Source organism: Ochotona curzoniae, unplaced genomic scaffold, assembly GCF_017591425.1.
Source record: "Ochotona curzoniae isolate NIBS_2020 unplaced genomic scaffold, NIBS_Ocur_1.0 contig_2321, whole genome shotgun sequence".
NCBI lineage: Eukaryota > Metazoa > Chordata > Mammalia > Lagomorpha > Ochotonidae > Ochotona > Ochotona curzoniae.
In genome coordinates this window covers 20217432-20289520 of record NW_024465421.1, presented here as the reverse complement: position 1 = coordinate 20289520, position 72089 = coordinate 20217432, and positions in this window count along the sequence as shown.

Genomic DNA, 72089 nt, shown 5'->3' with positions numbered 1-72089 from the left:
ATCAACATGATAACAAGGGAGCACTCAACCAACAGTTAACTGACTTGGTATATCTCTCCCTTTATCTCTCCTTTCCCATCAACCATGAATCGACATAGTCTCCACATGGCGGGTGAATGCGCGCGCGCGTGTGTGTGTGTGTGTGTGTGTGTGTGTGTTATAGGAAGCATTTATTTGGAAGGCAGTCTGATGGAAAGAGAGAGGGAGAGATGGAGTTAAAACAGTCAGGTCAGGTCTGGACCAGGCTGGAGCCAGAAGCCTGAAGCTCCATCCAGACCTCCTAGACGGGTGGGAGGGGCCCGGGCGCTTGAGCCGTCGCCCCCTGCCCTCCCAGGTGTGCCGGCGAGGCGCAGGACGGGAAGCGGAGCAGCACTCCATTGCAGCCACAGCCACTGCTGCCCCTGGGGGATGTACTGGCCACTGCTGCCTCTGAAAATTCAAGATCTGTTGATAATACAAAACCAGGCTTATAAACAATAGAAGAGTTTAAAACGTGCCTGGGAAATGCAAGCAGAAGATACATTTATTTTGAGGCAAAATGTTTTTAAATTCGAGGCTAGCTCTTTCACGCTACAGCTTTGCCACGGGCGCCCTCAAGTCTCCGCCCGGGTGGCAGCTCTGCAGGGGGCAGGCGAGTGAAGGTTTGTATACATCACAGGCACCTCCGGATTCCTTAGTCTCTTGGAATTTCTGTAGTATGGCATGAAATAGATATCTTTTCTGACCCTACTCCAATTCATAAAAACCTTTCAGAAAATGGTACGCTTCCTGGAATGCCCAAGCACACACACTTTATGGAATCTGATCCCACCATTTTCAATCAGGCACAAAACACAGCTTTCTAAAAATTGCACAAAGTCGGCCTAGTGCAGTAGCCTAGCAGCTAAAGTCCTCTCCTTACTCACACCCGGGATCCCATATGGGTGCAGGTTCTGGTCCCGGTGGCCTGGCTTCCCACCCAGCTCCCTGCCTGTGGCCTGGGAAAGCAGTCGAGGATGGCCCAAAGCTTGGGACCCTGCACACCCGTGTGGGAGACCTGGAAGAAGCTCCTGGCTCCTGATTTCGATTGGCTGAGCTCTGGCCACTGCAGCCACTTGGGGTGTGAATCAGTGGATGGGAGATCTTTTTTTCTGTCTCTCCTTCTCTCTGTAAATGTGACTTTCCAATAAAAATAAATACATGTTTAAAAATTTTTCCACCAAGTGACTTGCTGAAGAAGGCAGCGCAGAATGCTCACTCTGAAATGCAAACTTGAACAGAAAATGATCGCACGGGCACCTGGCATGGGCCAGAGCTGCTAGGACAACGCCTGCCAGGTTCAACCAGCATCCTACAAGAGCATTCAGAGATTCAAATCAGGTACTTAGGAACCTGTCGGCGCAGGTAAACACATTCTCGGCGCCCCATGCCCTCCCTGAGTGACTCTGGGAAATCGCCTTGCGCCTGGGAGCATCATTTTGCTCCGCTGATACAACGGAGGAAAATGGTAAAACTTGTCAGGCTCTGGTCAGAGTTCCAAAGTTGAATGCTGCCTCTCTTAGCCACCGTGGAGAGCGGGCTAGCGGCCTAACTCACGCATTGTCACTGGTGGACCATGCTCCTGCAGACAGAGACCAGGGGACACGTGAAATCTGGCTCCTTTAACCTCAGTGCTGTTGGGAGAGGCATGTAGTGCTGGGCTGGCACTAGCCGTGCCTCGGACATCAGGGCCCTGAGGTCTTGATGCCAGCTTCCTGGTCATGCTCACCCAAGGTGGCAGGAGGTGATGGTTCAAGTCCTTGGGCCCCAGGGACTGGTGCAGTGGGGCAGTGGGGTCAGTCACCTCTCGGGACACACCCACTAGGGAGCCTGCTCAGAGTTCTGGCTGCTCCACTTCTGGTCCCCCATGCTACCATGCCTGGGAAGCAGCAGATGGCTCAAGCTTCTGAGTTCCTGGCCCCCAAGGGGGGGAGACTGCTGGAGTTTCTGGCTTCTGGCCTCAGCCTGGCAAAGTCTGGCCATGGCAGTCATTTAGGAGTGAAACAGCAGATGGAAGATCGCTCTTCTCCCCTCTCTGTCTCTTTTTTTCTGTCACTTTGCTTTCCAAATAAATAATCACATCTTTTTACAACATGTACTTGGGTGTCTGCGCCAGTGGAGATCCGGGTTGAGCCTGTTTCCTGGCTTCAGCCTGAGCATTTAGGGAGTGGGCCAAACGCAGGAACTCCCTCTGCCATTTACTGCCTCTTCGTGATTCAAATAAACACAAACTTAAAAAAGAAGAATGTTGCACCATGCTATGCCACACACAGAGCACTTCTAAGAAACGGCAGATTACAGATTACAGATTGCTAGAAAAAAGAGCTAATCTCAGTGAGGCTTCAGCGATGCATGCCAAACAGGTATGTGCTGCCACTCGGGCCTGGCGACAGAGCACAAGTCAGCAGGCGACACAGGGAGCAACAAGGTGTTCTAATACTCAAGATTAAATTTGTTCTGTCTTCTGCTCAGGGGCAGGTACAATCTGGAATCCTCACCTATTTATCTGTGGCAGTGCTGACTCCCACACTGGCAAAGCAGCTCTTCACTTTCCTACCACGAGCATGTATCAGGAGAACCATTGGCTGATGAAGCAGATACCCCTTGAAACAGCTATGGCAGTGCTGAGCAGCTGTGCTGGGGTGGCCTGTTGGCTAGAGGCGACTGTTCTAGCTTTTCTAACAGGTGATGAGTGGTGGCTGCACCTGTAATCTTACACTCCAGGCTGTCATGTTTGAGTCCCATTTGTCAAGGTCTCAGCTCTCCCACTGCATCCCCAGATGTCCTGGAGATGCCACCTCCATCAACACACCCAAACTTCCACGTGAGACAGAATGGGATGAGTGAAGTCGGGCACCTCCCCGGGCTGTGCAGAGGAGGGGATGGCGTTCTCAGTAGAGTCCTGGCACTGTGTCCCACACACTGGCAGGCAAGCAAGTCCGTCACGGCTGTCTTGATGAATTCTAGTTGCAGCCCCTTTAGTATAGCTCGTAGTTGGGGTTGGGGTTTCATGTGGAACCCCCAAGGAGAAGGAGCCGGCCCTGCCATCCCCTCCCCGGGCAGGAGCAGCCTGCTGTTTGGACGTCTCCAGCTCACGGTGTATGCACATTTTTTTTCCTCACTCCCTGGCATAACTCTCCACTGGGACGTGGTGTTCTGGCTGACAAATTTCCAAACATAATAGGGGAAAAAATTGAGAGGGAAAAGAAAAAAAAAATGTACTGTTGCTGCAAATTGTTGCTGAAGAAAATGAAAGATATTGTTGAAAGCCCGGAGGCATTTCAGAACCAATGTAATCAAATTCACATCTCCGCTGGAGGATCAGCGTGTGTGAGATGTACTGTGGGCTGGGCCGTGGGCACAGGGACCTAGGAGAGCTTTGGAGGTCTCCTGTGCCATTTTTGTGTGTTGCATGAAGCTCTTTCAAAATTCATGGCAATGCCTTTTTTGAGCTTCTCTGCTTGGTGGGAAAGCAAGCTGAAATGTTCTTACTGTTCAGGTTGCACCTGCAGAACCATGAGCCTAGCCACATCATCTCCCTACAGCTCACACTCAGTACACCGGTGAGATGACAGCAGCGACAAGAGCCTGCTCGGGGGTGTCACCTTTTGCCCACCGTGGACTGTGTGCAACCAGCTCTTCCCTAACCCAGAAGCAGAAGGGGTAAGGTGTCTTAAGATGAGCCATGAAGCGAAGAAGCTGTCTTGCACAACCCACACTGCCAGGCCTTTGATGGGCACTGAGCCCAAATGGAACATGAACAGCATGAATGTTAGCAATTACGCCAAGGTGCCCAAAAACCTCTTGTTATTTTACTGATAAATAAAATTGCAGATGTGTGCAGGTGTGCAAGAGAAAGAATTTCTCACATGACCTAGATGTGTTTCCACAAAAACTGGCCATAATTTCTCAGAATCCGAAAGTCAACCCAATGGCTGTATTCTAGAAGTTGCACTCAAACCAGATATTTGATCCAATTCTTAATTTCTTGGCCTGGTATCATTATTATCTAATTCTATCTCCCAAGAATAAAAATAAGGACACAGGAAAGTCAATAAACAGCAGACTTTTCTGTGATTCAGACTCTTTTCTCCCCTGATGAGTATGAAGGTAAGTTATTGTGGATGACCCAAGAATCATCCACTCACTCCTTTATCGCATTCTAGTCAATAAAGCGACTGCAGGTAAATGCCCCACATGGCACATGAACCTTTAATAATCTAGCTCTAAAAAATCCTTGCTATTCTTTCTCAGGATCCAGACCAAATAACTGCTTAATTCACCAAGCATATTCTTTTTAAATATTTATTTTTATGGGAAAGGCATATATACAGGGAGAAGGAGAGACAGAGAGAAAGATCTTCTGTCCAATGATTCACTCCCCAAGTGGTTACAATGGCCAGAGCTAAGAAATCCCAAGCCAGGAGCCGGGAGCTTCCTTTGGGTCTCCTATGCAAGCGTAGAGTCCCAAGGCTCTGGGCCGTCCTCGACTGCTTTTCTGGGCCACAAGCAGAGAGCTGGAAGTGAAGTGGAGCAGTTGGGACACGAACCATGATCCTTATGGGATCCTGGCAGATGCAAAGCGAGGACTTTAGCCATGGTGCCGGGCCCAACAATCATATTCTTCTACAAAAACTAGAGGCAATTGAAAGAAGCTCCTTCAATAGGCTTCAAAAGCAGGCCAGAAGTCAAAATCCAGTAACACACACTCACATTTCATGTCACTATGCTAAAACCAAGCTGGTAACTGTCCAGAGAACCAGAATTAGAGAGATTACAGCCAAAGTTTGAAGCAGTCCAGTTTTAACTGGCCCTAGAAGGGACTCCTTTCTGCCACAAACTCCACACTAGAGAAAGGTAACCTAAAGTAACCTCAGGTGAAGCAATCAGCCATGCTTCTATTGTTCTGTCTCCTGCCCCCACCCAACAACAGAAGGAACTTCAAAATCAACACTGGGGCTGGCACTGTGTCATGGTAGGTTAAGTCTCAGCCTGTGGTACCGACATCCCATATGGCGCTGCTTTAAATCCTGGCTGCTCCACTTCTAATCTAGCTCCTTGCTTCAGGCTTGGGGAGAGAGCACAAGGTGGCCCAAGTTCTTGGGCCCTGCACCCATGGGGGAGAGCCGGAAGGAACTGTTGGTTCTTGATTGCAGAGTGGTCCAGCTCTGGTTGATGTAGCCGTCCAGGGAGAGAACTGAATGACGGCAGATCTCTATCCTTCTCTCTCTGTAACGCTATGTTTCAAATAAAATATCCTTCTTAAACATTGAGCACAATGCTTTCTGGTTTTGTTTTATGCTTTCTTCAGCCCTCTTTCAGTCCATGAAACTAGACTACTCCATTTGACTCACTGGAATACTTACTTAGTTTTGTGAGACAAAGTCCTCCCATAAAATGAAAACATGAAGCGAAGTAAACCTCTAAGCTGTTACTGAAGCCTATCTGACGGGTCCAGGTCTTAGTTCACTCATGTGCCAACTTTGCTTCTCTTACATGATGAATCTCCACATGTGGTTAAGTTATCAACTTACCTTTCCAAGGAAAGAGTAGAAGTGACTCAAATCCAGGTGAAGACTTGGTCCAGCTGCTGGCTTCAGGGACGACCCGCATGATTGGAGCACTGTGAGTAAAGCAAGGAGACAGAACAGGCGCTCAGCATGTAACCGTTTTCATCTTTAACTTCCGTGCAACATGAGGAGTTGGCAGATAGTCCCTGTCTCCCTGCCTAGCAAACCCATCCTCGCCACTTCGCTCATCCTGCTGTGAGAGCGTGTGGGACTTCATGCCTGTGTTCTCAGCTGGCCTTTCCTACAGACACAGAAAGACTGAATGCCTGCTCATTCCAGCTCACCCTGGGCCTCGCGCCTAGGACTTCACCCAAGTCTTAGCTCCTCTCAAGATGGTCACCCATGAACACAATCCCCCTGGTAGTTAGGGCTCCCTCACCTGCACTGTGGGCAGCAGGGACACACAGACCCAATCCACAGCACACACATTGCTCCTGGCAGCTTTAATCATATGAATCCAATAACTAGAAATAACTCATCAACAATGGATGGATGCAATGGAATTGTACACACAGTCAAATACTACTTGGCTATAAAAAACAAAAATAGAAACCACTGATGCCAAAGCAGAGATTATTCTCAAAATATGTTGAGTAAAATAGGCCAGACACAAAAGAACATTTACTATACGATTATATTTATAATAAGTTTTAAAACAGGCAAGCTAAATCTGTAGGAGTAAGAGTTACACAAGTGTATGACTTTGTCAAATCTGGTCAACCTGTGTGAACACAATGGGCATTTCACTGCAGTAAATTCCATCTAAAAGCACTCGGGGCCCATTCAGGAGGCATCACTAGGCTCAGAAGGGCATCAAGGCTCAGAAGGCTCAAGACTGGCTTTGTGCTCGTTGCTTCGTGTCTCTTCATTCCAGGCAGGGATCTAGGCAGGGTGGTTGGTATCCCGAATCATGAAATATCATGTTGATGCCACAATTTTCCCCCCTGAGCCATCCTCACTAGTATAGTGGTGAGTGTCCCCACCTGCCACAATGCTCCACCTGGGGTGGGACAAGGAGAATTCTCTCTCAGTGGAGCGAGTCATTCCACAACTCCAGGGGATTCTGGTTGAAGCCAGGACCATCACTGGGTAGTCTTGCTGCAATATCACATGTGCACCCAAGTTGCACCCAAGTTTACAAATTGTTGGAGAGAATTCACATGCATTGTTAGTTATCAATGCTCCTTTTGCCCTCCAAGTGACCTGCAGCAACCCTTACTGAAAGTGTCTGAAGATGACATGGCGCTACCTTTTCGACAGGCAATCAGCGAAAATCCTCCTGCCAGAGTCACAAAGGCCCCAACAGAGGGACAGGAATGGTGGGAGATTTAGAATTCGTTCTATATCCAGCCTGACAGATTTGGCTCTGAGTATTCATCAGAAAAATAAAAAATAAAAAGTAGTGACACTTTCACTCGTTTGTTATAAGACAAACTTTCCAAAATGTTGCAACTCATTAACCAAGGATATTTCCCAATAGATTTGTTATATTAAAAAGGCACCATGTCTACTATGCTAATCATCTTTGTTGGACTAAAGCTCCACATAGATTAATTAAGTGCATTAGCTGCCAAAAGGAATGTGTATACACACCCCTTCACGCTCTGAGTGTGCGTGCACACACACACACACACACATTATAATAATGAAATGGTATTCTCTCAGAGCCAAGTGCTTTTTTAGATCTTGGCTACATAATTTTCAGCAGAACTCATGAAATAATTCCTTCACAGCTGAGTTAAACTTTGTCTGCAAGGAACAATATAATGACACATTTGCATTTCTGGGTCTAAAAGCACTTTAGGCGTCTGGCACTATGGTGGACACTTGCTTTAGATTTGATTTCAGGCTGCACGGTAGAGATGAATCTATCACTTGTGCTCATGAACTTGCAGATTAGGACACCAAATGAACATCCTAGATGACGATCTACAGTCACAGCAACCCTACAGGCACCAGGTCTAGGACAACACACTCAGGATACGTAAGTTTGAGTAACAGTGCAAACAGGAGCCAAGCTTGCTAATCAGCTAATCACTCCTTCCTCATCCTTCTCCCTTCTACATCTCTCCTCCCCAGAAACGCTGATCTCAAAAGTCCAATGACCCTGAAGGTCCTCAGCCACAGTGCCGGACTCTGCCTTACCAAGTGCAGAAGGAAGGCCCATGAAAATGATGCTGGCGAGACTGGAGCCTACCCTGCCCCACCTCCCTTGGTGCATGCCTTCATACAAGCTACTTCATCTCACTAGGCCTGGTTTGCCACTTGGCAATGAGGTTTGTCAGAGGATTATGTAAGTAAATATTTGTCCAGTGCTCAGAACTCCCCAGCACACCATGCTTCAAAGCTGAGCATGTCCACCGTCTGTTCAATGACCCACAAGTGCTCTAAACACCACCCCTCCATACCAAGCTACCACTCTAGTGCCATTTGACCAACCACTGGCTTTCCTTCGAGCTATCCAGCCTTGGTCCCTTTCCCTGCTCCAAATCTCATACCACTGTGAACATCCTAACCACTTTTAGGGAAGAACTGTGGGAAGCAATGTGTGTTATGTTTAAGAAATCTGGCAGAACTGTGTCTACAACTAGTGTTGCCATGCAGAGAAACTGAGGTACTCCCTGGATAAAATGGAAATCACTTGAGCTTTGGGATCATGTGAAGGTATAAAATACTGAGCACAGTGCATTCTAAGCATTTTGTAAATGATGATAAACAACAATTGAGGTTGTTACTATTGCTCATATAAAGAGGGATCCACTCAATCAAGACAGAAATAAAAACATAGATCGTGCAGAAAGGATCAATATTGAAGCTTACAAGAATGACCCGCAGCATGACAAAGTAAAGCTAGACTGAACTGGGGTTACATCCAGTTCTGTCACTGGGTTGTGGTGATTCCTTCTGAGTTCAGCTCCCCTTTTTGTAACATCCCTTACACTTTGCATTAGGAGTGAGTAGGTGGGAGGCCCAGACTACTGCTCCACAGCAGCGCAGGTCACGGTGGACCAGGGCGCAGTGTTCTCATGAAGAGATGTGTGACCCACCTAGATGTATTCCCTGGGTCTAAGCAACGCACCCACATTCCTAGAAATCAAGGGCAGGAAACCTTGACATCAAGCCCAAAGATTGATGTTTTTGAAACTGCAATAGGACTGTGATGGAGAGCAGGGGTTGTGTATCAAATTAGGTTTGCTGGTTCTCTTAGCCACGTTACAAGTGTGTTTATGGTCCTGTCTTGCCTGTTAGTGGTAAGTTGCTCTTGAATGTGACATAAGCACTGAAAATTCACCTGACGATTTCTGCAAAAACTGAGAAGTGTCATAAGAAACAGCAAATTCTTGCTAGAAGACACAAATGTTTTTCGTTCTATGCAACAATGTTCGCTTTTTATTTTTAGTTTTTGAACATTCATTAGGGGCTACGGAAGTTTTTAAAACAGCAAAACAGATTCAATACAGATGAAAGGCAGTCACACTATAAATTGTTACTTCAAAAGGGAGAAGAGCTTATATATGAAACAATACGAGCCCTGACATTGAATTTGAGGCTGCATTTGGACGCTTAACAATTCAATCGCCTCAGTGCAAGATGACAGACATTCTCCATCCCTGGACCATGCGTCAGAAAAGGGAGATGGGGCTCTGTCGGTGAGGCCATGGAGGTGTCCAACCGGCACACGTTCTGCTCAAATCCACAGTGAACCCCACTCTTTGGTTTGGTAGCAGAGATGCTAATTAAACTAATATGCACAGAAGACAAGATGAGACTTAGAAAGTGAGGCTGCTGGCTGAATAAACAGTATGATTTGGCTACTGCCATGGCTCAACAGGCTAATCCTCTGCCTTCAGTCACTGGCAGCCCTCATGGGCACTGGTTCATGTCCCAGCTGCCACACCTGCGATTGAGCTCCTTGATTGCAGTGCAGGAAAGGAGGACGGCCCAAAGCTTTGGGACCCTGCACCCACATGGGAGACCCAGAAGAGGCTCCTGGCTTCGGATTGACTCAGCTCTGGTCATTGTGGTCATCTCGGGGAATGAACAGTCAATAAAAAATCTTTCTTACTGTCTCTCTGTAAATCTACTTTTCCAGCAAAAATAAATATACATATATAGATTTTTTTTACAAAAAAAACCACTGTGATTAAGGCGATGGCTTGGCTCACAAATATTCCCCAATGATGTCACCTGCTCTGTCTTCTCCATTCTTTGAGGGGCTGCCTCTGTCAGGAGAGTCAAATGGGATCCTAGCTCCCTAACCTGCCCCCTACAAATCCCTGGTGCAAACCAACCCATCAGAATCCTTCTTGTTTTCTGCCCAGGGATTGGTCCAGAGTGGAGTCACGTGGCCTACGTGTGGGGTTACAGGCCCCTTGAATGGCTTTGGGAGCTGGATCTGTGCAGTCTCCTGGCACATTTCCAGAGTCCATCCCTGGGATTCAGAGTAACCACAGCTTCAGACCCTGTTGGAGTGGGAAGCTTGTTTGAGAGAATGAAGTCTCATAGGAATAGGAGGAACAGTGACTCTTGATGTCTTTTTAGACCCTGTGTCCCATTGTCTGTCCCTTGTCACTAGCCACCTGATTGTCCAATGAGCTGAAGCTTCATAGAAGTAGGTTTCTGGCAGGGAGAATATTCTTTACTGCAAAGTAATTTGAAGAGTAATGTCATACTGTCATGAAAAAGAAGCACAGCTCATAAGGGAATTCTCTAGCAGATCTACATCCATCAAGGGAGAAAACAGCCAAGCAAGGATGAAGCCACACTAAGTGTGCTCCTTTTGATGGAAGTCCAGGAGGCGGTGAGAAAATGAAGGGGGCCCATCTATTGAACATAACCTTCACTCAAGACTTCAAGTCCAGGTCCCGCTGACCTTGACTGTGACCTAGTGCTACGAAGATGCATTCACAATGTCTTCAACTTTCACCTCCTCATGGCTGAGGGATCACAGAGAAGAGCTTGTGGGCCTTGGAGCTGAAGACACGTGGTTAGGACAAGGAAAGCTGTGGTGGAGTGAGGCAGCAGCCCCCTATGGCAGGAAGCATCACCCTGGAACACGCAGGGTAAGGCCCGGGGAGGGAGGCATGGACTCAGCCAGGACTGCTCGGCGGAATGCCACATCTGACCCAGTAAAAGCCACTCATTTCAGCTCCCCCAGGCTCCTGCTCACTCAGAATGAGCTGGTTTCCAGGTGCCCATTTAAAGAGCTGAGCTGGGCAATCTCTCAGGGCCAGCATCTTTCTGAACAGCCTGGCTGCCCAAACTCTACAGAAAACAAAGCAGATCTGAACATGTGCCAGCTTAAAGGGAAACATGAACCATCTGTGAGTGTTCCTTCTAGTTCATTTGCTTCGTTGGCAAATATTAAACAGTGCCGTAAAGATCCAGAGAAATTATGGAAATGGGTATTAACATTAAAATCAGAGTACAATTAGAACATTTCACTGCGTAATTGTTTGGCAGGGTCTGCAAGGGAGCAGAGGATTGCCAGGTTTGTGATTTATCGGTCACAGGTTGGTTGATTCTGCAGAGGCTCCAGGGCCAGGGACACATGCTAGGGTATTGCCTCCGAGGCGACGACGCTATTGGACCACAGTTAGAAAGTGGCAGCATCTTTGTTGGGTTTCTGGCCACCCCGTGCGAGCTGTTGGATCAGCATGTCCGAGCCAAACAGAGCACCATGCGGACAAAGGGAACACACAGAAGCGGGCGGAATCTCTCCGCTACACTCCGGGGTCTTTGTCAGAGAAAAGTGGACGATGTTTGCTTGGAATGAGCACTCCGGCAGACGTCAGAGAAAGCAGCTCATCACGAACATGGCCCACAGTGCTTTGTAAGTAAACACCAGATTGCAATAGACATGCAATTAATTACACAACACTCCAATTAAACATGTTCAAAATGAAAACGGGGGTGGGTAGAGTGTCTCAGATCCATGCTGCCAAAATCCTCCTGATTTTTCCTCCTCTAAGAAGTAATAAATGACTCCACTCTTGAGTGTCCCTACGCTGTTTCCAGACATCTCTTGGCTTCGGGTCTGAGGCTACCACCGTTTCTGGGAAGTTTCATCTGGCCGGATCCACAGCTTCTTACTTGTCCTCTAGACCCAGCGCTCTTGGCTGTTGTAGCACATGTGCTTGGAGGCCTTATCTGAGTCCTCCATACCAGGTCGGAGATCCGTCCCCCAGCTCCGCACAGGGCAGCTGTTGATCCTCACAGCTCTACCCTCCCTTGGAGGATGACCCGTCTTCCAGCAGTCACCGCTATTGAATGTCGAAGGGGTTTTGCAAACCTTCCTACCAGAGCAACCCCATCCAATGCCTGATCCCTTCTCCATGGATGTACAATTTCTATCTTGTAATCTTTGCTCAACGGAGTCAGGCCATGGCATGACCTTGGCATAATTTTTGGCCCTAACCCATCATCCCTCTTCCCTTGCTGACGCACATGCTTTTCCTAAGTTCCCTGATCACAGAAATCACTCATCCACGAGGAAGCAAACCCCTGCTCCTGGAAAGCCCAACTTGAAATAACTATCCTACCTCCAGGTTGTGTTTTGAACTAAATGTGGGAGACTTTGGTTTCTAATCAGGATGAGCATTTTTAAAAAACGCAACACAAATTCAGTTTGCTGGAAGGTTCCATGCACTGAATCTGAATAGTGAGCACTTCTGGAAGGGGGCAATATCTGCTCTCAGCCTTGAAGAGTAAGAGGTGTCAGAGGAAACACAGTCAAGTAGAACGATGAGAAGAACGCAACGTTTGAGAGCTGAGTGCTGAACTCACTGAAGCAAGTGTCTGCTGAGCACATCTCATGACAGGTATGCGGGAAATAGACATCAAAAATGGCACCGTGGCCCAGAGAGATGTGTTTGCTACTGAACCAGATGAGAACACAAAGAGATAAGATGACAACATTTATTGAGCATCTATTATATGCCAAGTTTTACATATTTGAAAGACATTTAATTCTCGTGGAAATGGCACATAGTGGTTTATGATATTACTACTTTTCACGTTTAAAAAAAGCTTAGGGAAGTTAAGCTGCTTTGCCAATGTCATTTAGCTGGCAACTAGTGGAAATGTGGCACTCAGGAGTCCTGGCAGATTTATTAGCAAGGGAATGACAAGATTAGATGAGGTTACATGAGAGAAAAGATGGCCTCGTCGCGCTAAGTCCCATGAGCAAGAAAGTAGGCCCAGAAGCAGACAGAAGCGTTTCACTGTGTAATATCCAAACTGGCACGCATCACTGATAAGCCAACGACGTTGGCACAGCTTGTCTGCTTCGCTTTCAGTGTGGAAGTCTCATGGCTTCTACTGGGAAAACTAATAACATAACAAATGAAACTATTGTTCAGTTTCATTAAAAATAAATCTGATAAGATGGGCAGAATTGAATTAACCAATCTCAATAGAGTTCTCGTTATTGGAGCAAACAAAATATTCTCTCTAATAGAATAAGTCCTGGTTCATTTTGGCTGGCCGGAGCTGCTCCTTGCTATAGGTTTGGTTTCCAGCCTTTGGCGCGGGGCATCCTCACACTAATGTTAGCATTAGAAGGTCAGCATAATGGATCAGCCGGCTAGATCTGGCAAGTGCACTGCATGGGTCAATGTGACAGATGCAGAGGCCTCCGTTGCCCTTGGCAGACAAGAACTGTCCTCCCTCCAAGGAAGTCAGATTTAGGGCCCTGGAGCCTGCAAGAGAGAAATGGCCCTTGTTCCAGAAGGGGTGAGGTTGGGCTGCAATCCGGGGACAGGCTGCTCTCTGAGTCCGGGATGGGGAAAACAGCCATTCAGCCCGCTTGCTTGTTTTGGCTGGACTTCATTCAACCAAGTGCCAGTGATATTTCTCCTCTTTCAGATTGGCTCAAGTTCAGGGGCTCAAGATGGAGTAGCCAAAGGGAGCCTGCAGGTGTTCTTGTGACCACATATATACACGTGCCTTACTTCCCAAAAAAGGAACTACACACAGAAAATACACACACCCAGCAGTGTGCCATCAAGGGAAGAGAGATTGAAAATCACTTTGTCCAAAGCCCCTGCCAATTCTTTCTCCACTAGACCTCTCCCATCTGAGAGCCATGGGCTCAGGGCTCACTATTTTCTGAGATAATTCCAACTCTGGATTTTCGGTTCCACAGAGATGAAACTGTCATCCCAGCAACAGAGTTGGGAGGGAGAATGTGTGTTAAGGAAGAAATACAGACTTTGTGCTCAAGATGGAGTTCAAGTCAGGTCTCTGCAACTTCCCAGCCGAGTGACCCAGGGAGGTGACATGAGCTCTCTGAGCTTTTAGCTTTCCATCTTTGAACTGAAGACCCTACCGTCCACTAGACAGACAGCTACAAGCAGAGTGTGCCTCACGTATTGTCACATACAGGCAAGTGGCACAGGCCCCTTCATCCAGGGTACTCACAGCGCATTACGCCGTGGACAGAGCCGGCAGCCGACACAGCATGGTGGTATAGCAAGCTAATCTTACAGCTGCAGAGCTGACATCCCACACAGACACTGGTCCATGTCCCAGCAGTTCTACCTCTGGTCCAGTTTCCAGCTTATGGCCTGGGAAAACAATAGAGGATGGCCCACGTCCTTGGGTCCCTCCCTACTACATGGGAGACCTAGGAGAAGCTATAGGCTCTTAGCTGTGGGCAATGTAGCCACTGGGGGAGTAAACCAGTGGATGGAAGCTCTCTTATTCTCCTTAATTCCATCTGTCAAATAAAAATAAGTAAATTCAGAGAGACAGAAGGCAGTGAACAACAGCGTAGACCAGGCCGCAAGCTATAGAAAGCGTATGTATCTATCATGTGTATTGAACTCCTTACATCTCATTTGACCATGTTTATGTTAAATCATCCATGCTGTCTGTATTCCTATTACCTACATGCATACGTTGGTAACCCTGCTCTAGGATGAGAACAGTTAGCCATCACCTTTTTATTCTAAGTCTCTGGGCAGCATATCTTGTTCAGAACTCTCCAGTGTAGAGATTGGACTCAGGGCAATGGATTGCAGCACATTTGGGCAGGCTGGCATCTTGTACAAAGACCCGACCTCCAGTGATCTACCCATCACATTTCAATAAGCCTTTCAATAAGCCTGACGTTTCAATAAGCCTTGGTGGGAGGGGTGAGGCCTTATTTTCTCAGCTCCCCACTGGTGGTTGGAGTAAAATCTATATTTTAACAACCAAGAGGGTGGCTGTTGCTTCAGCATCTCTTCTAAGAATGAATCTGCAAGTAACAAAGACAAAACCACCTATGTAACTAGGATAAAATGTATATCTCCCGTGATTGTATAAAAACCACAGACTTGCTATAGAAAACTCTCTGCTTGGTAATTTAAGGATCAACCTGGAATCACCCAGGAGGCACTTCCTGGGGTGCCCGCACCCCATCTCCAAGCAGCGGAGTTTGAATCCTGGCAGTGCCTCCGAAGCAGGTTCCTGGCAGGGTGGAAACAGAAGAGCCATCGCCTGCTGTTTCCCAGGATGTGCAGCAGGCAGGAAAGCAAAGCCGAGACCAGCACCCAGCCACTCCAACAGAGCGTGCGAGCTTCCAAGGGGCATCTTTAAAATGTATATATTTTATTTGAAAGGCAGAGTGATAGGGAGAGATGGAGAGACAGACACCCAGACAGGAACAGTTTGAGAAAGAGGAGTCTTCCATCTACCGAGTCACTTCGCAACTGCCTGTAACGGTCAGAGTTGTGCCAGGAACTTCATCCCGGTCTCCCTTAGGGATGGTGGGGGTCCCAGCACATGGAGCATCTTCTACTGTCTTCCCGGGCCCGCGAAAAAGGAATTAGGTAAGGGGCAGGGTGGCCAGGATGCCATATGCCATAGCAGCATTTGAAGTTGCTGTGCTACAACACCAGCTCTGTGCCACGGTTTCATTTCACTACATGTTGTAATGGATTTGGGCTGTAACTGAGCTAAGGTTTCTCAGGAATTCAAAATCAGAGTGATCCATATGTGTCAAAGTCCCTCACCATGTGGGAAAATCTATGGGCTGTGCGCTGCTGGCCGCAGCCAGCATCACCCTGCACAGTCAGAGAGGCAGCCCAGATTGGTGTTAAGAGTTGATGAACACAGTAAGATCAGGAAGGAAGTAGGCCTGCCTTCTTAAGGCCCAAGTTTAAGCCACATTTCAAACCCTTCCTTTACTAACCTACATCCACATTGGTCTTGGATGAGTGTGCAGGCTTGCTTTCTGAGCTTGAAGTAAACTCTTATCGGGTCAGCAGCTTCCGGAAACCACTCATTGACTCTCTCCCACTCTTGGTCTCTCTCAAATGCACCTGTGTGGCTCTCTGTATTTCTCTGCTTCTTAGAATATGACTTTCAAAGTTGCTGGAAATAACCACTGCATTCCTCTCACACGGAGAAATCAAAAGCAAATACAAACTGCTCTCTCAGCTCACTTCTAAATCTAAGCAGACTCAACTGCTGTTAGATATTGCTTTGTATGCTGTTAAGATGCAACAGCCCTTTGAATGGAATAAACAAGGAAACCTTCAAGTGAAGTGCTACGGCTCGCACATTACTGAGCTGGCAAAATCCATGAACCGACATTGCAAAGTAGCCTTTGGCACATGTTGTTTCCAGTATTTTCTACAGCCCTCACTATTTCCTTTCTCATACGCTCTACCAAGTTTACTGTGTCATTCTCAACAAGAAATTTGCCTTTTGGAAAATTTATTTATTTTATTGTAAAAGAGCAGAGGGGAGAATTGAGCATGCTTCTAGGAGTAGCAGCAGAGGGACGTACGGTTCAAGAACTGTCAAGGCTGAGTTTTCCTGCATAAGAAGGAAGGCTGCTTGAAGGGAAATGTTGAACATGATACAGAGTGGTAACTTCCCTCTTTTTAAAGTCATTCACTCAATGATACTTCCCTCACTACTAGACGATGCCCACCGGAAGCTAACTCATGCTTCCTCACTAAGCTTCTCTTAACTACCCACCCCACCAAAGAGATGCTCACACCTGAATCCCCAGAACCTGCACACGTTACCTTCCATGGTAAAGGAGACTTTAGTGATTGTGGGATGGAAATATTACTCAAATGGACCCAACAGGTCACCGGCATTGGGGCCAGAAGGGAAATGCCAATCAGCTGGTTTTGAAGATAGTGAAGGGGCCTCATGCGCAGGAATGTGGGTGGTTCCAAAGGCTGGAAAGGGCAGGGGAGCACATATTTCGCTGGAGTTCAAGAAAGGACACAGCCCTGCCAGCGCCTAAATCTTATCCCTGTAATAGTCACCACTGATGCCCACAACTGCTGGAAAGTACCTTAGGTTGTTTGAAGCCACTTGAGGTAAGTTGGCAAAGCAGCCAACACAAATTCCCTGCCTTAGAATTGCTCAAGTGTTGGCTCGGACGCAACCTGACATTTGTAAATAGGAACGGCAAAAATAGAATTGTACTGAATGCTAAATAAAAGTTGAAGATGGAGAAAGTCAAGGACCAGGGTTGCAGTGGGTCCCCAGCACCAACTGTTATCTGTTACTAGTTGACCATTTCTCCACATCCCTCAGCACAGTCTAATTTTCTCCCTCAAGTTGTGTCCAGTGCTGCGTCAGCTGTGTCAGGCAGGTACAGAAGAGTCTGCCTCACAGTTCTACTGGGACTCAGATGCTATCGGGGTGACCCTTGGCTGTCTCTCAAGAAGTCTCACTGTGTTGACTGCAGCCAGACTCCTCTAAATCAGAAATCTTATCAGCAATAGTGGGCACATCCAGCACAGTCCTTACAGACGGGGAAGTTCACTAAAGAAGCCCCTAATGACCTGGACAGCCTAGTGCTGAATTCTAACTGAAGCACTCTCTCTGGTTTATCCACTGAGTACCTTCTCTGTGCCAGGCCCTGGCAAGACGGCTAAGTCAGAGTGCCTACTAAGGCTCGGGAAGGGTTCACGTAAGCAAACTGGCCAATACAGAGCAGTGATGCTAATTGTCCATGTTTCTACCTACATCCTGTGTTCTCAGCAATAGACGCTACGCTGTTTAAATGTCTTATGTGCTGCAGTGGCTACAAATGAGAAGGGAACATGACTACAGCTCGTCCTACTAACGTGGAGACCAGGGGAGAGCTAAGAAATATGCCCACCTGCTAAGTGATGGTGTCAAGTTTTGTGCCAGGCCCCACAGCCTGGACTGTTGACTGCAGTTGGCTCCATTTGATTTGGGTACCGCTCAGGGAGCTACAGGTCTATAAAACCAGGAGCGGCTTGGGAGGCAAAAGACCCGGAAGAACAGACAACTGGTTTGAGTTTTTCTGGCTGATCAAGAATTAATCAGGTTGGCAGAGGCTGTTTCAAGCAGAGTAAAGCTGCAGGGAGTGAGTCCTGAGTGGAGCTGAACAGGGTTTGACTGTTAAGCAGTGCAGCTGGAGGAGCAGGCAGGACTCTGCCTGGGAAGAACTTCCTATTCCAGGTTAGTACCTTCTCCTTTGCCCTTGACCCTCATGTCTTTGTCAATGGCTCTGGTAATGTCCTTGACTTTTGTTCATCATTTTCTTGTTGCTGGCAGGTGTCTGATTATCCTCCCACCTGCAATGGCTCTCTGTGTAGAGCTCTGCTTTTCCCAGCTTTCTGGTAGCTTGCTGAGGAAGCACAGCTCATTTTGCCATGAGTAACCAAAATCCCTACTGGGCAGAACAAGAGAAGATCCAAATCAGCTAGTGTTGTCATGAGTCTCGATGGCAATCTTTCATCTTGAGTCTCTCCAGAGGTTTCTTTTCAAGTTCTTATATGGGTCATCCTGGCCGGCTTGTTTGCCTGCACTATTCGTCATTCAAACATGCAATCCTTCAACAAACATAGAGCGAGTACCTACTATGATATGAAACCAAATAAAATACAACCTTGCCTTTCAAAATGTTCATTGTCTAAAAATGCTATATACGATTAATTAGTGCAAGATAAGTGATGCTAGATGAACAGAGAAGAGGATTTCATCAAGAAACAAGAAACACTGCGAGGGGAAGGTTGCTTTGCCAACAGATAAGCTGCAACTTCTTAGCTTCGTGCCCACTGAGAGCTCCTGTTTTACGATGCTGAAACTAGGACAATCCCATTTCTACTTTGCCACATGGCTTTCTATGGTACTCTGTCAAAGGGGACTCCAGGAGGAGTCCTCAAAGCTAGAAGAGGAAGGAGGGACCTGCTTCTGGCTCTTTCTTTGCCTGCCATCTCTGCTGCTTCACCCCAGCCTTGTTTCTGTGCTCCACCTGCAGCTGTTTAATTCCACTTTCTCGCACAGTTGATGTATCTTCAAAGACGACTCTTGTCGGCCAGGACCTCCTCAAGCCAAAGGAAGCTCCTCTTCTGGACTCAGAATGGTCCCTGGCAGTCCTAAAGCACCCTCGGAAAGCCGAAATCACCCAGCAGATCTCCCCTAGCCTCCAAATGTTCAAATTCTCACCCTCATTCCCCCAGCCTTGGGAGTGGTGGCTGCTTTTAACCTGTCATGTTTCAATGCTATTTTGCCGTTTTATTTCAATTCCTAATAAGTCATTCTTCCTATTGAGTTCTCCCTGCTAAGGTTACTGGTGGGGTTCCATTTCTGGACCAGACCCTCAAGGATTCAGTCTTAACGGATAAGTGGATGCCTTTAGCAAGCAGAACAGCTCAAGTCAACACTTAGAGGAAGGAAAAAGCTCACAGGCACAGCTCTGACTTCTGTTTTGATCCAAAGGAGAAGTGGGTTTTGCAATTTTCCTGCATTGACTTCCAATGGCAAGGACTTCTAGTCTTTCTTGTATGTGACTTAGGAGAAAAATGACAGTATTTCTGCAGCATATGGGCTAAATCCATGAAGTCAGTTTTATTCTCAGGAGGTTGTCATGAGGGCTACCCTGACCCCAATTCACTCTCTCATCCTCAGACACTGACACTGTCAGCCACCTGGGTGAGCAGTCCTGTAGCATTTTCATTGGTAAGATCTCATAGAAGACCTCCCAGGAGGAGTGAGAAAGTGTGCACACACAGAATTTCAAGGAGAAGACAAATTTGCAACCTCACAGTCAATTGTAAATTCTGAAAGAAGCCTCTGGCACAATCCCATAGGTTCTTCTTTGTACACATGGACAAAAATAGACTTGTAGGAAAAAAGAGACTTAGCTCAAGTCATTAAGTACTCAGTTTATGGAATTTTGTTATGGCAATCCTAAGACACTATTCAGTTGTAATCAAACAGACAGCATAAAATAAATATTAATGGAGGCAGGGAGATACTGTAGATTTTAGACATGGCTGATGAGACTAAAGTGGTATAATTGCTCCAGAAAACAAGCAGCCCCTCCTCAATAGATGAACCTGAGAAAGATATGGCAGTTCCACCAAGTACCTCAGTTAATCAAATACACACAAAACTCAACAGAATTGAAACGGGTCTTCAAACAAAAATATGCTCACAAGTGTTCATGGCGATGGTATTCCTAATCACCAAAGGGTGAAATAGCCCCAGTGTCTACCTATTGATAAGCAGGTGCCTTACCTATATGGTGGCTGTCATGTGACTATTAGTCATAAAAGGACAAACGTTGACACACAGATGTACTTCAAGAGCTATGTGATCAATGAAGGAAGAGAGATGGAGAAGGACACCTGTTACATTGCCTGCAAGGTCCAGAGTAGGCAAGTCCAGAGACAGAGAGCTGAGGCTAAAGGGAAGGGAGAGAGACTTAAAGAGGAATAGAGATTCCTTGGGGCAAAAACACTCTGTGTCCAGCTAAAGATGAGGGTTGTCTGTCACCAGGAATATGCTACATGGTCATTTTCATGTTATGTAAATTTTACCTCAATACTAACAAAGAAAAAGGGACCATTGGAGGTTTGGAAAAGTGCTGTTTTCACAAGGAAAGCTGATGATCGGGTCATTATTTAAACAACAACAACAGCAAACTTGGCTTGAGGGAAGAGGGCCAGATCAGCAACAGGGAGAACAGCGATGTTACTCCTGTGTAGGTGAGAAACAGGCACCTTGGAATGAAGCTGTGATGTCGATAAAGCAAAGAAAATAAATCTGACAGATACGATGAGAGATTTCATTGTAATGTTAGAGGCTCAGGCCAATGTGAATCTGAATCCCCTAACACTGCCTAGCTTCAGAGACCACGCCTCTGTTTTCTTCTTTCTTTCTTTTTGAAACTACAAACTTATGGGCCCGGCGCAATGGCCTAATGGCTAAAGTCCTCTCCTTGAATGCACCAGGATCCCATATGCATGCTGGTTCTAATTCTGGCAGCTCTACTTCTCATCCAGCTCCCTGCTTGTATCCTGGGAAAGCAGTCAAGGATGGCCCAAAGCCTTGGGACGCTGTACCTGTGTGAGAGACCTGGAGGAAGAGCTCCTGGCTTTGGATCGGCGCAGCACTGGCCATTGCAGTCACTTGGGAAGCGAATGATTGGACAGAAGACCTTTCTGTCTGTCTCTCCAACTCTCAGTATGTCTGACTTTGAAATAAATAAATCTTAAAAAAAATACAATCTTATTTTCAAGTTCATTTTTACTTTTGATAATTTTTTTCTACTTTTGAAGTAGCCTATTGCTTCATTTACACTATTGTTGAAGACTTGGCGATCCACTGAAGAGTTCAACAAAGAGGAATTTAAAAAATCGTAGTTCAGCACCATTTTCTTATAGCAAAAACTTGTGGGATAATTGTTGTGGCTATGCTGTCCGTGGATCCTTCGGGGAAGAAGACAGACGCGCCACAGGAGAGCGCACTAAAGGTGGCTTCCGGTGCTGCCGGAGACCAAAACTCTGACATCATCCGCGCTGGAAATTTCTGCAACAGGCCCAATGCAAAACAAATTATTCTGAGAGATTCTGAATTGTCCAATGCTTATGGGTTGGGAGGGAGATTGGTAAACAACTCAGAGCCTGCAGGCAAGGAGGAAATGGGCAGGCTGACCTCGGACAGTTACCTGCACTCAGATGAGAGACAATGCCATGTCCGTGCTCGGCTGTTTGGAGGTAGAAGCGTCTGCCCTTGAACAGCCAAGTCCCCGGCAATGAAGGGGACAGTGTTGCTCCTTGTCACCTGGCCCTCCTGTGAGTATTTGTTGTCACACTTTATGTAGGTGAAAGGGCAGAGGCTTTGGCTTGGGATGGGATGAATTTGTGATGTCCTTGGTCTAACCAGCGGAGGAGACAGTAGAATCGACAGTTGTCTCTGAGTGTCTGTGTGGGTGTTGATTTCAAGACTCTGCAAACACCAGATAAATTTGCAAATGCCCAAGTCCATTATAGAAGAGAATGATGTATTTACAAATAGCTTTGCACAGCTTCCTGCAGACTTTAAATCATCTATACATTGCTCATATCAGCAGAAACAAGGGTATTTCATAAACTTTCTAGAAAATGGAATTAAAAGACAAGTTTACTTTGGTACAAAAATGTTCTGAAACTCACACATATAAGGGGGTCTTGGAAAATTCATGATAAATAAGTTCCATAAAGAAATTATGTTTATAGATCTCAGTTATTCGCAACTTTAAATACACTTGTTTTAATTCTCTCTCCTGTGAACTTGTCAATGTGCCTTCCTACGGTATACACACTCTCTAAATAATTGATATTGTTGAGCTGTATTTGTTCAGCAGAGACACCATTGCGTGACTCCAGAAGACCTGCTGACTCTGAGGTGACTGCACAGAATCCAAGCACATGGGAGTTTATGAAATTATTCGGGCCAGAACCTATAACATCAGGAAGGAAATTTAAAGGGAATAAGGAGATATGTTAGAACAAATGGAAAAGAAGAACCAGGGAAACTTGCCAGAAGCCAACCAAGGGAGGAGAGAATGCGCAGACAGCAAGAGCCCCTGCCCTGCTGACAGGCCTTCTGCCTTGTACAGTTCCCTGCAGCACATCCACTAGCCATGGAAGTTCTAGAAGCCACTCAAATGCATCAGAAGTAGGGCAGGCCTTTGGCACAGCATGCCCCATGTTGGAATGCCTGGTGGGGCTCTTAGCTCTGCTTCTGGTCCAGCTTCCTGCTAAGGCGTATTCTGCAGGACACAGTGGCTCATACAGCTGGATGTCTGTCACCCACACAGGAGACCTGGAGGGAGCTCCAGGCTCCTGGCTTTGGCCTTGCTCAGCGCTGTGGCATATGACTGAGAATGAAAAAGCAGGTGGAAGATTTCAGTCTGTCTCTGTCTCTCCAGCATTGAAATAAAAGTTAATGAATTTATTAAAAGGTACCAGTGATACAAAGAAATTGTATCAGTCAGAATTACGTGCAAGGCATGTTGATGTGGGAAGCTGCAAAATGAAGCCCACTGGAGGCCATTGCCCTTCCAAGTGCCCCTCGCTCTGGCTGAGCCAACCACAGAGCTCCCCGCAATTCTCGGGGAGCTGAACACATGAGCTTTAACTCTATACTTTAATGAAATATCCATTTGGTTATTTTTTTTAAGAAAAGAAAACAAAAGAAAAAGGGGAAATATCCCCTTGGCCTCCTTGTCAGCCCTTTGCATCCTTTTTATTTCCTTCAGAGAAGAAGCCTGGGAAATTGGATTTCTGAGTGTTGAGGACACAGTTCAAAAGTTTCCAAATCTGGCATGCCCACTTTGCTGGGGAAGAACAATGGGGTCGGGCGGCTGCAGCAGCCTGAGAAGTCTCACTCTATTGAATTGAATCAACTTTCGACAACTGGATTTTAAGTGTGACTTGAGAACAGAATGCTGCAAATCGCCTGGCAGGGTGAACTTTCCAGCCTGGCCACTCCTGACACATTTCCATAGAAGCCCTTTAAGCGGAAGGGCTCAGGCCTGCTTCCCAAGCAGAGTGCGTTTTAGGAGCAGTGGTGCTGGTCCCGGGTCTGTTTCCCACCCAGCACAACCACCTTGGCTCTCAGACTGCCTTGGCTAGCTCTCGTTTTGAAAACTGAAAAGAGAAAATGGAAAAGGAAAGAAACGCATCACCCCTGGGCCAGTGCTTTCTGTTGGAATAGGGTGTAATCAATTGCACAAATTCAGGAGTAGGTAGGCTCAGGGCATCCACTCAGGGGGCCTGGAGGCTTACAGGAATGGGGAAATTGGTTCTGAGAAAATAAAACCAGAGATTTCTTAAGCCATATTCAGAGTATATTGGGTTATTTTCATTGTTGTGGCTGGTTGGTTTGTTTTGATTTTTAATAATAAAGCAAAAAAAGAATTTATTTGGATTTTTGCCTGCTCAGATATTTTCAGGAACCACCTGCAGGAAAATTGATTTATATGCTCTTTAGGGTTGAAAACAAAACAAACCAAAAGTCTTAGAGATGGTATTGGCGCTGGCCCCTTCGGAAGTTATTTGTTTAGGAATTAGCTAACTTTGAGTGGAGAGAAAGTTCTGTTCAAATGTGGAAAGAAAGAAAATAAGCTTGGAATTAGAAAATGCTCCCGCTTAAGGCCCTTGCAGGCAAAATCTCTTTCCGTCTCTCTCAGCTTCTTAACCACAGAGGATGAATGTGGGGCCTAATACTACTCTGCAAAAAATGTTCTTTACCTTTCTAATTTTTTATTTCAAGATATTTAATTAGCAAAATTGTATAATTCAAGTTATACAACATGGTAATTTGAAATACATTTAGCAACACATCATGCAATTGTTGCAATCAAATCTGTTAACCAGGGACAAGCATTTGGCCTGGAGGTCAAGTCACTGGTTATTACATTCATGTCCCCTATTAATATGGACTATATCCTGAGCTCCAGCTTCCTGCTGGTGCAAGCCCTGGCAGTCCTAAGTCTGTGGATACTGTTCCCTTTCCACTGGAGGCATTGGGAAGGGAGTCAGTACACGGGCCTGCACCTGCCTGCTCTCTGTGTGTGTGGAACCTGTAGGATGCCACGTTGATGCAGTTCACTGAGTCAGAAATGAGTTCATTCCTAGTTCAGCATATGCCCAGTCCTTTCCCTTGCCTTTGCCTCCTTAAGCAAAATGGCACCCAATTTGGCTCTAGGGTGCTGATTGGGCTTTGAAATCCACCCTGTTCTTGCACTGCCCATCTGGGATCTGCTGCTTTGTCTCTGCTCCAGGTCAAATCAAACGGACAAGCAGGACTGACAATTCTTTCTCTGGGTTCACCTCTGGAGCTCCCAGTGAAAGCCCTTCCCACCTGGTTGTTGGTGGAGTTCTGGCTGCTGGTGGAGTTCAGTCACCATTAGCTGAATGCTGCTGGAGTATCAGTCACTGCAACACCACACCATTGTGTCTGCTGCTTTCCTGTGTCTGTCAGCCTCCAGGTACCTCTCTGCTATTGTTCTGTCCTCTCCTATTTCCTGGAATGTTTCTCTGTCCGTTTAAACGTGTTCTTATCCTATTCTGCCATTTTGATTCTCCCTGGACTTTTTTTTTAAAAAGATGTATTTATTTTTGTTATAAAGGCTGATATAGAGAGGAGGAGAGACAGAGAGGAAGATCTTCTGTCTGCTGATTCACTTCCCAAGTGGCCACAATGGCTGGAGTTGAGCCAATTCGAAGACCTGTTCCAGGTCTTCCACACAGGTGCAGGTTCACAAGGCTTTGGGAGTTGGATGGGAAGCAGGGCCGTTGGGATTAGAACTGGCACCCATATGAGACCATGGTGTGTGCAAAGTGAGGTGAAGTTGCTATTTCCTCACATTAAAACATTGCTTTTCTGGGGTAACTGTCAACAAGCGCCATGGGATGTAATTAAATGAAATGGATTTTTTTTCTTCCTGAATTACAATCAGGTCTGACGTCAACTGCTCCTGGACACTACACCCTGTTCCTGTAGTTCTTGGCTCTGCCCTTACCTTACCCCGACCAGAGCCAGCCCAGGGAACAAGAATCGAAAGTGGCCAGGGAAGTTTTGAGCGCCATGTTCTTTCAGACGTAAGCTCCTCTTCATTCATGTGTCTGGTTTTGCCCAGATTTTGAGATCCCCAAAAGTCACCAGTTTCCAAATTCTGCCACCAGAAACCCAGGATAACATGTTATCAACGAATTCATGTGTCAGCAGAAAACTTTACCCAAGCTCTGTCAATGGGGAGACTTTTAAAACACTGAATAATGGACACTTTTGCCAAAACTTTGAGTCTCCCCCACCCATTCTACACCCAACTACCATAAACTTATGCCTATTGGATGGAAAGAACTAGAAAGAGCTTTTTCTCTTTGAGAGGGTGCAAGAATCTGCTGAATTTTGATTTCTATCTCAGAAATAAGACATCTACTAGAATCCCACCATCTGCCTCCCTTCAAGTAGCTAAAGGTAAAGAACAAAACAAAGACAGGAGCCTGGCCTCCAAATGTCACCCGCCTGGTAATGAGCTCCGTCTCGTGCCTTCTCTCACCTCTACCCTTGTTTTCTGGAGTTGGTAGCAGGGTCTGAGCCTGCAAGTATTTTTTTAAGCGATTCTACCTCAATTAGCTGGCAATAAAGAGAACAAAGAAGGGCCATTATGCAAACCGAGGGCCACTGGAAGTCAGAAATTGGGGTCAGGAGGTGCAGGATGGGAAGAATAAAGATTTGAAGTTTCCTTTCTCTTGTCAGAGTTCATCCCAGCTTTATTGTAATATTAATTTTCGCAATGATTATTGATATTCAGAGCCAACATCACGGACCACCAGTCTTATCTCCCAGGGTCCAGCTGCACTCACTCATATAATTCCTTAAAGCACACCTCTGCCTTTTCACTTCCAGATCTAGACCGGGGCTTGGCAGACATTCCCACAAAAGGACAGAAAGTAAATATTGTAGGCTTTGGAGGCCTCTAATTTCTATTATAATGCCACAGCTCTTCCAGATGATACAAAAAGCAGCTACCGGCAACATACGGATGGCTTTTTAAAGAAAACCCCATGCACAGACTCTGGCGTTTAAATTCCATAAAATGTTCATATGTCATGAAATATCTTTCTAAATTCTGGCCTGAAACCAGCGAGCGTAGAGTTTGTTACAATCCATACCCCTGCCACTACTGCTGCGGTGCCCATAGGGTGAGGCAAGCAACTACCTTAGGGCCAAGAGCCTCCCCCGCCCAAGGTAATCCTCAGCATCAGTCTGTCAGTCAAAGAACCCCTTCCTCGGGATGCACTTCCCCTCACCTGCCACCTGCTGCCCTGCCATCCCTACCCTGTAACCATTCGCCTTAAGCAACCAGTGACTGGCACCAGCGCAGGGCTGTCTCTCTGGAAGACACTGAGCCGCCCCTGTCCTGTGCCCCCTTCCCAGCCCAATCTCTTCCTGAATGTGGCATATGTGTGTGTGTGTGTGTGTGTGTGTGTGTGTGTGTGTGTGTGATTTCATCATCTTTCACACACATTTTATCACTTTGTAAGTTATATTTGTGCCTGTATTCAGAATGTTCTCTAGCTAAGATGCAAAAGCCTGGAGCAGGGGTTCCTAGAACTATTCCAGCCCACAACACACAGACCAGTTTTACAGCATCCACTCCCCCAAACCCATGGTTTTTAGATTTAAAAAGAGAGAGAGAGAGAGAGAGAGAGAGAGACTCGGGCCCCACCCTGAGCACAGGCCCTCATGGTCAGTGTCATTGGGTTCCGATTTGACAAGGAAGATCAAATCCCCCAAGGAAGCTCTGACAGTCGTTGGAGTGGAGACCAGGAAGGTGTGTGTTTAGTTGGTTCTCATGAATATTTAAATTTCAGGACTGCATATCAACAAAGTTCCCATGAGAAGCCAACCCAGGTTGTCCCTTTCTTCTTTCTGACACCTGGACATACCCAAGACAGGAAAACTGCTTCTATTTGCCACCTGACCACATGGGCAACAGTGTCTGCTCTCTGCCCACCAGCAGCAGCAGGAGCAGTGAACTGTGCTCCTTCCCGATCTTTCTGGACTTCCCTGTCCTGTCTCTTCCCATATACACACCTCCCCGCTCCCCATCCCACCCCACCCCCAAACTCACTACCTAGTTGGAATTTGGAATGAATCACTCTACCCAGAGACTTAGTAAAAATGAGCCAGCATCCCCAGACTCTAAAATATAACTAGAACCCCAGGGAGGGAAAAATTGTAGGAAAAATAGAAAGAGAATGAGAAAGGGAGGAGGGTAGTTAGAGAGAGATGGCCTCAGCCTTGCTTTCCAATCGCTTCTAACAATGAGCCACATCTGGTTTCCATAAGCACCGACACCAGGTGTAAGGCATTCTGTGAACAATCACCTCTGGCCGATGGAGTGGAATATGGCACATTATCAAGAATAAATGAGACAAAATATTCCAATTACAGACGCGTCCTACTTCTCTCTGTCTCGTGCCAAGTGTTTGTCTCAATCGTTCAAGCTACAAATTGCCCCTGTGTTAGAAAAGGAAAGCGGACTGGGCAAACCCCGTAGCTTCTGTTCAGAGAAGGATTGTTGATTTCATTTTCACTGGAGCATTTGCTTTAGGGAGACAAGGTAGCTTGATCAGCTTGGCTTTCCTAGCCAGACCATGTACTTCGGGTGACGCTGCCACTAACAGAGGGGCTCAGAGGACATTAATGTCTCCATCAACTGCCTTAAGGTAATGCAGAAGTTACAACATTATTTTATATATTAGATATTAAAAGTATCTATGGACTAATGAGGGAACTGGCTAAATAAATTACAAAACATCCATGAGAGAGACGAGACAACTGTAATAAAGGCATGTTTTCTAAGAATATAGAATAAAAGGGAAAATGGTCACAGTAAAATAAAAATAATAGCACCATCATTAAAAATAATAGCTACCAGTGATAGAATCCTCACCTCGTGCCCGGCACCCTGTTAAACACTGTCCATGGGTCACAGAGTCTACTTCGCCAAAGCCCTGGGAGGCAGCTGCAATTTTCCCCAAATTTTCAGAAGGTTAAATAACTGGCCCGAGATAAAAAGCGCAGCAGGTGGAAGAGCTGGGAATCAAATTCAGGCCTGTTTGATTCCAGAACCAGGGCTTTTAAATCCCTGTTCCATAGTCTCAATTTCACTTTCAATGAATTTAAAAAAAAATAGAAGAGACGGGAATGGTGGTCATTTCTGGGTGGCAGGGGGAAAGACAATTTGTTTTTCTCTCTTCTTTGACATTCCAAATGTCCTACTTTCTTTCCACCTACACATCCCACAGTAAATGTGTAAATTTTTTCATCATCTGAAACAGAACCAGAAGAAAACAAGCTTGGTTTAAATGTTTAGCTTCTGTTAATTTTCTTTCCAGTCTTTGGTTGTCGAGTAGGAATTGGTGACTTCAGTCATGCTGGTTACCTATGCTGAAACACCACTGACATATTTTAAAATGTGGATAAGTGCTCCTCCTGGCTCTAACTGCTGTTATCTTTATAGAATAAGGTAAATGGACTATATTTAGGCTGAAACACCAAGGGCAACATCAGATTTGGGGACCTCCTCAGCCAGCCGTGGATGGAGCACTTGCAGGAATATAGTAAGGTGGTATCAGGCAGGAAAGATTCAATGTCTGCTTTCATTACGCATCCTTAGGGTCATGGGTGGCATTCCTATCACCAGAGGCAGGTTAGCAAGAGAAAACACATCAGGATTATTTAATAACGCTCTATAATGCCTAGCAGGCTTCAGAAACGAAAACCCTATTAAAGACCCAGGAAAACTGCTCATACTTACGCCTAGAGTTTGATAAATAATGAAGATGTATCTGACAAAAGGTTATCACCCGACGATGGTAGATTAACTAGAGAAGCCTACGGTGTTCTGTCTGCTTCCTCAGGGATGGAACAGAAGCTCTCTGGAAGGAGAATGGTCAACAGACAAGGGAGAGAGCAAGACTCCCCAGCTGTTGTGGCAGGAAGGGGCACCTGTCGTCTATGAATTGCCGGAACAAGGAAGAAGCAAAGGCAGGCTGGGAGCCAGCAGAGGGTCAGACGCATGCTTTCGGGGCTTCCCCATTCTCCAGCAGCCCAGTGTACTCAGCGGTGCCCAGGCAGTGTCCTTTGGGGTATTGAGTTGTGGGGCATGACAGTGACTAAACTGCAGGGGCGAGGACCAAGAGAGCCATGCTTACACACGTTGGGATGATTAAATTTTTAGAAATTTTCTCTTAAAGATAAGCATTTACTGAATGACCAACCACTGGGTGTTTTCATAGCTAACCAAAGTGATCTTATAAACATCTTTTGGTAGAAATATAAATTATTTGCTATTTCTTTTTCCCATTTTGATACTAAATTGTCATACCTTATCCTTGTATTACCTAATAGAAGACAAAATATTATTAATATTGAAATTAAAGTTTTTCTTTAAAAAAAAGACATACCCTTCCTGTGTTGTCACTTCTGCTAATACCAGGTTGCTGGTGCATTGGGGGTGATTTTCAGATTAAAACATAATTGTGAGTCTTCTCTCTCATGCGTGGAAAGGGCTATTCACACCGACCTAGAAAGATCGTTTCAAAGGCTTACGGGTTTACAGCACACAGCTGGACAACACAGAAGGTGGGACACCATCTCCCTCTTGTCGCCAGAATCCTGGTGCAGAATGAAGTGAGTCCTCCATGCTGCGCTCTCTGTGTGAGCATGAGGAATCTGAAAAATGCTGGTTTAGACAGACATGCACATAGTTAAGGACAGAAAATCCCCCTTCTTGGCTTTCTTTCATGTTTAAGGGTTTTAACGTCCTAGTGGGAATGGAGTCTCTAACTCCTGCCAGTCTGGGGAGAACTGCTGAGTTCCCGGGTCTCTGTCTCCAGGGTGGCCCTCTCTTTCCCGTATTGGGGGTTACACGAGCCAGGAGTACCGTTCTAGAAGACCATGTAGTTAGGATACCCTGCCCCCTCCATAAACACCAAGGAGACATCCATGAGTGTCAGAGGAGCCCAGCCACAGGGTGGCACACAGGATTCAACGTAGAATGGACTTTCAGGGGCTGGATGTCCAGAGGGAAGCTGTGTGATCTGAAAGGCGGGAAAGATCTAGATTATTTTTTAAATCCCTAGATCTTTCTAGTTTCTGAGGTTCGTGGCCTTCCCAATCCACTGGCACCAGCATTCCTAGAGACGGTCATGTCTCCAAGACTCATTTCCTCCAGCTGCAAGACAACTGAAGACCAGAAGCAATGTCCTTGATCTACAGAACGAGTTCTCTTTCAGAGATGCACCTCCCTTCCCCCTCAGAGATGATACACTGCACAGAGCTTTTCCCTGTGACCCCTGTATATGCATTGTCTTACATAGTAGCTACTCAACAAATGTGAATGAGTTTAAAAAGTCTCAGCCATCAACTCCAAAAACAAAGCAAGTTTGAAAAGCACGGCACGTGACCAATGGTCATGGATGGACTCACCTCGGAGGCTCTGTCGGAAGCTGCTGCTCCACACAGTGCCTGGGACGAGTTGGGGGGCTGAGAGATGACCTGTGGGTAACCTGGTGTGAACCTCTTAAAGCGCACACAGGTTAAGCTAAGCCTGGGTGCTGGCTACATTTAAGCAAGCATCACATAGCACCTCTTACACACGTACAATTTTATGTTTGTTAAAACCTGTTAAGATGTGAAAAGTTCCACATTCGTGCCGTCAACAAAAAGCAGCAAGAGTGTGGTGACCTTGGTGTGAGATGCTTTGTATGGACTGATGGGCAATGCACCAGCCTTGAATGACTGCGACTCTTGCAGGAGATTTGAGCAAATACAGGGAATACTGTAAAACATGAGACGCTGTGGCTGCCTCGCTTGGGCCATTGGAGGCCACAGGACAGACCTTCGGTGCAACTATCATTTCTCTCCTGGAATTCCTGAGGCCACTGGCTGCTGCAACACCCATATCTCCTCTTTCTGCCTTCAGAAGACACTAAGTTGGGAAGCTCTGTGCCAGGACCCTTTCCTCAGCTCTCTGCAGGACCCATGGGAACTGGACTGCACTGTTCTCTCATTTAAAAAAATTATACAGGCACAAGTGGATCCTACCAGGTTGTACTCGAGAGAAATTAAAACAAATAATTATGCAAATATTTATCCATGAATGATAATGCTAGGATTGTTCAAAATACCTCCCCAAATGGAATAAGCCTATACATTAAGTTAATAAAGAGTTAAACACAACATATTTGCAAATAGAATATTACTCAAGCACAGAAAGGAGCAGTGTGCTGACATAGGCTGCAATGGGACGACACTTGGGAATATCGCGCCAAGTGAGAGAAGTCAGACACAAGACGGCCAAGTCACTGTGTCATTCTGTTTCTGGGAAGCACACAGAAGCAGCAAATCTGTGGCTATCGAGAGTAGACGGGCAGCTTCCAGAGACCGAGGCAGTAGGGAATGGGAAGGACTGATACTGGGTAAGCATTTTGCAGGGAGATGATGAAAATGTTATATGAAATTGATTGAAGTGAGAGTTGTACAACTATGTGACTGCACTAAAACCGTTACAATGTACGCCTTATATAGGCTAATTATAGGACATGCAAATTCTACATCAGAAAGTTGTGATTTAGAGTCGTAAAATGCCAAGTCTCAAAGTCCATGGAAGCCTCTAGACACGTCTGGATGTGAGCCGAGTCTCCCTTTGCTGCAGGGGCATTCTCTCCTTCCACCAGAAGAGATGTTCAGTGTCTAGCAAATATTTTGATATCATGTTTTAGAATAGTTGGGACATAGGGTGGAAGAACATTCCAGAAGCAAGACAGAATAAAAGGGAAGCTGCAGACAGAGTTTTGGAAGCACTGAGAGAGGGAGAATCATAGGAGTAGCCACTGGATCGCAGGAGAGCGTCTACGAAGGATGAAAACAAGCAGGTCAGCCCGCCGAGAGCCAGGCTTGTCAGCCAGAGATTCACCTTTCACTGAAGCACAAGTTGGTCCCTGGGATGTTTAGGGGACAGATGGTGTTCTAGAAATACAAATAAATAAATGTAAAGTAAAGCAGTGGTAGGCAAAAAAAAAAAAGCGGAAGGAGATGCATTTGTTCCTTTTTGGCTTCAGAAACCATGTTAGGTTGCTCACAAGGATTGTTAGAACACAAAGGCCAAGGTTGCAGGGTTGGGTAAGAGAAGGAGGCCCAGCGGCAAAGGGTGCATAGTAGGTCAGTAGGCTGAGGATGTGGTCACTCTGCTGACTACTGGTGGGGACAGCCTGTCTCAGGTATTCAGAACGAGAGCAAAACACCTGTACTGTCAGGTGAGGAATGATCAGGTGAGAGGAAAGAAGTGCTGCTTGTGCTGGAGCCAGAGCTGGAAAAGAGCAAAGGACTAACATTGCCACGTGCAGCAGCGTTCACAAAACAGGCAGTAGCAGGAGGGATGCACACACAGCGTGTCCTCTCCAGATACCCCTCTGCACCCATGGATTTTTTTTTCTTGGAAAAGCAGATCAGACTTACAGAGAGAAGGAGAGACAGAGACCTTCCATGCACTTTCCAGTTGAGCACAATGGTCAGAGCTGAGCCAATCCGAAGCCAGGAGCCAGGGGTTTCTTCTGGGTCTCCCATACTGGTGCAGGGTCCCAAAGCTTTGGGCCATCCTCCACTGTTTTTCCAGGCCACAAGCAGGGTGCTGGATGGGAAGTGGAGCGGCCGGGATCCCAGCGCATGCAAGGTGGGCATTTAGTCACTGAGCCGTGACTCCGGGTCCTATGTTCTAGTATTCTTAAAGCTATTTTGGATATGGAACAGTAAGTAAAGTAGCAAGGAAACTCAACCAGGCAGGATGTGGTGACAAACATAGCCAGAACCTCGGGACAGCTAAGACGCATTTCTCACTCTTGATCTGTGAAGAAACTTCCTTCTACCAGTTTCTCAAGCCCCAGAGTCATGGACATGGCTCTCATGGGACATCACCACGGCCACATGGCGTCCAGGGTCCACAGCTGGACAGAAGAGAAGCTTTGCAACCCACCTCCAGCCCTAGTCTCTACCTTAGTCCATTGCATTGGTCCTGCTGGAGGCTCAGGCCCACCATAGCTCCTACGGCTCCAGGCTGACTTCTAGGGGACCCAGGGGATCTTGAGGAGCACACGGGTCCATGGTGGTCACAGCCATTGCTGCCAATCCTACTGCTCGTAACAGCTACTACTGAATCTGCCCCAAAGACTTTATAGGTAAGAAACAGTTCCTGTGTAACTGGTAACCGGATGCAGACAATGTGCTCCGCCAGGGAAGGCCTGGACCGGGATTCAGTCCCGCACTGGACAGCTTTCCAGACGATGCTGCTTCTGCCTCACAGCCTCTCCCCTCTTCCCCCCAAGTCCGCTCTCCCGATGAGACAGACAATAGCTACAAATCTTGTACAAGACCCAGAAGCCCAGCGCTCCGTCTCTTATCTGCTCTCTTGGGAAGGAATGACTCATGCTAGCCCTGCTGGCTGAGTCTTTTCTTCCACCTGGACATCTCAGCTATCTTCAATAAGAGGGTACTTGGCTGCTTTATTTTTACACTTGAGCAACATGCATTATTTAGTAGCAGAGTTTCAAAAACATTGAAATGACCCTTGTAAACACGGTTAAAACGTCTTCCTTTCAAAAGGCCCGGCTTCTCTTGTAGCAGTGGGATTTCAACACTCAGAAGTAGCTTTCTCCTCTTTTCCTTTAGTGCCAAATAAATCTTAATTTTGTTTGGCACGTAGTAAATATTTAGTTTTACTCTCCCAGTGCTAAAAGTCATTTATACAAGCTTTTGGGTTGTATGGAAATTGTCTTGATAATTGGCTACGCTTTCTCAGAGATTAAGAGGCCTTCATGCTCCTCATTCAATTAATTCCTTTTTGTTTCTTTTTAGTGAGTACATGAAACATATCAAAAGTGGATGCTTTGTGTATTTACTTTTTTTACACTGGTATCTTGGATGTCGGGAATAAAGCAAAGCTGACCTTAAGAGAGATTGTATAGATGTTAGCTGCGTTAAAATGCCATCCCCTCCTTGCTTTTATTTACTCTGTCTGAACAACAAGAACATAGCTTGTGAACCAGGCGAGAAAGCACGTGTGGTGTGCAGAGTGAGAGCCTAAATTATTCATCCTTTTGTTTTTCAAGGATGGCTGTGGCTGTGGGATAAGAGACGCACTAGAGCAAGTTGCATCCATCTTCCTCCGGCTTCCGACACAGAGCAGACGGCTGAGCGCGAGCCTCCCGGCGCACAGTGAGGCTCACGTTGGGCCAACAAAGAAAACTTCTGGAGGAAGGCAGAGGTTCTAGTAATTGGATTGTTTCCAATGCAGAAAGTATGCAGATTATACCGAGAAAGGCACCTCATGTGACCAGGATAATCATCGAAACAGTGAGATCATGGGAAGAAGAATACGGGGTTTTGATTCCCCTGGGAGTTCAATTCCAGCTCTCCTGCGCCACTTCAGCCGTGCAGGCTGACTTTTCTGAGCTGGAGTCCCCAGACCAAGCAGGAGTCCCTCACCTTGTTTAGAGTCGGTAATCACTGGTGCATCCCTTCACTCTCTCCTCTTCCTTCCTTCCTTCATTTTCTCAGCCTATGCCAGACGACGTCCTCGTTACAGGGACGGAGCAATGCTCACGGCATGTGAATGCCTGCCAGCACAGAGGCTACATGGGCAGCAGTGAGCAAAATCAGTGAGACTGAAGGAGAGAAGTCCAGAGAAGGGTGATACTTACGAAAAGCAGAATGAGTGCATGAATTACAAACTGACAGAGACGAGAATGAGCAGGTGGCAGGAAGGCTTCTAGGAGGAGGTGACCTTTCCGCCAGGATCTTGGGGGTGACGAGGATCTGGGAGAAAGCACCCAGAAGGTGAGAGCAATGCTGATGGGCCTTGAGATGGCGTTCAGCTGTCACCTCTGAAGTACGGCATCATTCTGAGTCCTTCCTACTCTACCACACAGAACCTGTGCAAAGGTTTCTTCTGCTCCCTGGGGATGGGTATCTCCTGGGCCTTGGCCCGGCCAGCCGCTGGAGCTCCCGGCCATCAGCAGAGGACACGTGTGCTTTGTCCTTCTCATCCATTTCTACGGTGAGCAGGCGTTGCCTCCTCATGGCTCTGTGTGGGACAGGGCTGCCAGTGTTCCTACAGGTATTCCTACCAACGTGTACCAAGGGCCCTGGGAAGAACAAGCATGTGATTCTACAGAACAGTGCCCTTTTGGGAGCAGTGGTATTTCACTCTGAGCCCCTAGGCTGGCCTCTACCTTAGAACCTGTTAGCTGGAGCCACGGTCACCAGACGCAGGACTCTGGAGTTCTCCAACGTGCTCATTCATCAGCTCTGGGCCTGTTAACCAACCTCGCTGGCTCTCCATTTCCCTGAACTCAAATAGCTGCGATAGCTGTGGATGCCTTTTATAGGAGGCTTTACGTTCATGGCCACAGTGAACCCGAACCGCCGAACACAGTCCTAGGAAATTATGAAGTCAATAAATACGTAGATGCTGTTATCCACATATTGATCGAAAACCTAGCAGTGTATTAAATCTCTCCTTCATTCGCTTCTTCCTTTCTTCCTGCTCTCCCTCCTTTGTGACTATCAACCGCTCAATATTCCCTATCTTTGGCTGCATATTATATGATCTGACTGATATGGAAATATTCAGAAACGCAAATTCATGGAGGAAGCAGGCAGATTAACAGTTGCCAGGAACTGCAGAAGAGAACGGGGAGTGAATGCTTAATGGGCACAGGCGACTCTGTCGGAGCAGTGAGTTTATGGAACTGAGGGTTGTGACTGTTGCACAACATGATGGGCATAACTCAGCTGTTCACTTAGTGGAAAAAAGTAGATTTTTAAGTGATCTATGCTTTGCCTAATACAAAGAGAAAGTTTCAAGGCATGCTGGGGATATAAATGGAGACCCGGCTTAGTCTGCTGTAGGAAGCAGACATCTCGGAGCAGTAATGCTTGAGTTGTTCATTACTGATTGGAGAAAGGACATGGGCACTTGCTGGAGATGGCAGGTGGTGGTGAAGGGTGGTTCTTGTGGAGGAAATAGCATGCACCCAGAGCCCAGGGCCGGCCTGCCTTGACCTGCACTGTCAGATGTCCTCCTGGAAGCCTACGGGAAGGCCCCGAACTCCCACTGTGCTCCTGCTTAGAGAGATGGGCAGAGCTTCCTGCCGTCATGGGCTGTACTCTGCCAATGCTAACACACAAGCGATGGTAACAAAAGCAGTGACACAGTAATGGACACTTCTTACGCATCCTAATACACGATATTCATGTTTCAAGCCAACAGTCCAAGAAGATGCTTCAGGCTTATCATCTCACACTTTCTTCAACTCATTAGCTTTATTTTTGGTTATTCTGTCATGAAACACCTCAAACATAACAAACAGCATGGAGCATTGTATGGTGATTACGTAGGTACTGACCTCCAGCTCTCGTGAATGTGGCAAGCCAGTTTAGAAAGAGAGCAGAAACACATTGACTCCACAGTGACTGGGGAAAACGACCCGTTAGTCCAAGTCTCCCAAAGCAGAGTGTAATCTCACCAGGTTCGCATGAACTGCAGCATGGAAGCTCAACTACGGCAGCCTGTTTATGAAAGCGGTATTCTTGTCTGTGAAATGGGATTACTATTTTCTCTGTCAATCTTACAAAATACTAAGTTTGGGTGTGGCTGCACACACATGCATGTGTCAGAGGGGTGCAGAGAGCCAGAGGTACCATCGGTGTGGAAACGAATGTCCTCTGCATCGGGGCAGTGATATTGACAAGGTCCTGGATATCTTTGTCCACTTTCCATCGGAAAGCAAGTCTAATCTCTCACTTAGTCCAGCATTGCTGTGCAAATAAATATTTGCTAAATACATTGATGGCAGTGATGCTAATTGGTTTGACAGAGACTGATCAGACTCTTTGGAGGACAACCTCAGTGTGAGGAAGGGAGCCAATCATGCTATAATTCCATCTCTAAATATCCTGAAAAAAAAAAATGGTCAGTGGTATGTGTCCTCAAATCCTGAACCAAATTCCAACCAATCTAGTGACACATTTCTATTTCACTAATGATTTGTGGCCTAATGAACGCCCTCCATTGCCCCGCAAATACGCGATTGCTTAATTGCCATAGCAGTCCTGTTCTATGACCATTATGTGGCGTTTAGTGGGAAGAGCTCAGAACATGTTATTACTGTCGAAAAGGACAATTTACTGGATTTCACTAAATGCCATCACTTCCCCCCAAACACATCAAAATTACTTAATTATGCACATTTCACTTTAATGCCCTGCTCAGAGAGTGACGGGGAAGCTGCCACGGCAGGTCTGAACTGCTCTGAGCCATGCAGACGCTGGCAACACTTCGGGGTACTGAGCTTGTCTCCTTTCCATGGAGTCTCCAGGAGATGGCTGCAAGGAGTCCACGCAGCATGGCTCTGTGGGGGGCGTGCTGAAGACTGCATTGGTAGAAGGCTGTCTGTCCATATATTGATTTGGGGTGAACCTTTCATCAGGAAACTGCAGATCAAAGCGATGGTGGGTTCTGAAATGCTCTCTGTTACATCTGGAAAACGCAGCCATATTCCAAACTCTGCAACTCTGACAATTAAATGATCAAATCAATTGCAGGCAGATATAAGTCACCGGTCTGAAGGGAGTGAGGATCAGCAAAAACAGATCCGAGGAAATCCGGGCCCAATCCTGAAAACCAGTGCCAAGCTCTGTGGATCAAAACCTAATCTTTATACAGAAAGGAAGAACCATGCACACATGCATGCATCTTTTCCTTTTCTCTTGTTTGCATACCAGTGAGTCTTCAGACTCACCCGGCCATGACTCTCCCTCTCCCTGTGTGTTTTCTTGTTTTCCCAACACTATACATTGGAGCAGTTATTAAAATAAACTGTGTTTGAAGAGCAAACTGATTTTAACAATGGAAAGAAAAATGCAGTCTTGGCTCTCATTCTCCCCTTCCTGATGTACTACTGTTGTCATGTTGTTCCGTTTCTTGTGAGCTGGTCTGTCTGAAGATGCCACAAAGCGCACTTGAAATCCGTTTGCATAAATGATGATTAACTATTTGTTTGCAGGGATTCTTCAACAAATGCGGATCACATCAGGACCCGGGATGCAGAAACTTGGAAGGGCAATGGGGTCTCCAAGCACAGTGAGCAGAATCTGTAAGAGCCTTTGATTCTCTCTGATTTTTTTCAAAGCACAAAGAGGCTTCATATTTAATTTATAGCGTTATATAAGCTGCTACTGCTGTGTGTGTGTGTGTGCGCGCGCGCGTGTGTGTGTGAGCATACACGCATGGGTATGTGTGTTTCCTAGCACAATCCTGACTCTGGTAGTTTGGATTTGCATTACAGTGGCAATAACTATTCTAGGATCTGAATGCTCATACTAGAGGGCTAAATCCAAGCGAGCAAAAGTATAGCAGCAATTTTGCAGAGCTGGTGGCATTTCCCTTGCCTATAAAACCAATTTTAACTGCACAAAACCCTCAGCACATTGCATTTGGGAAATGCAGTGGCTGCACATTAAGCTGTTATGAATAACTGCTGTTGGAATGGAATGAAATGGAAACAAATCTACATTTTATTTGCACTCTCTCTCTCTGCAATGCCATGCCATCCAGGCTGCAGTTGTTTGGTGCAAAGCATCACTACTGAAAAGGGCGAGTTTTGCTGGAAAGCCTGACCAGCCTTTGATTTTCCAGCCATGCGATCATTGGAAACCCTGGCAGTTCTTCCCTGACACTGGCCACTGAACATTATAATATAGATGGTTTGCTCCTATTGGAAGAAAATATAATCCAAGTCAAGTCTAATTTGACTCAGGCACATATCTAACTCTCCCATTCTAACTCAGAGGCACTGAACCTAGGGGAAGAGCTGTCAGACCAGCCCCCGGGACCGTGAATATTCCTTTGCTTAAGGAGCCGTGCGAGTTACATTGGCTGATTTTGGGCTTTCAGCTTGCAACTGGACGGCGGCAAGGCACCTAAATTGAAGGTGGGCTCTTCCATGCTGTGTTCTTAGTATGAACTTGTCTTTAGGCTGTGAATGATCCCAAATATTTGCTGAATGAGAAAGGTATGATTAAGAAAACTCCAACATAGCCAAGACTATTTATGCAGCATTTAAAAAGATGGTCATAAGATCATATAATCAGAATGAAGGGGAAAAGCCAGATGTAGCTCTCTGTGTGACAATGTTAAGGTAATATCCTTCCGTATTATTTGCTTGCCTTCTAGCCACCCAATTTTCTGTAATGTAGGGTATCAGATATAGTGCTATTTTATTTTCTTGGTAGGCACTCATAGGAGCTGTGGCTCTTGGCCTCTTTGCAACTAGCTAAATCTTGATTACTTATTTTAGTCAAAGGAATGTGAGCTAAAATGGGATGGATAGAGTCTGGGCCCATTCCATAGGACCTCTAATGTGACTTATTAAGTCCCCTCTCCTCCCAGCCACGAGGCGAGAAGCAGAGTTCCCAGAAGGCAGCGGGGGACAGTCAACACGTGGCTGTGGGGGAACAGCTGCTCGGAAGAGCCCCCTTTCCACTTTTGATTCATAGGAAAGAAAACTGTTGTCTTGAGCTTCTGAAATCTGGGGTGTAGACTCACATCGGTAGTCAGTGCTAGCTTAGTTTGCCAAATGCTTGTTGTTATTCTTTGTAAAATGAGGGGTAGTGCCATGTTGCAGAACGCATCTGGGAAGTTGCATGGTGGAACACATAAAAGGCCCTCTTCTAAAAAACTCCTTGCTGCTGACAGTACCAGATGCAGTACCCCTTCACGTAGGGAAACACGGCACCCAGCATACAATTTGATGGATCATTGTGTCAACTCTGCAACAAGACCTTAATGTCCTTTTCTAATGATGGGGAAACTCAAGACCTGAAAGGAAGGCAAAAATCACACAAACTAAGCAGAAATCTCCAAGTCAGAACTGAGATGCCACAGCCGAAATGCAGGAAGACTGCCAGGCAGAGGGGCACAACTTCCACCCAAGAGTAAGAGCAGCATCACTAAATTGTGCCGTCAACAGTGTGCAAGTACCATGGAGCAGAGAGCAAACAGGAGCCAGCCAGAGACAAGCCATGGTCCTTCAGCATTTCAAGAGCCACAGTTGGGATGGGGATTAGATGCAGTGGCTAAGATGACATCCTCACTGTCAGTGTTCTGTATCAGGATGCCTGATTCCCATTCTAGTTCCTACATTTCTGATCCCCCTTCCTGAAAATGTTCTCCTGGGGTAGGGTGCAGCAGAAGATGCCTCAATGACTTGGGTCCCTGATACCTTGTCAGGAACCAACACTGAGTTCTAAGATCCCAGGTTCTGCTTGTTTTAATCTGGAGGTTGTAGGCATTTGGAGAGTGAGCCAATGGATGGAAGACCTTTCTTTCCGCCTTTCCGATAAAGTAAATACTCTTTTTGAAAATGCAGTGGTGAAGAGCTATCCAAAGTGATGGCACGTTGGAAACACTCATTCTCATTTTCTTTCTCTCTCTCTCTGTCTCTCTCCTCTCTCTGTCTCTGTGTGTGTGTGTGTGCCTCTACCAGCTGTGATGCTATGAGCCATTTTGTGGAAAGTTCCTATGGTGAAGAGCAGACTGGGCTCTAACCAACAGTCTGAAAGGAACTGAATCCTGCCAAGAACTTTGAAGGTGAGCACACGAAAGCAGCCGCCTTCAGGGGACACCGTGATGGAACTCTGACCATGTTGAACCACAGTCTTCAACAATGGAGTAGGAGAAAGCCTGCTTGGCTAATTTCTGACCCTGGACTAGAGAAACTGTGATCTAACATGTTGTTGTTCGAGCACAGGCATGTTTTGGAGTAACAGTAATGAAAGGTGGGACAGGAGAACCTCTTACAGATTTGGACAGAAGGTAAGGGGTAGCCGGCACGGCACCAAGAGAGATTCTGAGTTTCTACTAAAATTACATCACAATCGAAGCAAAACCTATGGTACCTGTAACTTCTCTGGATACGACCAGATTCCTAGACACACAGAAGATCCCTTTTGTCCCTAGCAATTAGGAAGAGCAGGGAGTGACGGACGCGAACATCAGTAAGTGCGAAGCATACAGAGATGTGCTGCATGTTCATCATGGTTTTTTTCCTCCACCACGTTTTTGTAACAGATCTTTTCCTTTCATGAGAATAGACGCTTCTAAGTGTTTACTACATGTTAGCTTATTTGTGTACCACCTGGCTTAATTAAAAAACAAAAAACCCAGACCACCATCAACATTTTCCCTCATCTTGAGAATGCTGGGACCTGGGGAAGAGAGTGGCTGGCCTCTGAGCAGTCATGGGCAGCTTGCACAGGGCCCTGGGACTGTGGGCTTTCAAAGCGCACTCCTTCCTCCACTGCAAGCCACCCCGAGGGCAGAAAACATGTCTTCATTTATCTTTGCCTTTCCCACAGTCTACTTCCTGACACACAGTGGGCCCAGACACTAATAAAATATTTAACAAAGGTTAGCAAGGAAAGAATCCCAAAAGTCCAATGTTGCACCGCCAGAACTAGGCCAATTTTGTTCTGTGTGAACATATGCACATTTTCATCCGGAACTCAAGGCTCCACAGCCGAGTCTCTGTCTTCAACTTCTGTCCCCACATTTAGTTCATGTCCCACTAGAACTCTGCGGGGTCCTGCTTGCATCCCACCTACATCTCACGGTCTCGATCAGGGCGAGGTCTTCCCAGGAAACAGAGGGCAGAGTCACAGTTGCCGGCCACCCTCCTGTCAGCTGTACACCAACTCCAGCTCTTCGGACTCACGCGCTTATCCCAGTGTCCATTCACCCGTGACTTCATTCATTCTCCCCCCGGAGGTTTTTCGGTTTGTTTTAATCTGTCTAAATTCATCTCAGTGTGTAGGTTTAACAAAGTAACATGAGACAATCTTTAATTATGACAAGCTTAGATGTGCTGGATACCTTTTGTTCTTTTAGATTTCCCTTAAAGTAGTTCTGCTAATTATATAAAGAATGACAAAATTCAGGATCAAAAACTTCAAAAGAAACATCCCCTGTAATTCCACACTTAAAGATGAATAATAATTAATATTTGGTTGTATTTGGTCCCAGAGTTTTCTATGCAAATTTTGTAAACATGATTTACTATACATACCAAGTGACATCTTTCTCTTTGCTTCAGAAGCACTGCTTGCATTTTTCAATTTTATTACTTTTTCCCCATGTATCCTGGTAGTGTTCCACCTCACACTCAACCGCTTTGTTCTACTTTATTTAGCCATGACATACTGTTCCTAGCGGTATTATTGTGAAATAAATAAACAGAAGTGGATGTCGGTGAAGGTGTGGGGGAAATTGCCCCCAAAGTTTCACCTGGTTTACTTTTTTACGTTAGTTTTTCAAATTACTTTTGGGAAGCTTGACACATCTTTAATTTAAGCCCTAATTATTGTACATAATGCAGCTCACACCTGTGGTGATAATGCTTTTATTAGCATTAAAACTAAAGACATCAAAGAATCATATCAGGATAAAATGTCTATTTCTAATTTAATAGAATTGCAATTAAAGCAAATTTGATTTGAATGAAATTCCATCATAACTGATTTTTTTCTCTGCACTGTGAGCGAAAATTATTCTCCCTTAAATTGAAGATTAATAACATGCTTTTAATGTTAAATGTAGCAATTCAAGCATTGGGTTGCAATTCAAGTTCAACATCACTGAACATTTTATAAACTTCACATTTTAACATCTCTGAGAAGTGCTCCGAGGTAAACGCATTAGCGTTAAGTGCATCCACGTTATTTTTCTTTATAAATGAGCTTATGACGGTGTGGTTACCTTCATTTGAATATTTTAATGAAGGGATGATACAGGGAGAGCGCTCCATTTTCACGAGGTAATTGTTTCTTCCCTGAGTGGCTAAGCTTGGGTAGGAAGTGGAATTCATCTCATTGAAATTCAATTATGACTGCATTGCTGTCCCCACTTGTCGGAGTTTCTCATTACCTGCAAACGTGGGCTGCTACTGTTCTTTCCATGGCATCTTGCCTTCAGCTACCCCACAGTGTAATCCTGTCCTCTGGCCGTAGCGGAACCATTGGTGTCTTGCTCCAGTACTCACTGCACTTGAAATGTAGCTGAACGGATAAGTCTGACTTAGACAAGCTTTCATAACAAGTTGGCAGTAAGTTACCCTGAATGTTCAGTATAACCTAAAATCAGAAAAAGATACGCAATCACTTTCAAATGGCTCAAAGCTGGGTTTGCACCTGTGATGTGAAATGACCTTGAGATTGGCCTTGACCAATAGAATCTGACCAAAAGGATGCTATTCATGAATTAGTCCTTGCCCTTACACCTCAGCCCAAGTCCAAGTTGGTCTACCAGACAGAACAAACTCATGGAGGAACATTTGAGTATTCCCCACAACACCCAGCTTACCCTCATAAACACAGACCTCAGGCTGAGGTCAGGGAGCCCAGGCAAGATTCGATGAGCCATCCAACTGAACCCAGCTTAATTGGACCCTCTGTGTGAGTCATGTATTACTTGCAAATAGATGACTGCGAGGGTGCCCTCCCTCTGCCAAAGTTTGCATGGCCATGGATGGATGCTCTACTACTCTGTTTGAATTTTGCTTTTTTTACTCTGTAAGATGAGAGACTACTTTATAGTGTTGTATTGGATGAAATAAACATTTAGTACAGTTTACACCAGTGAATTGACTCACGGTACAAGAGTATAAATGTAAGTTGTGATTGCTGTTGAAATTTGTTATTGGCTCTAGTTTGTATCATGAGTACTGAAACATGCCAGGTAGGCGAGCGTCACTGCATTCAGTCACCAGTAGCGGTGTGGCCCTTCACAACTTTAACTTCCATGCCTTGGTCATTGTGTGTTTAAAACGGCAGTTGGGGTAGCATCTGTGCCACGGGTCTTTGGTGATTAAGTCAGGGAAATGGGAAAAAGTGCACAGGACTTTAGTGTACTCCAGTCACCAAGTACTTATTTACTATTAATAATAAAGGAGTATGTGGTTCCTAGGTCTTTCTGTATGGAAAAATCTTCATCCATAATTTTTACTGATCACATATGGTCTTCAGAAGTGAAGTGTTTGGGATAGATGTTTCATCCAACTGTTAGGATATAGCATGGGAGGTGGCAGCCCATGTCAGAGTCCCTGGATTCCAGTTCTGGCTCTGCTTCCAATTCCAGCTTCCTGTTACTGTGCACCCTGGGAGGCAGTGGATGAGAGCTCCAGTGGTTGGTTAGCTGCCTCCTAGACAGGTTCCTGACTGCTGGCTCCAGCCTGTTCTAGCCCCAGATGTTTACAGGCATTTGGTGAATAAACCAGTAGTTTGGAGATCTGCCTCAATGCCTTCTCACTCTGTTCTCTATCTATACCTTTCAAATATTACAAAATAAGAGGAGGGGTATTTCTTAAATACTTACAGAACTTTTCAGATATGTGCACAAAGAGAACAGCATAATGAACCTGTTTTTGCAATCACGGAGCTGGGCGAGCGTTACTACCCAGTAATTGTTATTCTCTATTCGCGTCACTCCCATCTCTAGATTTCACTGCAGTTGCCAGGTGTTGGATCACATGACCTGCAAATGTCTCAGCATGCATCACTCACACACACAATCTCCTTAAAAGTAATGAATATACCCATTAACATGCTTCCGCACGAACAAAAATCCTCACATCCTCAAACACCCCCTATGATCCCCCCAAAGCCTCTCTCATCCTTGTATCTTTAATTTCAACAAACAGATAATTTGTTATTCAGAATTGCCTATCACTGTGGCTTTGGTAATAACATCCATTTAGATAGTTGTAGCCTCTTCTTCTGTTTCCTGTTTTTCCTATATGTAAAATATCTGCATTTAGTAATTTACTATATTAAATTCAATTATTTTAAAAAATATTTTTATTATTTTTTTATTGGAAAGGCGGATATACAGAGAGGAGAGACAGAGAGGAAGATCTTCCGTCCGATGATTCACTCCCTAAGTGAGCACAACGGCCCATGCTATGCCGATCCGAAGCCAGGAGCCTCTCCCGGGTCTCCCACACGGGTGCAGGTCCCAAAGCTTTGGGCCATCCTTGACTGCTTTCCCGGGCCACAGGCAGGGAGCTGGAGGGGAGCGGATATGGGATCCCGGGCGTGCAAGGTGAGGACCTTAACCACTGCGCCACCATGCCGGGCCCAAATTCAATTATTTTGTGAAGACACATTTCAGAGCGATTAATTGGTGGCATTTTATACTTCCATTGAAGGCACGAGATATCTGATCACATTTGTTTATTGGGGGGAGGGGTGATCATTAGCCATCCATGATCATCGCTACCTAAAATTGTTAAATGTTAAGGTATGATAGTTATATTCAAAATGAAAGTGATATTTTCTTACCCTGATAAAAAATGATTTTACTGTACCTTACCCTTACATCTACTTTATTTTTTAGTTAGCAGTGTATCCTAGACATAAGTATATGGCAGAATAAAAATACATTTTGCTTTTTAAAAGCTACTTCAAACTCATTTTTCCCATTCACGTGGACAAGACCGTTAATTTCTTATTGATAGGCATATCGTTTGTTTGGTCCAGTCTTTTAATCCTTCCAATGATGCTGTGGTGCTTTGGGCATAGGCTTTGGCTTTGTTCTCTTAAAGATGTGTCTATTTATCTGAAAGGCAGTTACAGAAACAGTGAACAACAGAGGGAGGGGCGATAGGAAGGGAGGGACGGAGGGAATGAGAAAGAGAAGAGAAGCTTCATCTGCTGGTCCATTCCCTGAATGGCAGCAGAGGGAGAGCTGCGCTGGGCTTACAGCAGGAGCCAGGAGCTTCTTCCAGGTCTCTAACATGGGTCCTGGGACCCAAGCACTGGGCCGTTTTCCTCTGCTTCCCCAGATGCATTACTGTGGATCAGAGGAGGAGGAGCTAGGACAGAGAGGGAATCCATGTGCAACGCTGGCATCACAGGTGGTGGCTTTACCCACTGTGCCACTGCACGGGCTTCTGTTGTTGTGTGCTTGCTTCTCTATTAATCTGCTGGTTTTCCATGATTCAATGTTATGGCCTGAAGCCATCAGAACCAAATGGGGGGCCTGAAGGGTGCTGTGGGATCGATGCATGTTATTGTGGGAAATACGGGGATAGTTTGACATTTGTGGACAATGTCCCTTCACTGAGATTTCAAGAAGCCAGAGAGTGAGAGAGAAAGTCAGTCTTGCTACAAGTAAATGACCCCTTGTTATCCAGCTTCCCCCCTTCTTGCTTGTTCCCTTCTGTTCAGCCGGGGACACAGGCTTTGCATCTTTGAAGGGTCCACAAAAGGAAGCCCTTTGAAGTGTTGTGGGTATTAAAAGTGGATGGAACAAACAGGCCAGACCCTGTCGTGGATCGCGGTGGGGGATACGTCTTACAGGGGCAGACACGGGGATTTGGGAATGCTTCACAATGCAGCGCCCACATGCCCCTGGACCTCCTCTGCTGCATTTTCTGCTGTTGCTTTTCCCAATGGTCAGAAACCCTGGGCTCTAAAGACTGGATGAAGTGTAGATTGAGTAGTTCTCTTCAGCCCTCAGCTGGTGTATTTGTTCTTAAACACAAGGATCTGCTCTATAAACAACCAGAGTGAAAGAGCGCTCCCGATGAGAAATCAAAATAGAGAACTTGTTCTTGGCTGAAGATTGAGTCCCCGTGTCAGAGGCTGTCAGTTCCTGCCTTTCCCTCTGCATCTCTCTGCAACAGGCTCCTCCTCAAGGTTCCTTTTGATCAATGAGAACCCAGCCACAGAATAACCAAAACACATTGTAGAGGACACTGGCCGTGCTTCCAAGACTGTGCCACATGTTACGACGTTACCACGCGAGCTTTAGACTGGGAGCCAGGCAAGACGAGGAGAAACGTTCTTGAGCATAGAAGACTCTCCTCACCAGCAGCAGAGACACAAAGTCAAGGGGATTTTTGTAAATGCCAAATTACAGCTGTAATTTCCAAATGGAATTCATCAGATGACCAAACAGAATTGATCAACAGAGTCTTGACAGCAAATCCCCGGCATGGGGGCAGCCTGTTGTGCAGTCTGACTCCAATCAGTAATCTGACTGCTACCCACAATCAACTCTCCTTTCTGCTGAAGTTTAGGAAGTTCAGAGTGATTCCACTTTACAGAAAAGAGGCAAGAAAATCTCTGAATTTCAAGTCAGAAGTTAAAGCTTGCTGCCTCTGACTCCAAACTCCATCTTGACTTTCTGAACTGTCCTGACTGGCTCTCTCTATAGGCCATCAGTGTGTAACAAAAAAGCAAGGGAGAGGGCCCACCATCCACTCATGACAGCATTTTTATGCAAAAGACTTTTTCTTAATGAAATGTGTTACCCATGTTTTGATTTTCTCCTTTCACAACATAATGAGTTATTTAGAACAAAAGTCCAGAAAGAGATGACATCAGTTTTCCTTCAATATTTTGACAATTGGATTTCTATGTTGTCAGTTTGCTTAGCATTGAATGAACATGTTCCCACCATGACTGGGGGGTCCAGAAACGTCGGTTCCCTGAGCATGCGCCTCCTGCTTTTTTCCAACGAAGCTTAGCAGAGTGGGCTGTGATGACCTACGTATGCCCTTTCCAACTCAACACCACTCTGCTCTATTGGTGATTTTTCTCATTTTGCACAATGAGAAATCCACACAGAAAAATCTTCTCTGCTCTGTAGCCTCCTACCACACAGCTTTGGTCAATGGCACTTACCCAGCCCACCTCCTGGCTGACATGAAGGGTGAAACTGCTTTGATCCCTATTTGGTTTATACACCTGCGTTCCCTTCCTGAATATGGCTGGCTTTCTCTCATTCTATTTTCTCCTCCAACAGTCTTCTCAAAATTCCTTTTATTCTAAAATCCATATGGAGGCAAAAAAAAGTGGCTGAATTGCTGAAGCATTCTTAAGCAAAGGCAAGGTATCACAATATCAGATTTTAAAACACACCCAGGGACAGTATAGCAAAACCATGGCACTGATGCAACAACAGACACGCGGGTAAAGAAGACAGGATCGGAACCCCCACATAAACACACACATCTTGGACAAACAGACTATAAACATTTCCTGGAAAAGGAAAACACTTCAATACACGGCGTTGGGAAAATTGGATTTCCACATGTAGAAGTTAGAAATAAGACCCCCACTTTACACCTCTGAAAAAAACCAACTTAAAATGGATCAAGGATCTAAATGAAAGGCCTAAAAATATCAAAGCATTAGAGGAAAACTAAGGAAAAATACTGCAAGACATCGGCCTGAACAAACAACTTTTAGATAAGATCCTAAAAACACAGCCAATAAAAGCAAAAATAGACAAATTGGATTATATCAATCCAAGATGCTACCGCACAGCAAAGGAAGTAAAAAAAAATAGGAGATAGCTATCAGACTGTAAGAAAATATTTTCAAACTATGCATCTGACAAGAGATTTATATCCAGAATATACAAGGAGTCCAAGAAACTAAACAAAAAAACCCAGCAATCTAGTGCAAAAATGCGCACAGGATGTACAAATAGACAATTTTTCAAAGGAAGAAAAATAAATGTGCAAAATCCACATCCTATTAAAAAATACTCGGGATCACTGGCAGTCAGGGGAACGCAAATGGAAATCACAAGGAGTTATCTTCTCAATCCAGGTAGAATGGCTGTCCTCCAGAAATTTAAAAAGAAGAAACGCTGGTGAGACTGTGAAGAGTGTGCCTGATGCACTGCAGGTTGGAATGCAAATTAGTACAATCATGATATCAAATAGCATGGGGAGTGCTCAAAACACTGTAAATGGACGTGACCCAACTCTTTCATGGCCAGGAAGGTATCAGAGGAAAAGAACTCAGTGGATGAAGGAGAAATCTGAACACCTGTGTTTATAGCAGCCCAAGCCACAAAAACACAGATATTATAAAAACAAACAAGCCAATTTCTATCAATGGATAATTAAACGGAAAGATATGTATATGAGAGAATATTACTCAGCCATAAAAAATAAAGTTGTGACATTTGCAGCAAAATGGATAGAACTAAATTATCATATCAAATAAAATAAACCATCCAGAAAGACAAATGTTCCATATATGTGTATATATATATACATATATATATAAATATATATATATACATATATATAAATATATATATATACATATATATATATAAAAATATATATATATATATTTTTTTTTAAGTGTGGCCTTAAACTTAAATTTAAAAAAATTTCTCTGGGGATGAAATTGAATTGAAGATTTATTCTTTAAGCATAAACTCAAGCCTTTGTCAGATAACAGCATCGGTGCTGGTACCAGCCAATAACAACTAAAGGAATTCCCATTCTTAGGCTTCAATTAGTACAGATTGAAAATGGGCTTTGGCTGTCACAGAGCCACGCTGTCTCCCTGGTCCTCCCCTAGTGACCCTTCTGTCTGGGACAAGAGCAGAATATGTACTTTCTGTGACTCATGCAAGAGGTCAGCCACCACGGCAGGGCTCTGTGCTGGGAGAGCTGCTTGCTTGCAGGCCATGAGTCTGTGTGTACATTGATTAGGCAGGAGAGTGGAGCCAGACCCGCTCCCAGCGTGTAAATCGACCCAGGACTCAGCACAGTGCAGAGCAGCCACATAGCCAACCACACCGGGCTGTTTCCCATGAGGGTGCGCTCTGATCCTCAGTATGGCATCTTAAGGTACAGAAACCACTGGCCTTGTGGAGGGATGCAATCCCAGTGTTCTTTAGCCTTTATAATGTCCACTGACACCCCATGTTCAACTGTTGTCATTCACCAGCTGGGGACAGTGGCAATGCCCACAGCGTGAGGTCCTTCACAGGCCTGCGCCTCTTGTGCGTGCTACTACATATCTCAGCTACTGACATGCTTAGGTTTTGCAGAGATGCCACGTGAGAAACATGACAGACAGACCTCTCCCCAAACCCTGTATTCTTTCTGTGTCACTCAGCTGCAAACACAAGCAGAAGGCGTGGTTTTCCTCCTCTCCGTCACCACCCTCACTGTGTGTGCTAAGGTGTGGCAGGTGAATGGCTGGGTATGCGTCCCCAGGTGTCAGCAGATGAACGCACAGGGCTCCAAAGCAGAGCAGGGCTTTCCAGCACTGAGACCTGCCAACCTTGTTTAATCAGGCTGCTGGGTCATTAGGTTAACATAGCAGTAGTAGTAGATGGTAGAGTGTTTTTTGTTCTGTCGGAGACCTGAACTGCCTCCCTGTCCCCACTGCCCGACAAAGCACCTTCAGAGGGGACCTGGTGCTCCTCACAGCATCTCCTCCACCCCGACACTCCCAGGACACTCACGTAAGTCAAGGCTGACAGCAGCCCATTGATCTCTGTATGGAAAGAAAGTCACTAACAGAGGATTTTAGGATCATCCTAGTCTTCCCTGTCTGATTATAAAGTCCACCAATGTTTCAGTCTCTTTTTTCCCCCATGAATCAATTTTTTCTTATCAGCAAAAATGAAAATGTCTATCACCATCCTTTAATTCCTCAAGCACGGACCGAGGGTCTATTTTGTGCCTCTGCCGATTCAGTGTCACAGATACCACTGACCTCAAAGCCTCGCTTGCCAGTAGAGAAGGTCAGAACACAGTGCAGCATAACCACAGGTGGACAAAGATGGCAGCAAACACACTGCTACCCAGCTCTACAAAGAAGCCACTGCTCTAAACAAGAGCACCCACAGAGGCCGATGCACCTTCCTTCTTTTCTGAGTGGAAGCTCTGAGTGTCGTGGCATCCATGTGCCCCTGTGAGGCTTGGGATCTAATGGACAGCAGCCACATCTAGTGGACGGCAGGCACAGAGTATGCATTTCTCCAGTAGTCAAGAAGTAGTGACACACTCGCCATGAAGCGAGCGTCACCACATTCCAAAGACAGTGGGATACAGCCCACGAGCTTTTCAGTTTAACTGAGTTAGAACTCTGCTACCGAAGGAAGCTCAAACAAATCTAAGTGTGACTTCCAAATCAATACAAGAAAGCTTACTAGGGTCCCAAGGCCTTAAGCTATCCTCTACTGTTTTCCCAGGGAATTGGATGGAAAGGGAAACAACCAGGATTCAAACCAGTGTCCATAGTGCATGCTGATACCACAGGGAGAGGCTTAGCTTATTACATCATGGCTTTGGCCATTTGAAGAGTTGCTTTTCCAGGAATCCTGAGCTAAAAGCAAATGTAACTACCACTTGTAGGAATCCCTACACTGTCTGGAGTCCACCCAGCTCATCAAGGTTGCCTAAAGGCCCCAAGTCCCTGAGCAAGGAAGAAGGGCCACACCTCAGGCCAGGCGGGAGCTCGGGCGGGAGCTGAACACGTCTTTCTGCCCCCGCTTCAATCTGTAAGAAACGCTGTCCATGGGAAACCTGGAAAGTCAGCCACGCCTGAACTCCTTGCTCTTCACATTTTGCAGGAACTGCCAATTTCCTGTACCTCCCCTTGTGTCAGTAACTGGCTTGCTGCAGGTGGGGTGAGGAGAGCAAGATTTGAGATTCCATAGCAATTCCTTGAACTAGTCTTGGGGGTGTCCCACATCAAGTGATTAAAACCCCTGGAAAATAATCAACAGAATCATCTTAAGGGAGGATATAAAAAAAAAGAGGAAATCATAAAGATTAAAGCAGAAAATAGAAAATAAATGTCAGGGAGGGAATTGCAACAGTTAATCCCTTTAGAAAGACTAATAAAATTGACACAACTCCTGCAAAATTGGTTGTAAAGAGAGAGGAACAAATGCTGTAAAGATCTAATAACAATGTTGCAGAGAAAGAGCCAGCACTACAGGTGGGAGAGATGCTGCCTACGCCAGCATTCGCCAGCATTCGAGGGAGCCGTTGCTTCTAGGGATGCAAATGGCGGGACCACAGGCAGGAATCGTGTCTTTCTCCTGGTACAAAATAGAATGAATCCAAGAAGTTCTATCTAGATGCAGATTTTAAGAACCATGTTTGGCTGGGGACGCTTCTTCTCCAGGGAACCAAAGACAGAATATTGAGATTGATCCCCACGGTGACCAGCCCTGCCAGATTTTGAAATTGATAAAACTAAGATTCATCCAAAATAATGCATCTTACTAAATGTGGAGGATGACGATAGATGCGGAGTGATAGCCAATTTTTAATGAAGAAACATTTTTAAATGAATGAAAGGTTTAAAAAGTGTACACCCACCCATACATGATATCGGGGAAAAAAGATGATTTCCTAGAAGTTAAGGATGTAATGATGGTGCTAGCAAGAGGCTGCGGAGAGCAGGTGGAATGGAAGGAAAGGAACAGTTGATTAGAGGATTCCAAGTTATAACCACATAGGAGTTTTGTTACACAAACAGGTGGCCCTAGATGAGTTAATGTACAGTGTATTTCACTATTGAAAACAACAACAACAACAACCAAAATCCTAGGCTTAGGCTGGCTCTCTGAGCAGCTGTCAGAGCCGAGACTGGACTCAGAGCAGGTGCAGCTCATCCACATGCAAATGGGTTTGCACCAACCTGCACACGCATTCCAAGGCTCGAGTTCAACCAAGCCTTACAGGGAGAAGCACACACAGAGCAGGACACACCTCTGTCTGGTCCTTGAGCTGAGGTCACTTTTTATGCACTTACAAGGTTGTAAAACAGCAGGCACCACAACAAGAACTACGGAGAATGGGCCCCAGACAGGGTGCAGGTGACCCCTCCCCCCAAAGCACAAAGGATTTACTACCTGGTCTTTCCTAAGAAATCTTTGCTGCTACATGAAGCCATGCATTCTCCCAGGTTTGTGTGCCAAGGATCATTGGGGTATTTATAACATCACTCACAGGCCACACAAAATCCCCAACTTAAAACAAGCCCACTATGGAGTTACTGAGTATCGAGAGCCATCTTTGGGAGCCTTGACAGGGGCCAGACAAAATGGGCTCACAGGCATTCCACAGCCCGCGCGCCAGGCACTCTTGGTCCCTCCCTGGCACAGCCGGCTGCCAGGCTGCACAAGGAGCCAGCACTGTCCATCCTTGCACACATCGGTTGGTGAGTAAAGTAGCGCCTCCTCTCAGCACTCCCTGGGAAGGTAGCTCGCCAGTGCGGTCCTGATTCAGATGAAAGTCATCAGAGGCAAAGCGGGAAGGGGGAAGCCGTGTTGTGTGTAAGTGCCACCGCCAGCTCCGGCCGCCTGGCTTCCTCACGGTATTGAAATCGGTGCGGGAGAAGAGGTGGTTTGATGGGATCAGCGCTCTCAGAGACATCGACAGCAACTAAATTGAAAAAATGCACCAAACCTCGGATTCCAGCGGGCTATCGACTTAATATAGATTGAGTCGGGAAGAAAAATATTGCGCCGTGTGCAGTTTGCACGTCCCATCATCTCATTAAAGACTTGCCGTGGCTAACACAGTGGGCCTGCTACGCCCCAGTCCCAGCTGAGTGAATCAGTCATGCACGGGGTAATAATATACCATTTCATGGCACTTTGAAGGCGCTGCCATAATTCAGCATGAAAACCCGCTTTGATTACTATTTACAAAAATCAAGCCTGCCTGTGCCTGGAAGCCCCTGGCATCCCCCACGGCTCGCCACGCCCGACGCTGTCTTCTGGAGCAGGCCCATGCAGGGAGGTGAAAACAAATACCGCTTCGCAGCCTCTCCTGGCCTGCCAGCTGCCCGATTATTTAATTACAGTTTTCTAGCTTCAGCACTTCGCCCTTACCTGGGAATGTAAGTGAAATGTGTCAGAAATAAAGAAATAAATTACAAGCTAAATCGATAGGAAAGGAGTGCGCAAATTGGCATCACAGTAGATATTTGTTTACCCAAAGTCTTTCAAAGTCATCTAGACCTTCAAGGGGGACAAAAAGAGACAACAACGAGGTATATTGGAGAGATAGTAGGAGCTGGGAGCTGTTGGTCCGCAGACAGGCCCAGCTTCCAGCTAGCTGGGCGTTACCCAGAGCCCCCGTGGGTTGCCCTGCGTGCTATTTGCCAGCGAAAAGCGCCAAGATGCGCTTTCTTAAGTGGAAAATGTAAAAGTAATTTTTCACCTTAAGAAGAGAGGTTTCCTTGTGTTTAAGGCTTACTCAAGCAAGACAACACATCTCAAAAACAAGCATGCTGGAGGCATGTCTGCCCCAAACTTGGCTCGGAGGGAAGGAAGGTGGGAGCCGATTACTCCAGCCAGGCGCCAGGCGGGCGTTGGCGAAGCCGCGCCTCCTTGCCAGGCTGCTTGACACAGACAGCCACAGCAGCTGCCCCTCGCGGCCCCAGGACAAAGTGGATGACGATTTTTTTAGATTAAATGGAATGGAAATGTGGCACGTGTACACACGCGGAAGCTGCAGTGTTCCTACACATTTCAGTTCAGACGTGAGAGATTTAGGGTACACATCCCCCAAAGGATAAGTGTGTCCTGCACGAGAACAAAGGCAAGCAGTTCAGCCTGGCTGGGTGCAAAGGCGGTGTCCCTTACAGAGGTGGGTGGGGATTCTGGAAGGTTCGAATCTGGTCTCACGGCTCTTGGCCCCGGCCTCCTCTCTGCTCCTGCCTTCCCCAGCATGTCCCTGTCCGTGGCTCAGTGGACACCGTTCTCGGTCTTGCCAGCCCTCTGTATTGCTCTCACACGGCTCCTACTAGGAAAGCAGAGGTCTCGCTTCCTTTCCCAAGAGCCACAAAGGAACCAAGAATGTCCTTCAGTGGATGGTTTCAGCATCCACTTCCGAGCATTCTCCCGGTGCTGAGAAGGGCTTCTCTGGGAGGGATCAGCGAGCATGTCCGAAGAGAACTGCAAAGGCAGAAACTGCAAAGGCTGCACAGCACTCAGCACCGCGTCCAGCCCATGGGGACAAGGGCCGAGTCCATCGCCCATGCACATGCATTAGTGGGAGAGCCAACAGAGCTCCCGGCAGAGAGGGACCAGCCATCGTGGCTTTCCCGTGAGCTTTCTGTAGGGCATGTGCTGATTAAACACCCTTGGTCCAGGGAAACCATCAGGACTTTTCCAGGGAAAAGGAAAAGCCCTGTACTCAAGAAAAGCTCATTGCCGAAATGGAGTCAACCCTGGGCAAAGCAGAGCAGAAGCAGGAAGCTAGATGAGAAGGAGAGCAGCAAGAACTCCAACTGACACCAAAATGTTAAGCCAGCCTTGCAAGGGGCAGCTCAAATCACTGTTCCACCATGTCAGTCCAGCACAGCACCTTTCTTAGTAATTGCCAATACTTTGAAGCAACTGAATTGACTTTCAGCAGGTACATGATGAAATCAGCTGCTATATCAGAAACTGGAACACTAACTCATCACTGAGAAGAGAAGAAATCCCATGCCATGAAAAGAAAGGATCTTCAATGAACATTGTTAAGTAAAAGAAAAAGTCAAGCTACAGAAGCTGCATAATGCTTGCTTCCAACTATCGGGCATTCTGGAAAAGGCAGGACAATGGAAGTGGTGTAAAAATCGCTGTGGCCCAGCGAGGGGAAGAAATGGACAGGTTAATGCAGAGGACGTTGGCATGCTTTATGCTATTGGAAGCATGTCAAGTCCGTGCAGAGTCAGGAATGAGCCCTGCTGTTCAAGATGTTGGATGGTAATGATGTGTCAGGTGGTTTCCGCAGTGGTAATGAGTGTCCTGCCCTGGGGCGGGACAGAACGCCCTGCTCCAGCAGCAAGTGTGCGTGCAAGTGTGCGTGTGTAGGGACAGAACGCCCTGCTCCAGCAGCAAGTGTGCGTGCAAGTGTGCGTGTGTAGGGACAGAACGCCCTGCTCCAGCAGCAAGTGTGCGTGCAAGTGTGCGTGTGTAGGGACAGAACGCCCTGCTCCAGCAGCAAGTGTGTGTGTGCAGAGACGAGAGGGATACAGGGAATTCTCCGCATATCCTGCTCAAATTTGCTGTGAGCTCAAATCTGCTGTGGAAACAAAGTCTACTACGATATAAATCATGAAGGTATGTCATGAACACTACTGAAGTTGAGACGTTTGCTGTGAAAACAGTAAAACATCACAAAGAGAAAGACAAACAAGTGGAAGAGCAAGGAGTCATCAGTGACGCACACGGCCGTGTAGGTGGCCCAAATCCTCAAGTTCATCAACAGACTTCACGTCTCAACCTAGCCCAGGTAGGATTCTTCACAGATATTGACAAGCTGCTCCTAAAACTAATGCAGAAATTCAAAACAACTGTTAATGCTTACATAAGCTTGGAAACCAAGAGCAAAGCTAAAGGATTCATGCTACTTGGACCTACTGTTAGATGTGAGCAGAGGCAGACACTAGGACATCACACGGCAAGAAGACAAGCAGATAGGACAAAGGAACCCGACAGAGATCAGTAAAGTTCATGCAGATCAACTTCATGTGGGAGATAATATTATCTCAATGTTGCTGGATTAACTGTAACTCTCATGGAAAAAAAAATGACATTACATAAAAACTAGAAAAATATTCTGAACCTTAAAAGCCAACATTAAAAACTTTCTAAGGAAAACAGAATAAAATTTTGATGTTGTTTGGGGTAGGACACAGAAAAAGGAACTGTAAGTGAAAAGCAATGATAGATGAGGCTTAGTAAAAATGAAAATGTGACAGTTAATGACATGGTCTTAAATGAAAATCAAGTTCATAAACGATCACATTGTTGCAAATGTATATCTGTCAGCTATATGGCATGCAGAGCAGAAAGGTGCACAGAAACATGTATGCATATTTATAATAAATACATAGAATAGTGAAGTAATACAACAATGCATATTTATAGACAGAGATGCCAGGAGTTGATACCTCACCAAAAATGATACAAAAATGACCTAACCAGAACTTCCAAGGAGTGTAAAATGGTATAATACCTCGAAAATGCCTTTGAGGTTTCCTAGAAAATTACCATTCTACTTCTGGAAATGCATCCAAAAGAAAAACCAAATGTTCAAGGATGTGTGTCAGAGTGTTGTAACACCCCTAAAGGTAGAAACAAATCCATGTCTGGCAGCAAGCGAACAAATAAACTGTGGTGTGCCCGGACAACAGAACACATACACGTACAAAAATGGAATGAACTGACAAACGGACGTAACAAAGATAGAGCCAAATGAAAGTATTATGGCAAAAAATATATACCAGCATTAAACAAACCAAAGTATACAAAGCGAAAAGTGCGAACAGACCTGATTTCTGTGGAAACGAAGCAGACTGTTGATTGCCTGGGCTTAGTGAGAGATTTTCCTGAGCATGCTCACAATGGAGCATTGATGCTGCTGGGAAGGTCTACATAGAGACTGTGGTGGACAGCTCTGTGAATGGGTATATTTGGCAAAAATACACAGAACATGAGCGTAAGCTGGGTGCATTTTATATACAAAATGCATGTTAAGGTGATTAACAATGTTATGGCGAATGATAACTCAATTGTAAGACAGAATATGAAACACTCTAAAATGATTTTTTGCAGTAAGTGCAAGTTTGTGTGCACACATATCTAATACACACACACACACACACACACACACACACACACACACACACATCAACATAAGACTGAAGAGAAAAATCCACAACAAAACAGGGAGATATTTCACATGGGTCATAGGATTTGGTAACATTTATTTTTTAAAAAATCTTTATTTTCTTCAAAATGTTGTATTGGTTTCATAGTGACATGATAACATAAACGGTTTACATTTTGCTGCTAGGACTGTGTTTCAGCATCTCATGTTACCAGTTAGACTCAAGTGCTTGGTTAGGCTTAGTTGGGGACTTGGACCTCCCTCGTCACCGGCTTGGTTGACTAAGGCCAAGGGGTTTTGTTTCTTGAGCAGACCAAGTTCTGCTGGTTTCAAGTCACGAGGCACAGCTTGGTCAAGACACAGAAAGCTCCACTAGCAATCCTCAGCCAAAACCAAGACACAAATACAGAAGTACACGTCTGTCTGTCTGTGTGCAAACACACGTACAATACTATGCTTGAAAAACCAGGCTTGATTCGTAATCTATAGGAACAACATAAGCAATCTGAAATAATGGAATAAGCAATGGGTCTTCTTTGGGCGGTGTGTTCTGAGCTCCTTATCTCTTTAGTATTTATTATTCTCATTACATAGGAGTCACTTCATCAATAGCACTTTATGCTGAGCTTTAAATACTGAAAAAGTGAATGTAACTCCATTATCCCCCAGGTCCTCAGAACACGTCTTTGCATCTTGAGCCCCTCCTGGGCCCAGCACTATCCTCGTCACTGACTTATAGTAACAATAGAGAATCCATTTTCAGGCTTCACTCTGCCCACACACTGGTCTAAATACCTCACATTTATTGATTCACTTAATCTTCATAACTACATTATTGAACAGGTGCAATTGCACTCTCATTATGCCCATTTTACTTCTCAACTTCTCATTCACTTCAGGAAGTCAAAACCCTGTCTAATTGCCTGGACTTGGGTTCAATGTGCTGACTGCAAAACACCAGTCCCCTCTTGGAAATAATCATGGTAGAACTTACAACAATGAACTTCATATTTAGAGGGAAACTATGGGCCTCAACAAAAAACTTGCAATAACAATTGAATTCTTTCAAAAATACTTACTTTTTCTGAAAGGCACAGTTACAGAGAGAGAGAAATGAGTTTCGGGAAGAGACTGACATCTTCCAGCTACTGGCTCATGTCCAAACGGCTGCAGTGCCTAAGACACGGCCAGACAGAAGCCAGGAGCTTTCGCTAGGTCTCCCATGTGAATAGAGGGGCTGAAGCACTTGGGCTATCCGCTGCTACTTTACCCACTATGCCACAATGCCAGCCCCTTAAGAACGATTTTTAAAGGTGCTGCATCTTTCTAACTTACATTATTAGCTGGGAACTTGAACCTAATGTCATTTAAACTTTAAGGGACAGAAAAGTGATTCCTTCACACAACTGTAGGACTTATCACCATACAGGAAAAGGCACCTAGATTTTCCCTAGGACCACCTGACTTCTGAAATACCGGATATGGGTTTTAAATTCAGCAATTCGGGTTGGGATCAATTTCAACTCAGTGCAACTTTCTTGGCTTGGGAAGGAAGTATATACCCATATCATCTCTCATTAACCTAGAATTCTAGACAAAACTTTTCCACCTAATCTCAGGTTTTGTGAATTGTCCTTGGCCCCACCAAGGGAGAAGGAGAGAAATATAAAGAGAAGCATCTAACAAAGCAATGTACATTTTTTTTTTCAGAAGAAAGCAAGCCTCGTGGGAACATAGAAGAGGAAGCTCTTCTGAGACCAAGGACAATTTTCCAACGAGACAGCATCTGACCTGAATCTTGACACCTGTTCCAAAACCAGGAGAGGAGATGGAGAGAGAAGTGGATATGCAGTGTAAAACCACATGGGCAAAGGTGGGGCCACAGCAGTACATTGTGTGGGTGGAGCTGACATTTTTTTTTTTTTTTTGGATTGGCCTGATGTGGGTATAAAGTTTTGGCAAGCAATGAAACTGAACAAGCGGTAGGAGCCAACTCCCAAAAAGCCTGGGCTCTGCTGGCCCTGTCCACTTAACCATTGCCAAAACGACAGCCATGCTTTCTTGAGCCTGCCCTTCCTCACCGTCTCTTGGGGGGTGTCTCTTACACAGACGGTCTATGTATGCAGCCAGATTTGAAAAGCGTTTCCTTCATGTTTCTTGATAAAGAAGGTTTGGCAACACTACTCACTGCATTAAAATGCTTTCTTAGCTTCAGGGGACTGAAAGCATTTTTATTATGTTCCAACATTATTTATCCTTCCTGTACACAAGACTGAAAGGCAGAAATCTGAAGAGAAAAAATTCTTCTCATGTCAAAAACACAGCCCCAGTCCATTAGTCGGTGGTGGCAAAGGAAGGGCAAGAACAAAACATCTGGAAGAGGGCTGCTGATGTCTGCCCCTCACCTTCCCGGGATGAACGGTGGTGGGGTGAGAGGAGACAAGCTCGCAGGAAGACACTGGTAACCCTGCTCCCACTTCTTACCTCTCTTGTGCAAAAGAGCCAACCTTTCACCAGGAAGCAAACCCTCTCGCCGGGAGGATAGAACCAGCACATCAACCCTTGTGTGGGGCCTGCTGTTCTCTGAGTCTTATCCAGGAAATAGAGTGGCCCCTTGCTATCCGCAGAGAATGGGTTCTGGGAACTCCCTGCACATACCCAAGTCCATGGATGCCCCAGTACCATCTAGGACCTGCAGGACTATTTGCGTAGCACCTACACATCCTTAGACTGTGAGCCATCTCTGTAATGCCCCATGCAGTATGAATACTGTGTAAATATTTGTTACACTGTACTGCATACGAGTCCAAAATCCTCATACCAGAGCATCTATGCCATCAGAAACCCTTGTCCTCCCTTGTAGTAACCATCTCTGGGTTTTCTTCTGATGAAAAGCATTCACTAGGGAAGCCTGGCAATTTGTGAATCAGAACATGAACATGGCCACTGCCTGTTTGCCAGATTCACAGACAATCCCGTGAGTCCCTTCCTCAAAGGGAATTTAAATGAACATTAGTGTGTTGGATTTTACTAATCTAGCTTTCATCAGAATTCTAACTTGGGTACATTTCTGCCCATGTGCCAAAGCATGTATAGAAGTAGCTATTTCATGTTGCAAACAAAAACAAAAGCCTACACTTCAGAGTAAGACAAATCTAGGTCCTACAGTTGGCGGTGCCCCTTGCTGGCTAACTCATTTCTCTCTCTGAATCTGTTTTCTCAATAATGAATTATAGTAGTAATTCATAGTGAGGAACATTTAACACAGTGCCTGAAAGCGCTCCGTGTTCGCACTGGCTGTTCTTTGTTTCATTATTCTGCAGCTCAAGTTCCACTCACCTCATTGACGTGTAGCTCCTCTCTTTAGTGACCTAGAAATGTAACAGAGTGAGAATCTGGTGCATTGCCTGGCATTTTCTTCCAATGAAAGTAGAAAAATGTCCTCCTTCTAAGGATAGGCTTTCACCTACAGAACAGCTTTAAAATATTGTGCCAGACACTGCAAGCAATTTGCACACACCAAGTCTAAGATGCTGAGAAAAACTTGGCAGGGCGATTTCTCTGGGGCTCTAGAGGATTCAAACAGGTGCACAGTCTTGACCTTACATAGCAACAGCATGATTTTTCTCAAGCATGAAGCATGACTGCCCATTTTGTACAAGAACTGGAGGCCATGGCCCCAGGAAATTGGAAGCTCGGAAAATAAGCATTCCAAGGGTGAAAATGCTTCATCTTGTTATTAGGGGAGCAGAGAGAAGTGCTTGCCAGGAGTCAGAGCCGTCAACATCCATTTGGATATACTAGTGCATCTACCAAAATGTCCTTGGCTTCCCAATTAATGGTATCACCCTTCAGGACGAAGTGAGGACAGAAGGCTCTTAACCTCCAAAATTTAGATTTGCTTATTCTAATGGGGGCTTCAATGCAATGAAGGCAATAGTTTATTCCCTTATTTAAAGCATTTATCAAGTATTATATAAAAACCATTTATTGATCTATGGCACAATAGAGTAATTACAGTGAACAATAAGTTAATATGTGTGTCATAATACCTAGAAGAGAGGACTCTGACGGTTTCTGACACAATGAAACCATGTTGAGGTGAGTTACACTGATTACTCACGCATTGCATGCCTGTATTTGTATATCACACAGTGGCCCATAAGTCAGACAAGGAAAGCATCCCACCTCACCATTCTGCCAGCAAGACACAGTGTCACTGAAAGCATTCTCTGTTTACACAGTTCAACCACCTATCCAGACACGCTCATCATCTATAAGGTCACTGTACCTGCACAGCTCAATGACTTTTAGCCAATTTCTGAGCTTTGTAGCCATCACCATAATCCATGTTCGGAGTGCTTTAACTGCCCCACTGCGCTCTGCACACTCATTTACAGTTAATTCACATTTAGCTTGGCTTCAGGGAGTTCCTGATCTGCTTTCTGTCCCTAAGATCTGTCTTTTGTGAAGGATTTTATAAAAATATAATTATGCAACGTGGGGTCCTTTGTAACCAGCTTTTTCTTTAAAGTTTCATCCATGTCATGGCAGGCATTGTCACTGCATAATATTCATTGCATGGAGATGTCACATGTTGTTTGTCAGTGGACCCATGGATGGACATTTAAGTCATTTCCTATTTTTGGCTTTATCATTAATTATCCTGCTAATAATATTAATGAGCTAGTCTCTTTGAAGATGTCTTTTTTCATTTCCCTAAACTAAATATCTGGAGGTATATATCTGAAATATTGGTCTGTCTTGTAAATGTATGTCTAACATGTTTTTTCAAAGTCATTGCATCACTTGGCAGTCCCAGAAGCAATATGTAATGGTTCCTATATCTACATCTCTTTGCCAGTACTTGGTACTGTCTGCCTTTAGGATCACAACTATTCTAGTGGTCTTGGTATGACTTCGTTCAACCCAAGCAATCCATTCAGAAGGAAGTCTGAAAAATCCTTACTCATTGTGTCACACCAGCGAGCAGATCATGCTCAATTTCTTCTAACAGCACCAGGGTCTGGTTTTCATCTTTCTCAGTTCTCTTCTTCCCTTTTCTTGCCACAGTCACACCCAAGGACATGATGTTTTATTCTACGTGTCATCGCTGAGACATGAATAAACCTGACTCAGCAAATCCCTGGGCAGGTGTTCCACTTCTCCTCTGCCACCCACAGACTCGTTGTCCAATGGTGAACACATGGCTGCAGAATGATTTGCCAGAGTAGAATGCCTAACAACTTTACCTGACAGCTAGGAATGGCATGAAGGATGAAATCACTTTACTGTATTTGATATATAAAGCTCTACACATTGCTTTTTTATCAGCTAAAATTATATATTAGGGGCTGGTATGGTGGTTCAACAGGCTGATCCTCTGAGGTGCAGTGCAAGATCCCATATGGGTGATGCTTCCGTCTTGGCTGTTCTATTTCAGATCCAGCTCTCTGCGTATAGCCTGGGAAGGCAGTGGAGGAAGGCTCAGACCTCTGCTCCCATGTGGGAGATCTGAAAGACCCTTCTGGCTCCTGGCTTTGGATTGGCTCAGCTCTGGTTGTTGTAGCCGTTTAGGGAGTGAACTAGTGGATGGAAGATCTTTTGTCTCTCTCCATCTCTCTCTAAGTCTGCCTTTCAAATAAAAAATAAATGAATCTTAAAAAATAAAATTATAACTAATATATAATTAACTTAATTTGTAAAGCATTTTCAATGTTCAATAATATTCCAGCATAATGTTTAATAATTCATCTATTATATTAAAATAATTTCTGGTTCATTTCCTTCATACACAATGCTACGATAAAAACCTTCTTAGCAAAGATTTACTTTATTTGAAAGGCAGAGTTACAGAGAGAAAGGGAAGAAGAGACAGATCTCCTATTGGCAGAATCACTCCATAGATGGCCACAACGATGGGGCTGAGCTGGTTCAAAGCTGGAAGAAAGGAGCTGCTTTCAGATTTCCCAAGGGCTTGAGTAGATGTTGTACGAACAAGTGGAAGCAAGCCGCTCTGAGCTACTCGTAATGTCAAAGAAACGGTGAATGCCGTCTACTCTTTTCGATCGATATACTTGGTATACACACACTGCAATGCACCATTCTGCCCATAAATATGAACGACAGAGGGAGTCTGGGATAAAAAAAATAGAGGCGACTGGGTGTGGTGTACTAATTTTGGCAAATAAATGAATATGAGACATTAACCACAAGCAAAGCTAAGTTTGGAGTATGAGGAAATCTTTCTGTACTACGTCACAGTTTTTATTTTGTGAATTTAAAACTACTCCAAAATATTTTTAAATTTTTCAATGGAATGTTCAATAGAAGGGCATATATGTTACAAGGTGGCCACATGACAAACGAAAGCTTTTGAAGAATGACCCAACGAATAGACTGTCACCCAGGTTGTAACTGGAGCCTCTAACTCAAGAAGCCGCCTTGGGTCCCCAGCCTGGCTCCAGATCAGGGGACATGGTCAGGTGTCTGGCCGGGGTCCAGTCTGGATGAATTCTGACCCCTGTCCCAAGCGATGCAACAACAGCAGTAACCAGGATTTCTCTCCTCCCAAGAGTTGGAGGTTCACAGGGCTCCTGCCAATGCCATGCTGACATGTTCTTTGCATAGGGCCTGTTAGGAAATTAGATCAGGTGGCTTCCCCACTGTAACACATGACACTTTTCTAATTAGGGCAATGTTTAATTTACTGTCTCATGGCTTTCTGAATAAATATAAATTGTCATACTAAAGTGACAGGTGTAAAACCCAGGATGGTTGTGTTAGAGAGGTTAATCTGCTGTTAATCAAATCAGTTCTGCTTGACTTTCTCCCGGGGAGTGTGAGATAATGGCCCTGTTTAACTGGAGATTAGCCAGCTTTTGGCTGGGAATCCCTCTGGGCTCACCTGAGCCGCCCCATGTCTCATCTGGAATGAAGATATTCACATGCGTCGATAATTGGAGTTGGCCCCTTTCTTCCTCCTTGGGCAGCTCACAAAGTAAGGACACTTTCCAACTGAACCTTTCCACTTACCAGAAAGAGTTTGCTCTCAACCCATCTATTCTTGGGATGCTCTGAAATATTCCTAAAAGGCTCTCCAGATTTCCCAATGTCCAGGAAGCAACAGAATTGGCTAAACTTCCATAGCTAAAGCCACGGAGAAGTTCGAGCAGTCACTGTTTGATGGAGAGGGGTGGCCTTGACCTAGATGTGGGCCCATGAACATGTCTCCATCTAGCAGTAGAGTGTTCCCACAAGGAACTATGAGAACCCAAAAGAAACAACGACGGGGCGGGGGGGTTGGGGTAGGCAGCACTAATAGCTGATCAGGTAAGGAGTCAGGGAAGAAAGAGACATTTTCCCTTAATTCTGCCAAGACCACAAAATGACTTCAGTACTGTGAGGACTAGAACGCCTTGGCTTTCTGACCTCAGGGCTGTATAGCCTCAGGAGCCTCAGGATTCTCACAGCTGGCAGGGAAGCATCCAAGTTACCATGGGCTCTACCACTAAGCATGAACGGCTAAAACTGGTGGTTTTGCAGGCAGCAAGGCAAAACCCGCGAGAAGAAAATGCTCTGTAACTTGTGGAAGGATGTTACAAGTGTGTCGAATGAGTTGGCAGCATCGTCGCGGAGACTGGGAAAGCACACACAAGACGAATCACGATTGTTCACTGCAGCCCTCCCTACTCACCCACCGAAGGGAGATGATAGAACGCGTGATTAAGGCTGAGGATTACTCAGAGTGCAGCATTCAAGTTCCAGCACACTACCCAAGTCAGGTGACTGTGGCCAAGCCACAGAACACTGGGAGTCTCAATATTCTTATGAGTAAACTGAGATTTCTCCAAGGAAATAGGATAGTATGGGAATGGGCACTTAGCCTTGCAGGTGACAGACAGGCAAGGCCCACATTGGAGTACCCGAGTCCACTGCGTAGCCCTGGCTCCTGACTCCAGATTCTTTGAGGGAAAACCAGGGGCGGCAGAGGCGATGGTTTGAGGCATTGGATACCTGCCACTCACATGAGGGAACTGAACAACACTCCTGGCTTTCAGCTTCTGCCTGGATCAGCACCCAGTCACTATAAGCATTAAAGAAACAAAGAAACAGACAGCCTTCACAATCACACTCTGTGCTTCTCACATTTAAAGTTTTTTTTTTTTCAGAATAAAATAATAGGCATTATATTCCCCAAACTAATTGGTTTTGCAGTTATCAAGTCATCGTTTGTTATCTCCATTTTCCTCTCCATCACTGTCACCATCGTCCCCACACTCACCATTATCCTCATTAATATTAGTACATCCCCAGTGGTGAAGACCAAGGGCATGAACAATGCACTGGAATGATCACTTCTGCTTCACAGGGGAAGAAAGCGTTAGTCAGACATTGAGGCTTACACAGGATGACACAGCTCATCACAGCTGGACTGTATCTGGACATAGTTCTTCCATAGCCCCAAATTCAATATTCTTTTCCTAAAGAGAGTTGGTACAGAGGACATATGAAATGGCTGAGCAAGCTCCTCTCCATACTGTAGGACCATGAATCTCCATCAGTGCACAATGTGGCATTATTACATGGGAGGTTGTGTTCAATAAGGGCAAGACTGGAATCTGGGGATTTGTTTTTCTACTTCCTACTGGTAGATGAATGACATCATAAGAACAGATTTGTCCTCTTGCATTTTTTCCAGCCAGCATGTTGTTCATCTCCCCTGTGACCCTGAACTGTCTCTGGATTTGGGGGAGGCACGACAGATCCACTTATTTTCCTGTAACTCACCCAACATGCAAAACAAATAACTAGACTGCCGTGTCTGAAGTGCTGCATTGTGGGCAAAACAAGGAGGGAAGACCCGTCCTGCTCTTGTATTTATGGACTATAAACCCTTTACCATGGCATTGATGAAGGGTTTATAGTCGGTACACAAGCTGCTTACACCATAAATTGTAATGTTATATGATAAACGGGGACTTTATAGCAGTAGTAGATATCAAAGAAAAAAATGAGTTTGGATCTGAAAGGATCTATCATGGAAGATACTTGCTGTAACTTTAAATATTCAAGCCTTGTTTTTATTTTCATTTCATTCAAGCATTGGATAATTCATGTGCTTCTGCAAGGGGATTTTGAGATTTACCTAGAGATCAACTGTGTAAACAAACAAACAAACAGAACAGAAGGTGATATGAATGGCAAATGAGTTACCCATGACATGGGTGAGAGAAAAGGAAAAATACTGACTTATTCATATGTTTGATTTTGTGTTTTCACATCCGCAGGTGACAGGTGAAACCTCCCCCCAGTTTGGGACTTGCTAATATGGATTGTCGTTAGACATCTTGGTTACTAAATGAAGAAATGGAAAATATTTACAAGGGAAATGTGTTGAGTATAACTTAATTGCCTCTAGTTTACATTAAAGCTAAAAGCAGTAAAATGTCAACAAATGTTAATTTCCCAGCCTCTCTAATGGGCACATACTCTCTCTCAGCTCCCAATTCTGTCCTTATTCATTATGGAACTGTGACTGCTAATATTTACTTATTACTTATTTATATTTTCATTTGAAAGTAAAAATAACCTCATTTGCCATAATAACAGCTTAATATTACCAGTGCTAAGAAGCTGTCTTTTGAAAGATTTCTATTAATGGCTTCTCAAAAGAAGAGATCAGAGAGTTCTCACTTTTTTGCATACGGAATGTGAGGAAAGTATCATTAACTTGGAATACGAACATCATTCATTCTGGCACTTGCTTAGTGCTCTGTGAAAGAAGGAACCTCGAGTTTAGAGAGGAATGGAAGAGCTTGATATTGGATGATGGAGAAACCCAAATTGTAAAACTGAGATCTAAGAGGAGGCCTCCCGGAGCCTAAGAGTTGATTTGACTTGGCATTTGCAAGCCTGAGATCACTCAGAGGCGACCCGCTGATGGAACTCAGCCAGAGGAGAGGGGAACTGACTGCACTATGTGAGGGAACCCAGATTCCTCTAGTTAAGCCTAGCTGAAATATTTTCTCAAGCCCTTCCAACTACACACTGAGGCGTGTCTCCATTAGTCCTGGCCCAGTTGTCTGACTTCCTTATCAATAAACATCATGACACATCAAGCATGGACTTGTTCACTGTCACCCATTTACCTAAAGCTGAGGGATTTCTAGGGATCTGAAACTGCAATATTCTAAACTCAGTGAAGTTTCAACGAACTTGAGTGTATGGGGCACACTAGCGATCTCAGACTAGTAGGAGAATGACGTAAAGAGATCTGACTGGCAGCTGTACAAATCCAGAGAGGGAGGGAGGGAGAGACAGAGAGAGAAGCAGGTGGGAAAAGTATGCAAAGTATGTAGAGGCGAAGCTGTGGCAGAGGGATAAACCACTGGCCAGCAGTGCCCACAGCAAGGACAGAGAGATGTTACCAGGCTGTGTGACAAATCTGCTTTATTGGAAAGGCCTGCATATTCTGAGGTTAACTAACAAAAAATACATAACATATCATAGAACAAAATAAAATGGTAGTGGCATGTATTACTTAGTACCATGATTTGGGAAAGAGCAGGAGGATGGTAAAGGTAGGTAGAATTGACTGAGAAATAGATGCAGTTGCATTCAAAATTTAACTTTCAACTTTTATAAAGATTATAAACTAAAATCACAACGGTCAAGGAAGGACATGGAAGGTACATGAGATTGCTGTACATTATTTCACACTCTTGTTCGAGGCGTACATAAACTATAAACTGATTACATCTTTATGTTGCTTGTCAATCTACTTCTATTGTTTATATTACATTGTTCAAAACATAAAATATGCTATGATGTGTTATTAAACACTTCTACACAGTTTTGCTGCACATAAGTGCAGAGTGTATCTCTATACACCAGTAGATATATTTGCCTAAGAGCTTTCTTATTGTAGGACATCTAGTGTTCGCATTCACCTGTTCAACCAATAAGCATGGGCAAGTCTTATGGTTTAATCTTAGAGCACATTTATCCATATTCCAATCTTACAGATAAAGGCAAAACCCTGAATCTTGGCACTGTGGGTATCTAAGTTCAGCCGGCACTTGCTGCAGGAATGGATAACCTGTCCTGGGGCAGTGCACCTCTTCAGAGCTGCAGGAGCGCTAAGGCAGCACCATGGACAGCTCCTCGCAAAGTGCCCTGTTAGAAACTGAACACAGTCCTTGCAGGCACTCTGCTCTAGTCCTATAGCACATAGGCACCTAACCTTAACAGCCAAAGATGCAACTTTGGGCCCAGCCTGGCAGGAGGGCTCAGCTGGCTAATCCTTCACCTCCAAGTGTTGACATTCAATTTGGGTACCAGTTCATTTTCCCGCAATTCGACTTCCTATTCAGTTCCCTGCATGTGGCCTTGAAAAGCAGTAGAAGATTGCCCAGTGCCTTGGGACCCTGCACCCACATGGGAGACCTGGAACAAGCTCCTGGATGCTGGCTTAGCTATGGCCATGGCCATTTGGGGAGTGAACCAGCAGATGGAAGTTCTTTCTCTATCTCCTCTCTGTAAATCTATCCAATAAAAATAAATAAAACTTTCTTAAGATAAAGATTCAGCTCTGATGAATAAGGGTATGAACATTGGTGTTCAACAGTTGACTCAAAATGGTGTAACTGGATAATTCGGCAGGAGCTGGATTGGGACAATTTACTCCCAATTGCAAATAGCCATTCACATTCCACTTCCCTCCAAGCCACCAGGTCTCAGTCCCCTCGATTACCTGCAAATACAATGGCCCTGTCATTGGGCATCTCTCAGGATTCATTCCTCACTTACATGTACAGTGGCCTTATCCATGGATGTCCCTAGGCAGTAATTCAATGTGCCCAAGATCCCAGGGCTCGCCACCAGGTGGTCAACAGGTGAAGCCGGGTGCTGGACAGCACTCTGGCTGCTCTCAAGTCCTTTCCCTCCAGCACAATAGCAGCGGATGGGGAGCCAGAATCCCTAGCAGAGAGCTTGGCCTAGCCTGAGTTCCTCCAGTCACAGCCACACAGCTGGGGGACCCAGACACCCGCCTGCTGCTCAGACTTACCTGGACTCTGAGGGTTCTTAATTCTCCTGCTGTAGCAAAGAAATCAAACCTGAAGGGCATGATTTGTTTTTTTTTTTTTTTAGCCAAAACGTATGCTACAGGTGTTCAGAATTTGTAATTATACTAAGTGTCTTGGAGTCTTCTCTAGCTTGACAAAAGTTGTCCTGTTCAGCAGTAAAGCAGTGTTGATAATTACATACTGGTTAGTTATGACTCTCATTTGTCTTTGCAAAGAACCCACCTGCTTGTTAATTCCTTTCACTCTCATTGCCTCACTATCAGTCTGGGAGTTCCTGTGTCAGTTGCATTTTAGAAGTGAACAGGTTGACACTATGGAAGTTTAATAATCTGTGATTTTTCCAAGACACTTGTTACGAAGCTAACATGGGAAATCATGTTTCTCCATGATGAAATCATGCAATTTACAAGAAGCAATGGGAGAATCAGATGGCAGACACTCCGGGCACGCCTTCACTCCTGTCTCATACAGGGGAACATCCTTCATCTGCTTCCCACCTCCTTGGGTTCTTCTGCTCAGCTTCCCAGTGAGGTTGTTCTCTTTAAGCCAGTGTCCCTCAATGCACATTAGCAACCACCAAGAGCACTTTAAAATATATAAAATCCTGGGAACATTCCAAAGATGCTGATGGGACTGACTGCAATGGTGCCTACTACACAAATGGGTGATTGTAACATGCATTCTGATTTGGAAACTGCTTAATGAGACCTCACATGACCGGGATCTTGTAGGAAATACAGAATCCCAACTTCCACTCTTCATAGCCACAGTGGTCTTTTAATATTGTCTCTGAATAATTTGTATTTGTATTAAAGCTTTTTTTTATTGTTTCATGACACTGTTTAATAGGCACTGGGGTCTCCCTTCCTCCTCCTCAAGTTCCCTCGCCTCCCCCCATCTCTCCCCTCCAGTCTTAAATGGATGCTTTTTGTGAATTTTCACAAGTCCATCATGCTGCCATTGAGGTGTCTCCCAACAATGTAGGAGTTATCGGCCCTCTCCCTGTGAATCCATCCTTGCACTGCAATGCATGAGGACATACTCTCTGTTTCCACCTATGAACGTATTGATTTCTGCTACACTTCCATTATGCATCCCCTTGAGTACAGTCCACCATGGGGAGAAAAAAAACAAAAATGAAAAAAATAGTGAACCTTCATTCACATGAAGTTGACAAACATCTAACAAAGGTATCAATGTGGCACTAGGGTGGTGCGAAAGAGTGTCCAGCATCTTCACATGGGAATAAATGCCAGCGTGTGTCTCGTGTGGCACTGATCAGAGTACAATAGGGCTAGATCACTGTTATTTTAGGACAGTAGCAATAACAGTGATAAATAGGACATTGACAATCTCAGGTGATTATAAGCAATCAGTCTCTTACAGATAATTGATCAATGGATTACATCACAAGGTCTTATTATGAAGGGTACAAATAATTGGGAAGTGCAATAAGGTAGAATTCACAGGTAAAATCCTATTATCTTACATTAGTGCAAACATACAATATCTGACCTTTTGGGATTGGTTCATTTCCCTTAGTATAATGGTTTCCAGTTCAGTCCACTTGGCTATTAAAGTTTGAGAAGCAGTGCTCTGTAAGGTTGTGGTTTATGTTGCACATTCTTATTGGTGATGTGGTCTACTTCTAACTGCACTCTACCTAGGCTGGAGAGCACAGATGATAGTGAAAAAACATTTAATAAGTGTATTAACATGATAGCCATCTTACCATCTAGCCCAAAGAATCATGCAAGAGGATTTTGAAAAAAAGAATCCTTCAAAATGGGATCAAAAGTTATTTTGGAGCAAAAACGTTGGAAATCTAAGCACATGAGAAGTATTCAAAAAGTGTGCAAAATGCATATTATGAAAAACTATTCATAGATTTCACGATTTTACACCCAAATTAAACTTACTTTTAATTGCATCTTTCCGTGAGTTTTTGCAAGTATTCCAAAGTGTAACACATGACACAGGATTCTGAGCAGATCTGGATTATGGCAGACGGTTCCCTCCATCTGAATCCACTTGGGGTTGCAGGCACCAGCCATCCTGGCAGCAGCAGAAGAGGACTG